We start from the raw sequence: 64,467 nt of genomic DNA on the forward strand, positions 1-64,467 counted from the left end.
TTCTGGAGCAATTGAGGCTTTACTTGGACTCTTAAGCGGAAAAAATGATATTCCTGTGAGATGCAGTGCTGCTGATGCTCTTGAAGCTGTTTCTTCAAGGTCATCCAATGCAAAAGAAGCCATTGTTGATGCAAATGGTGTTTCAATTCTCATTGGTGCTGTGGTTGCACCTTCAAAGGAGTCAATGCAGGGAGAAGGTGGTCAGATTCTTCAGGGACATGCCACACGTGCATTGGCAAACATATGGGGTGGAATGTCTGCTCTTATTCTACATCTAGGAGAGCTTGCCAAGTCACCACAATCATCTGCTGCTCCTGTTGATGATGTAATCGGTGCACTTGCGTACACACTCATGATTTTTGAACATAATTCAAATCTTGAAGATGAGCAATTCGATGCAACAAAAATAGAGAACATTTTAGTAGCACTTTTGAAATCTCGAGAGAATAATTTGGTTCAGGAACGTATTCTTGAAGCAATGGCTAGTCTGTATGGCAATGATTGGTTATCAAGACATCTTAACCAATCAGAAGCCAAGAAGGTGCTGACCGGTCTTATAACTATGGCATCATCAAATGTGCAAGAAGAACTGATATTTTCTCTGATAAGCTTATGTTGTGATGGAGTTGACTTATGGGAAGCCATTAAAAAGAGAGAAGGAATCCAATTGCTTATCTCTTTTCTAGGTCTATCCAGTGAAGAACATCAGGAGTATGCTGTTTGGTTGCTTGCACTCTTGACTGACCAAATAGATGACAGCAAGTGGGCAATCACCGCGGCTGGCGGCATTCCACCACTTGTTCAGCTGTTAGAAATGGGCTCTGATAAAGCGCGTGGGGATGCAGCTTATGTTCTGTGGAACTTATGCTGTCATAGTGAAGATATTTGTGCATGCGTTGAAAGTGCAGAAGCTATTCCTGCTTTCTTGTGGTTTCTAAGGAATGGTGGATCAAAGGGACAAGAAGCTTCTTCTAATGCCCTAAAGAAGCTACTCCATAAAGCTGATGGTGCTATTATTAATCAACTACTAGCTTTACTTTGGGGAGACTCTCCAAAGTCAAAGGCCCACACGATTGAAGTATTGGGTCATGTGCTTACAATGGCGTCCCATAGTGATCTTGTGACAAAAGGATCAGATGCTTATACAGGGCTGAGATCGCTTGTTCAGGTTCTTAATTCTTCAAATGAAGAAACACAGGAACATGCAGCTTCTGTTCTTGCTGATTTATTCAGCAATCGTCAAGATATATGTGAAAGCCTTGCAACAGATGAAGTTGTGCATCCCTGTATGAAGCTTTTGACAAGCAACACACAAATCATTGCTACACAGTCAGCACGGGCCTTGGGTGCTTTATCTCGCTCAACTAACACTAATTTTAAAAACAAAGTGCCTTATATTACTGAAGGGGATGTAAAGCCTTTAATCAAGTTGGCTAAAACATCTTCCATTGATGCTGCAGAGACTGCTTTGTCTGCTTTAGCCAACCTCTTGTCCGATTCACATATTGCTGCAGAGGCATTAGCAGAAGATATTGTATCTGCTTTGACACGCGTGTTGGGAGAAGGTAGCTTGAAAGGAAAGAAAGGGGCATCCCATGCACTTTTTCAGTTACTTCAACATTTTCCACTAAGCGATGTTCTCAGTAGCAATGGCCAGTTTCAATTTGCTGTTCTTGCCATTGTTGATTCTTTAAATGGACTTGATGTAAATGGGAAGGATGCATATGAAGCTTTAGAAGTAATTTCTTTGTTGGCTAAAATGAAACAAAATTTGAACTCAACTTACTCCCCATGGTCTGCTCTTGCTGAACTTATCTCAAACTTTGAGTCACTTGTGCGTTTTTTAGCTGACGGATCTCAATCAGTGCAAGATAAGGTAATTGAAATTCTTTCTGGGCTTTGTGGAGACCAACCCGTTTTGTTAGGTGACTTGTTGGCTGCAAATTCAAGAGCGATTAGTGCATTGGGTAACAGGATACTGGAAGCCACAAGTCTAGAAGTGAGAATTGGTGCAATTTCATTGCTCATTTGTGCTTCAAAGGAGCACAGAAAGCAAACTGTTGATTCACTTGATGAGTCAGGGTACTTAAAACCTGTTATATATGCACTTGTAGATATTGTAAAACAAAATTCTGGTTGTTCTACTTTTGAAGCTAATGCAAGAAGTTATGCCAACAGAACAGTTTTTCATGATGGATGTGAGTTTGATGTACCCGATCCAGGTTATCTATTGGGAGGTACAGCTGGCATGTGGTTCTTATCTCTTCTTTCTTCGTTCAGTGAGAAGAATAAGCATTTTGTAGTGGAAGCTGGAGGGCTTGAGGTTCTCTCAGTCAAGCTTGCTAACTATACTTCAAATTCACAGGTCGGTCCCACAATTTTGTTATAATATTTTTTAAAAAACTTTGTCTGAATATTTATATGCTCTTGTTTAACAGGCAGAGCTTGAGGATACTGAAGGGATATGGATAACTGCTTTACTATTGGCCATCCTGTTTCAGGATGCAAATGTGGTTTCTTCAACATTAACCATGCAAATCATTCCAGTTTTAGCAAGTCTGCTGAAATCTGATGAAATTGTTGACAAGTTTTTCACTGCTCAGGCTATGGCTAGTCTTGTATGTAATGGAAATAATGAATTAAGTCTTGCAGTTGCTAATTCTGGTGCGGTTGCTGGTTTAACAACCTTGATTGGTTATGCAGAAGAGGATATGCGGGACCTTATTGCTATTTCTGATGAATTCTCATTGGTGTGTAATCCAGATCAAGTTGTTTTAGAGCATCTTTTTGCAATTGAAGAAGTTAGAAATGGATTAACAGCTTGCAAAACTATTCCCTTGTTGGTAGATCTTTTGAGACCAATGGCAGATAGACCAGGTGCTCCACCTTTTGCTGTTAGCCTTTTGACTTCAATTGCAGACGGAAATGATGCAAACAAACTTCTTATGGCTGAATCTGGAGCACTTGATGCTTTAACAAAGTATTTATCTTTGGGCCCACAAGACCTTACCGAAGTCACTATTTGTGAACTGATGAGAATGATATACACCAACCCTGATCTTTTGAGATACAAATCAGCAGTTAGTTCATTAAATCAACTTATAGCAGTTCTTCGTTTGGGGTCAAGAATTTCTAGGTTAAGTGCTGCTAGAGCTCTTCATCAGTTGTTTTCCGGCGAGGATATAAGAGAATCTGAATCTGCTTTGCATGCATTTCAACCGTTGATTGATATGCTAAATGCAGCATCTGAAAGTGAACAAGAAGCTGCTCTTCTCACCTTGATTAAACTAATTTCAACCGACACTGGAAGAGCAGCTATGGTTCTTGATGTGAAAGGAAATCCTCTTGAAAGTTTATATAAAATATTATCTTCCAGTTCTTCTATAGGATTAAAAAGTCACGTGGCGAAGTTATGCTCTGTTCTTTTTGGAAATTCAAAAATCCGTGCAATGCCGATTGCTTCTAGATGCATCGACCCTCTTGTGGTTTTGATGCAATCTGATGACCATTCAGCAGTGGAGTTTGGTGTTTTAGCTTTTGAAAAACTGTTGGATGATGAACAAGCAGCAAGTGTTGCAGCAGATTATGATGTTATTAATCCTCTTGTTGGTTTAATATCCGGATCAAATTATGTGCTTATTGAAGCCAGCATTTCTGCACTTATTAAGCTTGGAAAAGACCGAACTCCCTGCAAGTTGGATATTGTTAATGCTGGTGTCATTGATAGCTGTCTTGTATTACTCCCAGCTGCCCCCAGTGCTTTATGCTCCACAATTTGTGAACTGTTTAGAATCTTAACAAACAGTAGTGCAATTTCTAAAAGCCCGCCTGCTGCCAAGATTGTACAGCCACTTTTTGATGTTTTGCTTCGGTCTGATTTTTGTCTGTGGGGACAACACAATGCCCTGCAGGCACTTGTTAATATATTGGAGAAACCACAAAGTCTCGAAACTCAAAAACTTACTCCGAGTCAAGTAATCGAGCCGTTAATATCATTCTTACAATCACCATCTCAAGCTATCCAACAACTTGGTACTGAGTTGCTGACTCATTTGCTTGCTCAGGAGCACTTTCAGCAAGATATAACAACACAAAATGCAGTTATTCCTCTTGTGCAGCTTGCCGGGATTGGAATATTGAATTTACAACAAACTGCAATTAAGGTGTTAGAATGCATCTCGCTTAGCTGGCCAAGTGCAGTTGCTGATGCTGGTGGGATATTTGAGCTGGCAAAAGTTATCATTCAAGATGACCCACAGCCGTCTCATGCATTGTGGGAATCAGCTGCATTGGTTCTCTCAAATGTGTTACGGTTTGATGTTGACTACTTTTTCAGAGTGCCAATTGTTGTTCTTGTGAAGATGTTGAACTCAGACGTGGAGCCCACCATTCTTGTAGCTCTTGATGCACTAATCGTTCAAGAGAAATCTGATTTATCATGTGCAAAACAGATGGCTGAAGCTGGTGTTATAGATGCTTTGCTTGACCTACTAAGATCTCATCAATGTGAGGAACCTTCTGGAAGACTTCTAGAAGCTTTGTTTAACAATGTACGCGTACGAGAGATGAAGTATTGTAAATATGCAATAGCACCTTTAGCACAGTACCTTCTAGATCCACAGACTAGATCTACGCCAGCTAAGCTTTTTGTTGCTCTTGCACTTGGTGACCTGTCACAAAATGAAGGATTAGCTAGAGCTAAAGATTCTGTTACCGCATGTCGTGCGTTAGTAAGCTTGCTTGAAGATCAATCCACTGATGAAATGAAGATGGTGACAATATGTGCATTACAGAACTTTGTTATGCATAGCAGAACAAATAGACAAGCTGTTGCAGAAGCTGGTGGCATTTTAGTAATTCAAGAGTTATTGCTGTCTCCTAATTCAGAGGTTGCAGGGCAAGCATCACTTTTGATTAAACTTCTATTCTCAAACCACACTCTTCAAGAATATGTATCAAATGAGCTTATCCGATCCTTAACAGGTAATAAGAGATTAAAATTCGTTTTTGTTAGTAATCGTTTTACAATATATTCATGCTGTTATTGTTATTGTGTTGCAGCGGCTTTAGAGAGAGAATTATGGGCAACATCAACTATTAATGAGGAGGTTTTGAAAACGATACACGTCATATTTTCCAACTTTCCAAAATTGCATGTTTCTGAAGCTGCTACACTCTGTATCCCTCATTTACTAACCGCTCTTAAATCTGGTAATGAGGCTGCTCAAGACACTGTTTTAAACACGTTATGTCTGTTGAAACGTTCATGGACAGTTATGCCAATAGATGTTTTGAAGTCCCAGTTGCTGATTGCATCAGAAGCTATCCCCATCCTCCAAATACTCATGAAAACTTGCCCTCCAAGCTTCCATGAAAGAGCAGACGGTTTCTTGCATTGCTTACCAGGTTGTCTGACGGTTACCATCAAACGTGCTAATAATTTAAAGCAGGTTATGGGAGGCACTAACGCTTTCTGTAAACTCAAAATAGGCCAGGGTCCTTCTCATCAAACCAAGGTAATGCAATGAAAGAATTTGCCATTTAAATATCTTAGTTTTTTTAATCTGGCATAACGTTATTGACTTATGTTGACCAAGGTTGTGAGCCGAAATACGTCTCCAGAATGGAAAGAAGGGTTTACATGGGCTTTTGATGTGCCTCCTAAGGGCCAGAAATTACATATTGAATGCAAAAGCAAAAATGCTTTTGGGAAGGTAAATTATTTACATTTTGCTTCTGAAACTGTTTCATGAACGATAACTAGACGGGCATTGTGTGTTTATTTAATTTTATATTTTCAGACGACACTTGGGGAAGTGATCATCCAGATTGATAAAGTTGTGAGTGAAGGAGTATGCAGTGGTGTATTTAGCCTTAGGAATGGGCAGGGAACGAAAAAGGAGGGGTCTTCTAGAACACTTGAAATAGAGATTACATGGTCCAACAAGACATTGGATGAGAACACGACTGACCGGTTATCGAGTATGATGCATGATGTCGGCGTTTGATCTGTCCAGTATTGGTAACCTGGTAAGGTTAATGTTATGTTGGCTTCTGATGTACAGCGTATATGCAAAATAGCTTTGTATAAATCAGTCATACTGGCTTCAGTTATGTACAAATGATTCAAATTTTGGCAAGAAAGTTCCTATCCAAGTTTTGTGTATTAAATAGTTTTTTCTTATGCCTTTATCATGAGAATTTCAGATATTTGACTTATAATCAGTTTATTTTTAAAGTTATGCCTCAAACCATATATAAATAGTAAGATTTGTACATACTTGCATAGCCATAGAAAATGCGAAACCAAAGTACAAAACATGTATAACAAATGTAAAATGCCACTACTAAAAGTTACAACCTGTTACTAACAACTGAACAGATGGATTTACTAAAAATATACAATAACTGTTTATTGCCTTAATTTTCAATATCTAAGTCTGGAAGCACTTTATTTATCAACCTTTTCTCAAGTTACTAAGCAGCACAATAGGCTTGTAAAATGTCAATGTTGGAACCATAGGGCTTGCAAAGCCCTCCATGATCTGGATCTTCATTTATGCTGTTAACAACCAAGAAAAAATTCTTGTTGTAACATAAGTCTTTACATATAATATATATACACACACACAAACACATATATATTTTCAAAAATTAAGGAGTTAGAAGAGAGAGAGAGATTCAGGACTTTGGGAGTTTCTTGCAGTTTGCAGGAGCCCAACCGATCTGCTGCTTCTCATTGTCATAGATTATGATTTTGTCATGGAATGATATGTCTGCAAGTAAAAAAGCAGCTTTATAACGCATACTATTTACTTGAATTGATGATTTGACTAAATTTGTGTCTTAAGCTTCTTACCTCCAACTAGATTAATGTTTTCCAGACCGACTTCTGATCCATTCAAGATCCCAAGGCAGGCATTTCCACGTTCCTGCGCCAACAAACGCAAATGTGAACCAACATTGTGAAAAGAATAACCTTTTTTTTAAGTTGACTTCCTACACTGATGATGAGATATGCTTCAGGGTCCATCTGAAACCGAGCATACTTTGATTTTGCAAAGCTCAACATTATCGGCTTAAACAAGTTTTTGACATCTTGGATGGACTTGAAAGGTTTTGATCCTATCCAACATAGCGGGAGACTTTTATCATCGTTTGCAGTGTAGATCTTCTTTCCTTTAATGTCATTCATAAGCTGCAAACATAGGTTTGCACAATGCAGTTATAAGAAAATAAAAGTGACAGATACGATTACCAGAAAAGTCAACAACTCTTTGACTAACCATGGATACAAGAGCTTTATAAGCTTCTGCACTAAAGTATGTATATGTACTTCCACTATCAAACACGATAGGAAGACCCTTTATTCCACTTGTTTTTCCGCCAACATATAATTCAGCAGTTCCCAAAGAGTAATGTTTTCTGAAAAAGTTCATGATAAGTAGTGGAAGTATATAATTTACAGGAAAAAATGAATGATAACTAAAAAAACTCACTCGATTTCGGTTGTTGACATGGGTGTCCAAATGACCCCTGAAGAAGGAACAAGTTCATTTCCAAAAAACAGAAATCCGTCTCCTTGTGCACCAAGACAATGGCCCACCACATTTCTTGTTAAACCGAGTTCATTTAACTGGTTTAAAATACTTGTTTTGCCTAACCCTAGACCGAGAATTCCGTCAGTGTACGGTGGGTCCATTGAGGAATGAACTTCTTGATTGTAACCACATCTAAAAATTCATGAAACTAAGATTATGGAGCGTGCATTACAAGAAATCACAAAAAGAAGAAATAAAAAAGAGGCTGACCCGAATGCAAGACGAGGCTTGGCTACACTTCCATTGATGTACTGTAAAGGAAACCAGTCTTTCACTAACAAACCAAGAGATGACCCGTGATCAGCATACTGAACTTCATAGTCACATTGATCCTTCGGAGACTTGCAGTCAAGTGAGTCTGGCCAGTGAACCGATGCACACAACGGGTCGTTACACGTCACAAGGTCTTTGCTAGGCTTATAGGGCTTGTGAGGCGCCTACAACATGAACAAAAATGTTTAATTGCCGTTTTCAAAACACACTAAACACATCATCTAAATATTTTGAATAAGAATATTACGGGGAGGCAGTTGACACAGGGCACATCACACTGAAGCCAAGTGAGATCACTACCAGTATCGATGTCCAGCCAATAAGGTCTGGGTGGATTCCCTATGTTAACTGTCACATGATAGTACCTACAAACAGCAGTAAAATTCATCATCCCTTTAATTAACACAAATAAAAAAACTACAACTTTCTTCTGTACCAACAATGTAAACATTCCAAACACCTAGTTGTACCAAAAACCATTGTTCCAAATGGCATTTCAATAAAGCGAAAATCTTTACAAAATAATACTTAATAACAAGTAAGTAATATAGGTATCCACATATAATCCATTTGTGTTTAAAAAATGGAATCCCCACACTCAAATTGGATCACAGACATATATACATACATACATACATACATACTATAAAAGCCTAATAATAACACTACATACACACAACTAGTAAAGTCAAAAAGGCAAGGGCAAAAAGGTCCAAAAGTAAAATTAATATACAGATAGATACCCTCTAGGATAAACATTTCCGGTGACTTGAAAGACGACAGAGCCGGAAGTTGATTGCTTGGCGGCGGAGTGAGAAGATCCATGGATTAATAATGCGGCTAACAAGTAGACGACGAGATTGATTCTGGAATGCATCTTCATTAACTACTCAAACCTCCCAAAGCCCAAAGTTTGATGATTGTTGACCAACACCGCTGACTGACGTGGCGACACTGTCTTGACTTTCACGCGGTATTCTGTTTTGTACCTAAAATTAATTGTGAGAACTTGGTCGTGTTGGTTTGGTTTGTTAGAATATCTGTTTTGTGTTAGTGTTAAAAGTTTATGGGGTTGTTTGTGTAATTTAATAGAACGTGAAGGTTAATGAGGATTCTCAAACCATCTTTCATCTCCATATCAATGATTACATTAAAAAAAATATTTTATTTCTTACTTCATTTCAATTAAATAATATTTTTATATACATTTATCATTGAACTTTCTATCTCTTATACTCATAACAAATATTAAGAAAAATAAATGAGGCAAACAAGTTTTTTTTCCCAAATTTTATAAAAAATCACTAGCTTTTATCTCTAATTCACTCACACCACAACCTTATCTTATAGCTTACAAAACCTAATGCTCTAACAACATGAAAGCTGCGGAAAATCATATGTAAATGTGAGGTTTATTGTGCAATTAATAAAACTTGAGGGTATAATATAAAACATTTGTGTGTGTAAACAAATTAAATTTTGAAGGGTGCAATATGCAAACAGAGAAATGTAAATAGGTATGCATAGATTTCAAAACTGTAGTTTGTTTAATAATCAACGAACAATAAATAATGATATTTGTTATTCTTATGACTATTATTACTTTGACTTAATATTATATAATTAAAATAAATTATATGTATTCAATATAAAGATAAAAACTTTATGCCGGTAAACTGTCTATTGCTAATTCACCAATAAAAAAGTAAATACATGGATGAAGCTATAAACTTTGTCGGTGATCCGTCGCTAATTAGCCCGTTAGTGATCATTCGGTAATCTTCGTTAGTAACCGGTAGCAAATTAGATTATTCACGGTCATATTTCCAATGCTCGTATCAAAGAGGCATGTCATCGGTGATACTCTTTGGTGCCAATATATAACACTTCAAAAGCATTGGACATGATTAAACTTAATATTCGGAACAAGCTATATATGTAATTTAAGTAATTAGTGAAATTAGTCGATTTTTTTACTTATGCTTTTCTTGAACATGGAGTTGGGGTTCTTTCTCGAAGTAGTCTATCTGTTCACATGAATAGAGGTAAGGTTTGATACATCTCGATCACATTCCTCAGACACTATCAATAGTTTTGCTATATGTGAAATTTAGCGGGTCCGTTGGTTTTGTAAACACCATTTAATTCAAAACTATGGTATTTGTTTGTCCTCGCTTTCCACAAAATTGTATTAAAGGCTACACTATGGATGAATTACTTACCTTTAAATCTTTGTACGTACATTAATCAGTTTATAGTTTGGTCCAAACTGTTATATAAGTACAACACTTTAGTATTTTACCGTGGCTCGACAAATATCAGTTTAACGAAGATTTTAACTTTATAACTTAAAGAAAATTTGCAATAATTAATGTGATGTATAAAACATCAAATCAAAGTTTGTATGTATAAAGCGTGTTATAAGTTATGCATTTAGTTAAACTATATTATTAATTCGTCTATTTTTGTAAGTGTAGATCATTTCATTGAGCAGCGGAAAATAAATATAGCAGGCGATCCGAGACACGACACAAATATGCTATATGTCTTGTGACTAACTGATCACTGTTAAGGAATTACATAGAGAGACTCATGATTTTTATTTTGAGATACTGTTGCAGTTTGCAGGAGCCCATCCTACCTGTTTCCTCACATTGTCATAGATGATGAGTTTGTCCTGGAATGATATGTCTGCAAATACCAAGTATTTATAAAAGATATGATCGATAATATTGCATGTCGGACTAATTATAATTTATTTCTTTAGCCTTTTACCTCCAATCACATTAACACCATTCAGGCCGACTTCTGTACCATCCAAGATCCCTAGACAAACATTTCCTTTTTCCTGAGACAAGATTTTAGATTGAAATTTATGTGTGTGTTTTTTTCTCTGCGACTTCGGGGTTAGATATACACACACCGTTAGGACACTAAATCACTAGCTAATATGTATTACTTACAGTAATGATGAGATATCCTTCAGGATCCATTGGAAAACGAACATTCTTCGAGTTTTCAAAGCTCAACACTATTGGTTCAAATAAGTTTCTAACATCTTGAACAGAACTGAAAGGTTCTGAACCTTTCCAACATATTGGCAGGGTGTTATCATCATCTGCTTTGTTTAGTAGCCTTCCTTTTATGCTGTTCATAAGCTGCAAACATACGTTAGGACTTAGGATATTAGTTATCTCGATTAGCATGACGAAATCATATAAATGAGCTAAACATGTAAAAAAAAATCCTCACCATGGAAGCTATAACTCTATAAGCGATTCCAGAAAAATAAGCGTAGGTACTTCTGCTATCAAACACTACAGGGAGACCTTTTATTCCACTTGTTAGATCACCAACAAAGACCTCAACAGTATCCAAAGAGTAGTGTTCACTGTAAAGTATTAATGACAATTTTTTTTTTGTAAACATCATCAATCAAACGACCGTCCACAAAACACTTGCTAAAAAGTCAAACTTTGAAAATCGTTGGCCAGAACAATATCTGGATGGCTATTCAGACCATAAATGAGTCCTTTGAAAATATTTGGTCAGACAGTCGTTTTAAAACTAAAATTATGTTGGATTAGATGTCAGATGGGGAATGTGTCCCTTGTAATCATTAGTTGAGAAACATTAAGTCATTAATTAATTAGTTAATAATAATATTCTCACTTGATGCCATTGTGAATGTAGGGTATCCAGGTGGCCAGGACAAGTTGATCTCCAAAAAACATATAACCGTCTCCTTTTGAACTAAAACAGTGAGCCACTATGTTTTTTGTCACACCAAGTTCTTGAAGTTGGTTCAAGATGCCTACTTTCCCAAATCCAAGACCAAGAACTCCATCAAGATAAGGTGGATCAGTCTCACCAGTAGCTTTTTGATCGTAACCGCATCTGAATATTATTGTACCAAATCACTTATTTGTAAGTTGAAAATGTTGTTGCAGTTAATTTACCAGAAAACTAATTAAAAATATAAAAAGAAAAGGAGGCTAGCTACGTACCCGAATGCAAGACGAGGCGCGGTTACAGTTCCGTTAGAGTAACTCAAAGGAAACCAGTCTTTAAGCAACACACCAGTAGTTTGTCCATTATCGGCATACGTGATATCGTAGTCACACTGATCATCTGGAGACGCACAATCGGGTGTGATGGGCGAGTGAAAAGCTACCATAGTGGATCGTCGCATTTCACTAGGTCTTTGCTAGGCTTATAAGGCAGGTGAGGAGCCTACATATATAGTGCATACATCATCAAATTAAATTGTTGGTTTTTTTAGAACGTAAGACAACATCATAAGACCAAAATTCAAAACAAATTAACCCATGAAAAACCATATATAAAAAAATAAAACCACAGCAAAAAACTATAATTAGACGGGACGAAAAAGAAAACCGATAGGAAAGTCTAGGTGCAGGATTTAGTTGTTATAAGTTAAGTTACGTACGGGGAGGCAATTGACGCATGGTGCATCACATTGAACCCAAGTGAGATCGCTGCCGGTGTCAATGTCGAGGAAGTAAGAATTTGGTGGATTTCCTATTGTCATGTTCGCATAGTAGTGACTGATAATGTACAAATGATCATAGATGGATTAATTAGAACTTAGTTTTTATCATATATATATATATGTGTGTGTGTGCGTGTGTGGATCGTGTGTTATTTATATACATGCATGCATACCCATCAGGGTAAACATTTCCAATGACTTGAAAAAAGACAGTGGCCGAGGATGCAGCGGATGCCCCAAAAGGTGATAACATGGCGTCTGAAGCACATCCTAGGAACTGAAATGCGGCGTAAAGAACAAACAAGTGTAAGATATTAATGTTGATTCTCGGATGCATGATGAATGTGATGAAATTATATATGGAAATTAATGTTTTTGTGTTGAGGCTAGAGAGGTGACTGCTACTCCAATTTCTCATCTTCAATTCCTCTCTATTTATAAACCAGAAATCGTTACATGCGTGCATGTGCACATCTATACGTGCATACACACGCACAAGCATGCATGCATTCGTATGTACGTATGTACATACATACAGCTTTGGGGACAACAAATGTGTTTCAAAATCTCAATAATTTTAAGATGCTAGGGAAAGTACTATCTAATAACGGGATATTAATCATTCCAAAGAAATATATTGTCCAAAACTTAAAATAAGATAGAGTAACATTGGCCCCAACTTGTGACATACGAAACAGAAAAAAACGACATATATATATATATATATATACACATACACATACACATAGTCAAAGCTCAAAATTAATTCATAATCTTTGTTCAAATTAACAATTAATTTTGTTTTGATCCATTATTATTACAATGACAATTAGGTTATGAGACGTTAAAATGAAATTACAATATTAGTGGTCATTTTTTCGATAATGGACTAGGAAATTAAGCAAATTAATGACTTATACGTCAGGTAAAACTTAATATAGAAGTTATTATGTGTAAAATCGTTCCTAATTCGGGTTACTTAATAAATATATTATTTAATAGGAGTCATTAAACATACAGGGTCGTTCCTAATTCGGGTAAGTTCCTCGGCAGAGCAAAATATTCATTTGAGCATACATCAAATTGATGGGACCAACTACCATTGGACATTAGGTACTCTCCAAAAGTTAACACATTAATTGTAAAAAATATTTTATAAAATAACATTAGTACATTACAAGTTAATCTTGCCTCTTCATCCAACAATATCATCACTTATAAAACTTTAATGTTAATTTACTAATATAATATATTTAAAATCTTAATTTTTGAAATCATTATTCAAAATCAACGTGAAAATATATTACTTATAAAAACCTAATATTAATAAATAATACAATATATTTATATAAAACAAAATAACATATTTATGTTGTATTGAATTTTTTTAATCAAGAAATAATTATTAAAAAGAGAAAACGAAAGATTAAAATAAAATACAAAATTATTAATAAGAAAGAGAAATGTATTTAATATGAAGGGAGGGGGGATAATTTTGTAAGAATCATCATGGTGATGATATGTTACACTTAAAGCTTTATTTATACAGCATAGATAGATTATTAAAAACCTTTTTATTTACTTTTTTCTTTTTTATTTTGTTATTGTGCTCAAGCAATTACATGTTTTCATAAATTATCAAACCCTTGGACGTCTTTAGGCTGATGTGGATGAGAAAGACATGTAATATCAACTAAAGAAATGTTGAGAATTTCGTCTCCATGGGTGAGGTGGGAATGTAAGATGAGAAGATAAAGAGCCAAATGCATGAGAATACCAGTGGTGAAGTCGGGCATGCTGACATGAAGGACAGATAGTGGTATGATGCGACTGGTATCTATCCTCTGTCCTCCTCATATTGGAGATGGTCTTAACGTGTTATTTAGGTAACTGACACAAGATTAATACTATTTACTTGAATATATTTTAGGAAAATAGGAATTTAATAATCTCAACTTTCTGTTGTTGGCTAATAATAATCCCAACTTTGTTTATTCCCATCAGTGGTCCCAAATTTAAAAAAGCTGGCTCTCAATGGTCCTCCGTTAAAAAAAACCTAACGGCGTTAAGTTTTTTCCGAATTTCAAACTGATTTATTAGAGATTTTGATAGAAAGGAGGATACAACTCGATTAGCATAAAACTTAGCTCGAAATGATGCTTCAAATGGTTTGATTAGTGCTTCAAATCGGGTAGTTGAATTTAAAATTAACAAAAATTAAGTTGTTTGGAGTATCGTTTCGAGCTAAGTTTTACATCAATCGACTCGTATCTTTCTTCCGATCAAAAGCCCTAAAAAATCAGTTTAAAATTCAAAAAAAACTTAACGCCGTGAGGTTTTTTTTAACGGGAGACCATTGAGAGCCAACTTTTTTAAATTTGAGACCACTGATGGGTATAAACAAAGTTGGGATTATTATCGACCAATAACAGAAAGTTGGGATTATTAAAATCTAAAGAACCATTTTAAAAAATCTATATAAATTACCTATCTTCTATTATAAAATAAGGAGATTTTATAGAGTATCCATATTAGAAGAACAACTTGCCACGTAGTATTGAACTAAGTTTATAAATGTATTATGAAAAACGTCTTATAAGTTATTTATAATCTTGTTTGATACGTTGTGTTTATTATAAAACATAAGTTTAAAAAATTCAATGATGGTTTGAGCTTATCTTTTTAACATGGAAAACTAAACACTTGATGGAAGGACACCATGTTCTAAGTTTAGAGCATTCACATCATGTCCCTATGCTCAACTACATTTTGAAATTTAAGTGAAAATGACTAAAAAAACATCTTTACATCTCATATGAAAAACAAACTAGTCACCCATATATCCGCGACAAGACTTGATCACCGGTGTGATGGCAGAAGTTCGAGGTTGGCCCATCGTAACCTAGTTACATAGAACGAGCGCATTGGCTTGTGTCTAGTTATTTTCGTATTTTTAATTTCTGTTAGGGACTTAGGGTTATTCCTAAAGGTTTGCTTGCGTCTAATTTCCTACTAGCATGCATGTGATATATTCAATGGTTGAATGATGCAAGAGCAACGAAAATGTCAACATATTTTAAGGTTTGAAAAAATTTCTTGTCACAAGTGCATCACGAGATATTTAAATTAGGGGTGGCAATCTTGATCTAAACCATTTCAAATGGGTCAATTTGGGTTGTTTTAAAAATCATATAGGTTGGTTTGGGTTATAAATTTTAATAAGATGGGTCAAAATGGGTCACTTGAAATTCCACCTTCTTATTTTTGGGTCAAAACGGGTCGACAAATTTAAAGAAATGGGTCAATGTGGGTTAGTGTCTTAAGGAAAAGTGGCAAGCTCGGGTGAAACGGGTTTTGGATTGGAACGAGTTCGGTTTAGGTTTCGAGCCGACACGAGTTTTCGCACTGGATGGGTTGGGTTTCGGTTTCCTTTGTTTCTTTTTGGTCGGTTTCGGAGCACTGGATGGGTTGGGTTTCGGTTTCCTTTGTTTCTTTTTGGTCGGTTTCGGAGCACTGGATGGGTTGGGTTTCGGTTTCTTTTGTTTGTTTTTGGTCAGTTTCAGATTCGTTTTCGGCCTTTTGTTTCGTTGTGGTCGGTTTTTTCAATTTCATTTCTGTTCGGGTTCAGTTTTTTAGTTTTGTTTTGATTGATGTTTTCGGTTTCGATCAATTCGGTTCAGTTTTGGTTTATGTTTCGTTTTCGTCGACTTTCGGTTTCAGTTCATTTCTCGGGGGTTTTTTTTTTTTTTTTTTTTTTTTTTGTAGAACGGGGGAAAAGGCGGAAACGTTTTAGTTTTTTTACACTTTTCGTTTTTTATTTATATTTTGAGTTATGATTTTTTAATTAATTTTTTGGAATTTTTGTTGGAGGGGTTTTAAAAACTAACTAGTATATCAGATAATATAAAGAGGAGAGATTGAGATGGTTTGAGCACGTGAAGAGGAGTCAGGTAACGACAACAGTTAGAGCAGTGGAAACACTTAATATAGAGGGGTGAAGTAGAGACAGACCCATATTGATTTTGGATGAGTGAAATAGGCATGGTTTGGTAAAGCTGCACTTGTCTGAGGTCATGAGAAGTTTGTAAAAACGTAACATCAAGGTTAAAGATTTTTAGGGGATTTTACGTTTGTTTCTTAGCTTTGTCTTGGGAGCTTAAGATTATCTTACATCTTAAGCGAACTTTGTATGTAACTGTCTTCACGTATGTATGCGTAATGTGTTCTATCATGCTATTTGTGTTTGTATTTTAACTAGTTATATAATCTGGTGTGTTGCGTCGAACAGGTCGGATAATGTATCAGGTAGGCCAAATATGTTTATGTCACGTTGCAGCCGTGCATTACTTGCATTACTGTGGGTCCGGTTGATTAACATATAAAGTATTAAAATATAAAAAATGACAGTTGTTCGATCGGTAAAACCCGAGCATTGTTGATATCGGGCGCTGCAACAAAGAGTCGTTAAAAACCTAATTGTTCCCGGGCATTGCGACGGTGAGTTGACGCAAATTCGGTAAGTTTCGGTTACGTTTGTTACGATAGCGAAAGTAAACAAAAAGGTCAAAAAAACCTGAACGTCAGTAAAAATCTCTAGTTGTCCATCGTAGGCGTTTCACAAAAAAAAAAAAAAAAAAAAAGGAAAAGAAAAAGTTTTGACAAACAACTATTTGGACAATCAATCTATCTAATTTATTTACCAACGAAATATTGTAACAAAAGAAAACATGGTTGCCTCTGTTTGTGACATTGAATACGAAGCTTACTTGGTTATCTATTCTATTGTATTGAGCCTGTCGTCGTCTTCACCGGCCCATCATCTCTCTCTCTGATATAATTCTAACGACCATCGGATCTATCCATCAACGAAACGAACAACAGGTGAGTCTCTGCTACTACCATTGCCCTATTAGTTTTTATTATTAATCATCATGCGCATATAGATTTCGTAATAACACCCAGATCCCTCAGGTATCTTGTAATTGGATCAATTGATCAGTGTTGATGATTGGATGCCTATTTATTAATCTATGCACACTTGTTGTATGTATTTTTATGTGTGTAGGTTTGTTAATTGAATATGGGAGTTGCTCAAAACAATAGTGGCAATGAGGAGGCCACACCACCACCTTCATTTTTCTATTTCTTAATATGTGCAAACCTAATCACAACATTTTCACGCAGAATATAGAACCGTCTCTGGAGTTGCTGGGCCGCTTGTTATTCTTGATAAAGTCAAGGTTGGTTTCTTTCTATGTAAGTTTCTTTTCTATACGACCCAAATGATGATGCGTTTCTGTTTTGATCTTGATAGGGACCCAAGTATCAAGAAATCGTCAACATACGTTTAGGAGATGGAAAAACTAGACGCGGTCAAGTCTTGGAAGTTGATGGGGAGAAAGCTGTTGTTCAGGTGATGATTGCCACCTCCCATTATATTCTTTGGTTTTCAATACGTTCGGTTTTTGGTCTTCGGCATTAACTTAATGGGAGAAAATTGACTGTTTTGTTCACTAGTCTTAATGCAGTTCGTTAGTTAAACAAGCTCTTAATTTCAGAAACAAAAGATTAAATATAAGCTGATTTGTTAGAATTTACATGCCCCTTAATGCAAATATCATTACCAGGTTTTCGAAGGAACATCAGGAATTGACAATAAGTTCACCACTGTTCAGTTCACAGGGGAGGTGTGCAACCTTTCTTTTATTTCCTTCATATTTTACTTCAAAGCACATTATATAGTTTGATAAGTGACAATTTCAGGTTTTAAAAACTCCCGTTTCTATGGATATGCTTGGACGCATATTTAATGGCTCCGGGAAGCCAATTGATAACGGTCCTCCTATTTTGCCAGAGGCTTACCTCGATATTTCTGGTAACTTTAAGAATACTTTAAAGTATGATATTTCTCCAACTAATGCATTATTGTTTCAGGAAGTTCTATTAACCCTAGTGAGAGAACATATCCAGAAGAGATGATTCAAACCGGCATCTCAACAATTGATGTCATGAATTCAATTGCTAGAGGCCAAAAGATTCCTCTGTTTTCTGCTGCTGGTCTTCCACACAATGAAATAGCTGCACAGATCTGTCGTCAAGCTGGTTTGGTTAAGCGGCTGGAGAAAACTGCGGATTTACTTGAGGTGGTTAAAGTTATATAATACTATCTATATTCATTTCTTTACACTCAAATGATTTTTAATTACAGGGTGGGGGAGAAGAGGACAATTTTGCCATTGTGTTTGCAGCAATGGGGGTAAACATGGAAACCGCTCAGTTTTTCAAACGTGATTTTGAGGAAAATGGATCCATGGAGAGAGTGACCCTTTTTCTGAATCTTGTAAGTTTATTGTATTTGTTTTCGTTTTGTTAATGGCTATTTTATCATTATTTGTTGGATCAGGTTTTAAATGGTTTTTACTACTTGTCTAATAGGCTAATGATCCTACGATTGAACGTATCATCACTCCTCGTATTGCTCTCACCACAGCAGAATATTTGGCATATGAATGCGGGAAACATGTTCTTGTGATCTTAACCGATATGAGTTCCTATGCTGATGCCCTTCGAGAGGTAAAACTTTTTGTTTGGCCCATTACTTGCATTTTGGCGCGTTACTGGACCGACCTGTACCCGTCTGTCGCAATTTCAGGTCTCGGCTGCTAGAGAGGAAGTGCCAGGTAGACGTGGATATCCCGGGTACATGTATACTGATCTGGCGACAATATACGAGCGGGCTGGAAGAATTGAAGGCCGAAAGGGCTCCATCACGCAAATCCCAATTCTGACTATGCCCAATGATGGTCTGCCTTTATTTTTTTATTTTCTTTTTTCAGCCTCTTTTTTCTTCTTGTTACTGCTATTAGTTTTTCTAAAACTTATACTTATCAGATATTACGCATCCCACTCCGCATCTCACGGGTTACATCACTGAGGGACAGATTTATATTGACAGGCAGCTTCATAACAGACAGGCGAGATTATCATAATCAAATGCTAACCATATATATTTTAAATTCAGAAAGTTTATGGTTGAAGTTGTAATGGTTCATATGATGGACATTTACAGATTTACCCGCCAATCAATGTGCTTCACTATCCCGATTGATGAAGGTATTATAGAATTATTTTTACAGTAATAAGTTGTTAATCATGAATGTATATTGTAATGACATTTGTATTCTTGTAGAGTGCTATTGGCGAGGGGATGACTCGCAGAGATCATTCTGATGTGTCCAACCAGGTAATAAAGATTTAAAAGTTTCTTTGTTAGTTAGTAGTTAGTTAAGATAAAATTACCAAATTGCCCCCACGTGTCAGCTATATGCAAATTATGCCATTGGAAAAGATGTCCAGGCCATGAAAGCCGTGGTTGGAGAAGAGGCTCTCTCTTCTGAGGATCTGGTCTCTTTCTCTCTCTCTCGTTAAATAATAAAAAGTATATATAGTTATAAATATTGTTATTGATACGATGATATTGGTTGAATATAATAATAGCTATATCTAGAGTTTCTGGACAAATTCGAGAGGAAATTTGTGGCACAAGGAGCATACGACACGCGAAACATCTTCCAGTCGCTTGATTTAGCATGGACACTTCTGCGCATCTTCCCACGCGAGCTTCTTCACCGTATACCAGCCAAAACTCATTGGTTAGCCTACCCTCTTGGTAGCTAGCCATGGCTTCCCCCAACGCACCATGAGGAGCAGCGTGGCGAGCCCAGTCCACGCACTCCACAGGGGTGCGAAGGGTTGTTCCTCGGCGTATGTTCCATCTTGGAACATACACTTCATTGGAATCCGACACTGCAAAAGAAACAAAGGCAGTTAGGAAAAGATGATAAAAATATATAAGGGAAAAAGAACCCTACGTACCTGTAGGGTCAATAACAGGCCGATAGCCGCCAAACCCATCACCTGAACCTAAAGGAAATCCATCCAACAGGTCAGGCAGACGGGAAGGTGGCGTAGATCGGCGGGAAGCCCGGCGCGTACCTGATGGTCCGGCCGTCGGTGCCGGTGGCGCAGGTATAGTGGCAGCCGCCGTGGTAGCCATTGTTGGCGCCGTCTCCTCAGCAACAGTAACCGCCGGCTCCGTGAAAGATGCTGTAAAAATTGCACTCACGGCCGGCGGAGACACCTTCTCAGCTGGAACAGCCTCAGGAAGGCTGGAACCAGCGGAAGCAGGCGTAGACGCCTGGGTCGACGCCTCGGGAAGGCTGACCGAGCCTACCGTCATTGGCGGGGGAATACTTGCTCCAACTCCACCCTGGAATGCGTCAACATCCACACCTGCACAAGCAAAAGTGTTAGAAAAATTTATTTGAAACAACAAATCTAGACAAGAATTATGGGGGTACTCACGGGGTTTCTTGAGCTTGAACGCACGGACGAGCGGGGGCGAACCCGACGGAGCCGGCCTCTTGACACCGGTAACCGTCGTCGTCGCTGCCTCCCCGGAGGTAACACCTGCAGCCTCCGGAGCGGTGGTCTCCTCACCACCGGGCTTCCCCGCCACCTCTGCATTATCTGACTCCGAGTCAGATAGGACTACCGGGTCGGCCGTAGAGGCCACCTTCTCCTTGCCCTTCCCGACGGCAGCCTTTTTCTTCCGCACCAGTGGAGGACCTTCTGCGGATTCCTCAGAAGAAGAAATGTCATGAACTCCAGCAGCAGGCACAGCATTGAGAGGTTCAGGGTAGAAGATAGGCTTACCTGGCCGTCGGTGGCTCAGGATCTCTTGGCCTGGCGGGTAAACCTCCACGAACCGACCCGCGGTCTGCTCTAAGATGGGCAACTCGTTCTCGTCCAGAGCACGAGTACCCATCCGCGCGGGACCATCTTCCTCCCGCGGGTTCAGGAGCGACTGAAGATCGTTCCCCTCTGAAATCAACAAGAAAGTTAGTAAAAATCGAAGTCAGCAAAATGAAACAAGACGTACCATAAGGGACAGAGTTCGAACCATATTCAAGGACGATCGGAACCTTATCCGCATTCGCCGCCTTCCACACCCGGCTCATCCCCAACATCACCATCGCCGACTCCGGAAAACGGAAAACCGGGGACTGGACCCGGGAAATCTTCGAGAACCATTCCGCCTCCTCGTAGTTGAGGGCGGGAAGGTTCGGAAGCGCCTGGCCATTCTTGAACTTCATGGCGATGGGGATGGCGCGAGCGGATATGAAGAAGAACTCTCTTCTCCATGAGCGAAGACTCCGCTCGGTGGTACAGATCTTTAAACCCTTGATACGGGTTGTAAGAGTGTACCACCCTTGGATGCACCTCCATGTATAGAAGGTCATCAGGCGATCAACGAGGGGCTCAAGGCCCAGTATCCGGCACACCCACTCAAAGTGCCGGACCTTGGCAATGGCCATGGGGTGCACCTCTGTCAGGTGCACACCGTGCCTCTCTAGGACACGGTACACAAACTTTGTCAACGGAAACCTAAGGTTCCCGTAGACAAAGAATGCAGCATAAACCCCGATCTTGCCACTAGGGGCATCGTACACAGTATGGTGGGGTTCAGGAAACTCAGGCTCGAGAGACTCGAGCATGAACTTCCTGATGATATACTGGTACAGATCGACAGGAAGAGAGCACTGGCATTCGCCAGCAGTCTTCTGGTCATCAGCATCATGAGAAGACATGGTGGAAGAAAGACGAAAAGAGATTTCAGGGTAATGCTTTACTGAACAGAAAAATTCGCCGGAAATTACTTGAGAAGAAGAGATGAAAGTGGAAAGTGTGAATTGCAAATAACCCTCTCCCCCTTTATATAGTAATCGCAATTAATGCGGTGAATTTAATGCGGAGGAGAGAGAAATCAAATGTGCAATGAAACTATGACACGTGGCAAAAAGCAAGCTGGCAACAGCTGTTGAAAGGACGTGTGCCAGTAATTTCGCGGCCACGCGCCCGAAAAATCGCTCCCACGCGCCTGAAAAAGCGACTGGAATGACCATGTTCTGTCACGTCACCATAACTTCCTGCACGTCCTGACACAGTCAGAAGAAACCGTCGCACGACGTTTCAGAGGTTTATCTTTTCACCAACTCTTCGAATTTCAAAATTCAAAATTCGAAAGTATTAAAAAGTAAGCGGGAAAATACCCCTTACCCCTTGGCAAGCAAGTAACCGTAAGACGGATGCGGGTACAGTGTAAAGGCAAAACCCTTCACATACCTAGCACCCGCAGGGAATTGAAGCCAAATAAACCTTGGCAAACAAGTAACCGTAAGCCGGCTGCGGGTACAGTGTTAAGGCAAAACCCTTCACATACCTAGCACCTGCAGGGAATTGAAGCCAAGAACCTTGGTGAACAAGTAACCGTAAGACGGATGCGGGTACAGTGTTAAGGCAAAACCCTTCACATACCTAGCACCCGCAGGGAATTGACGCCAGGAATACCTTGAGAGTAAAGTAACCGTAAGACGAGCACAGGTACAGTGTTAAGGCAAAACCCTTCACATACCTAGCGCTCCGCTGGGAATTGAAACCAAGAAGGATCTTCTGGGCAATGCTTGCGGAAACGGAAATAGCATCCCCGCATAGCGGGAACATCGAGAACTACGTTGTTTGAAGCTCCAGGATGGAATTGGTGGTCTTAACATAATTGATCACTATGTTCAAAGCTACCAAAACCTCATGGAAAATACATACAACTGGGACTCAATGCTCCTGACTTGCGAAGAGGTTACAGACCTACCCGCATCATACCCAAAGACCAAGCAGGAAACTCGGGCATTTCTGCAAGTGACAAGGACTTCCGCGGAAAAAATCCCCATGGAAAACCTTACAAAACCCTTTTCAAAACCCTTTGCTCAAGTCCAAAAGTTCACCTCACTTCATTAAACACTCATGAGAAGAACATTGGACTGGGGGGACTTGAAGAGGTAGGTCCCAGCAGAGCCCAGTTGGACCCGCAAGACTCACCTTAAACAGGGACGTCTGCGCAGAGACCAACTGGATCCGCAGGACCAACCATGCTCAGAGACGTGACGTCCTTACGCGCAGTACGCAAGCTGGTCCCGCAGGAAATGCCTCCCGATGGTGAAGGACTCCGCCTGTCCCCGCAGCCTCGGATACAAGCCATTAGGGAAGGCCACCCGCGCAGCATGGCTACACGCACAAGGCACTTAGCTCTCAATCGTTCAGTGTCACCTGAAGGAATGAGCCAAGCCGGGAGCAATCCCGCACAGAGGCGGGAGGGGGAATACTCCCGCCCAAATAAGCCAGTCCGTATACTGAAGGATCTTTTACTGTACCTGACGAGGTATGGGCAAAAGATCTGATCAGAGATGCGACAGCTCACTGACAGCAGCATGGCAGACAGCACGCCACAGCACTGTGACCAATAGCCGCCGCCTACCCACCAACTCCTGCCATACCACGTGCCTAGCCTGTAGTTGGCAGAAGAGGAAGAGTGCACGACACGCCTGCTCTGTGTCAGCCGCTACCTATCCACCACTCACAGGCAGGGCACGTGCATAGGTTACAGTTGGTAGCGTGTTGGGCCGGCTAAACCCCTTGGAAACCTACCTTCGGCTATAAATACCACAAATGGTATGATCATCTCATCTCATCATATCTTACTACATTATCATCATATTATACCTGATATCTGCTCTAGCAATCTCTTAATATACTTTTATATTTAAAGAGCAATCTAGTCTGATTCTCACGCCGGAGGGTGGTCACAAGGAGGAACCCCCCCCTTCTCAGTGACGAGCTCACGGTGTCTGTTTTGCAGGTTATCAGAAGAACCATCTTCCAAGGGTCTAACCCCTTGTGGGAAACATCTCTCCAACCCCCAGGTTACCAGTAACCTGCCCGGGGTCCGGTTAGTGTTTCTTCATTGGCGCCATCCGTGGGACTCGAACCCACGACCACGTGGTTAAAACCCCAGCTGGGGAAAACACGAACCAATTCCAGCTTCAAAAACGAGACTACATGCTGCGTAAAGAACGAGATCCCGAACCAGGTGCGTATCGGCTCGATGGCACTCCCATCCCAACATGGAAGGGAGTTCAATTACACAGTTTGCATGTAATCAATTCCAATTTGTAAAGAGAAGGCCAAGAGCCACTTCTAATGGAAATGATTCTCTTTAAGAATATCGAAGCTGATGATTTTACATTTATACTTTTCTGGACACTAATATGCCGGTTTTCACCGCATAATTACGTGAAGTCATTGCATGGGAAGGCGGTCCTACCCGCACGAACCCAATAACGTGACAAACCTTCACGCAGGTCAGTTGAAGGGGAAAAAGTTCAGCACCCAAAAATGAAAGTGCCGGTCTATCCGCATGAATCATTAAGGAAACTGAATAATAACCTGTCAACAACCGCGCGTCGAACGGTTAAAACTATCCAACACTGGTGACGACATTCACATTACGTGAAGTCGTTGCGTGGGAAGGCGGTCTTACCCGCACGAACCCAATAACGTGGCAAACCTTCACGCAGGTCAGTTGAAAGAGTTCATCCCATTAAATGAAAGTGCCGGTCTATCCGCATGAATCATTAAGGAAACTGAATAATAACCTGTCAACAACCGCGCGTCGAACGGTTAAAACTATCCAACACTGGTGACAACATTCACATTACGTGAAGTCGTTGCGTGGGAAGGCGGTCTTACCCGCACGAACCCAATAACGTGGCAAACCTTCACGCAGGTCAGATAAGGGTAAAGTTCTGCCATCCTACTAAGTGCAAGTGACGGTTCTACCCGCACAATCACGAAAGAGGAAGCAAAACTTCACACCTATTATCAACCACGTTCAAAGGTTAACTTATCCTCAAAAGATGAGAAAAACCTACACGCAGGTCAGATAAAGGTAAAGTTCTGCCATCCTACTAAGTGCAAGTGACGGTTCTACCCGCACAATCACGAAAGAGGAAGCAAAACTTCACACCTATTATCAACCACGTTCAAAGGTTAACTTATCCTCAAAAGATGAGAAACCTACACGCAGGTCAGATAAGGGTAAAGTTCTGCCATCCTACTAAGTGCAAGTGACGGTTCTACCCGCACAATCACGAAAGAGGAAGCAAAACTTCACACCTATTATCAACCACGTTCAAAGGTTAACTTATCCTAAAAAAGTAAGAAAAACCAGCACGCAGGTTAGATAAAAGTTAAAGTTTAGCCATCCTACCAAGTGCAAGTGACGGTTCTACCCGCACAATCACAAAGGAGGAAGCGAAACTTTAACCCACTATCAACCACGTCCAAAGGTTCTTATTCTGAACACTTGGAAAATTGCTAATTTAAACTAAGTATGCAAGTCATAAGTTTATAAAGCAAGGAACCCAAAGAAGGAAATAACAGTCTTATACGCAAAAAGATTAATATTTCAATGATGTATTACAACAGTGGCCGGGTAACTACCCGCCTAAAAGAAATCTATACAAAGCTAAGTCTATCCTAGCGGTGGGAAGGGATCTTCAGGATCAGGCTTCAGGGCCACCTCCGCTTGGACCAGCACCGTCTGAGCATGGCTGCCCAAGGAAAGCCTTAAGGATGTTTAGCCCATCATCAGCAGCAGCAGCCTCATTCACCTTCTCCACCACTGGATGCGGGAAGGCAGCGTACTGGTTCACAGCTTGGTCATAAGCAGCTTCAGTATTAACATTGAATAAAGGGAAGTTGGAGGGCGGAAAGCCTCTCTCAGCAAACCCTAGACCAAGCAGGAAGCCAGTCTTCTCCCCATCCTCATGAGAAGCGTTGAGTGCTGCGCTCATCGCATCGTCATAAGAGGTCTCTGAAAGGACCCGACGCGCAACCTACAAAAGAAAAGTTAGAACATTTTCTAATTACGAGCGGAAAGCGTAAAGAAAAAGATAAAGATACCTGAGGCAACGCTTCTCGAAGCAGCCATTGGAGGGTAGCTTGACTTTCTTTGTAAGCACGTTCGGCTCCGTTTTTATCAAGGTTGGCAAGTTGAACTTCCTTGGCGGCAGCCTCTTCGACGCTTTTGAGTTTCCTTTCAGTGCGGTCAAGCACCCCCCTCTGGTCAAGGATCTCCTGCAGCTTCTTGGCATCTTCCATTGCCAAGGCGTCATGAGCATGCTGAAGAGCCTTTAATTTGCATTTAAGCTGCTCATTCTCTTCGCGAAGTGGCTCAGCAACAGCCTCAGCCTTGGCAGCCCTCTCAGTTGAGTTTCGCGCAGTCTCCTTGGCCAGCCGAAGCTGTTCATTCACAGCTTGGGCAGCCTTGGAGCGGGCCTCGAGTCGCGCCTGGACTTCAACCTCGAGGGCCTTGAATGCCATCTCCTTCTCGGCCGCTGCAGCGGCCAACTGCCGGTTCTCCTCCCGAAGAGCCCGCGCTTCAGATATATCTTTGGCGCGAGCTGCTTTTAACTTGTCGTTTTCACGACAAAGCAGCTCGACGCGGGGCTGCGTTCGGGCCTGGAGAACCCGAAGCTCATTGGTTAGCCTACCCTCTTGGTAGCTAGCCATGGCTTCCCCCAACGCACCATGAGGAGCAGCGTGGCGAGCCCAGTCCACGCACTCCACAGGGGTGCGAAGGGTTGTTCCTCGGCGTATGTTCCATCTTGGAACATACACTTCATTGGAATCCGACACTGCAAAAGAAACAAAGGCAGTTAGGAAAAGATGATAAAAATATATAAGGGAAAAAGAACCCTACGTACCTGTAGGGTCAATAACAGGCCGATAGCCGCCAAACCCATCACCTGAACCTAAAGGAAATCCATCCAACAGGTCAGGCAGACGGGAAGGTGGCGTAGATCGGCGGGAAGCCCGGCGCGTACCTGATGGTCCGGCCGTCGGTGCCGGTGGCGCAGGTATAGTGGCAGCCGCCGTGGTAGCCATTGTTGGCGCCGTCTCCTCAGCAACAGTAACCGCCGGCTCCGTGAAAGATGCTGTAAAAATTGCACTCACGGCCGGCGGAGACACCTTCTCAGCTGGAACAGCCTCAGGAAGGCTGGAACCAGCGGAAGCAAGCGTAGACGCCTGGGTCGACGCCTCGGGAAGGCTGACCGAGCCTACCGTCATTGGCGGGGGAATACTTACTCCAACTCCACCCTGGAATGCGTCAACATCCACACCTGCACAAGCAAAAGTGTTAGAAAAATTTATTTGAAACAACAAATCTAGACAAGAATTATGGGGGTACTCACGGGGTTTCTTGAGCTTGAACGCACGGACGAGCGGGGGCGAACCCGACGGAGCCGGCCTCTTGACACCGGTAACCGTCGTCGTCGCTGCCTCCCCGAAGGTAACACCTGCAGCCTCCGGAGCGGTGGTCTCCTCACCACCGGGCTTCCCCGCCACCTCTGCATTATCTGACTCCGAGTCAGATAGGACTACCGGGTCGGCCGTAGAGGCCACCTTCTCCTTGCCCTTCCCGACGGCAGCCTTTTTCTTCCGCACCAGTGGAGGACCTTCTGCGGATTCCTCAGAAGAAGAAATGTCATGAACTCCAGCAGCAGGCACAGCATTGAGAGGTTCAGGGTAGAAGATAGGCTTACCTGGCCGTCGGTGGCTCAGGATCTCTTGGCCTGGCGGGTAAACCTCCACGAACCGACCCGCGGTCTGCTCTAAGATGGGCAACTCGTTCTCGTCCAGAGCACGAGTACCCATCCGCGCGGGACCATCTTCCTCCCGCGGGTTCAGGAGCGACTGAAGATCGTTCCCCTCTGAAATCAACAAGAAAGTTAGTAAAAATCGAAGTCAGCAAAATGAAACAAGACGTACCATAAGGGACAGAGTTCGAACCATATTCAAGGACGATCGGAACCTTATCCGCATTCGCCGCCTTCCACACCCGGCTCATCCCCAACATCACCATCGCCGACTCCGGAAAACGGAAAACCGGGGACTGGACCCGGGAAATCTTCGAGAACCATTCCGCCTCCTCGTAGTTGAGGGCGGGAAGGTTCGGAAGCGCCTGGCCATTCTTGAACTTCATGGCGATGGGGATGGCGCGAGCGGATATGAAGAAGAACTCTCTTCTCCATGAGCGAAGACTCCGCTCGGTGGTACAGATCTTTAAACCCTTGATACGGGTTGTAAGAGTGTACCACCCTTGGATGCACCTCCATGTATAGAAGGTCATCAGGCGATCAACGAGGGGCTCAAGGCCCAGTATCCGGCACACCCACTCAAAGTGCCGGACCTTGGCAATGGCCATGGGGTGCACCTCTGTCAGGTGCACACCGTGCCTCTCTAGGACACGGTACACAAACTTTGTCAACGGAAACCTAAGGTTCCCGTAGACAAAGAATGCAGCATAAACCCCGATCTTGCCACTAGGGGCATCGTACACAGTATGGTGGGGTTCAGGAAACTCAGGCTCGAGAGACTCGAGCATGAACTTCCTGATGATATACTGGTACAGATCGACAGGAAGAGAGCACTGGCATTCGCCAGCAGTCTTCTGGTCATCAGCATCATGAGAAGACATGGTGGAAGAAAGACGAAAAGAGATTTCAGGGTAATGCTTTACTGAACAGAAAAATTCGCCGGAAATTACTTGAGAAGAAGAGATGAAAGTGGAAAGTGTGAATTGCAAATAACCCTCTCCCCCTTTATATAGTAATCGCAATTAATGCGGTGAATTTAATGCGGAGGAGAGAGAAATCAAATGTGCAATGAAACTATGACACGTGGCAAAAAGCAAGCTGGCAACAGCTGTTGAAAGGACGTGTGCCAGTAATTTCGCGGCCACGCGCCCGAAAAATCGCTCCCACGCGCCTGAAAAAGCGACTGGAATGACCATGTTCTGTCACGTCACCATAACTTCCTGCACGTCCTGACACAGTCAGAAGAAACCGTCGCACGACGTTTCAGAGGTTTATCTTTTCACCAACTCTTCGAATTTCAAAATTCAAAATTCGAAAGTATTAAAAAGTAAGCGGGAAAATACCCCCTTACCCCTTGGCAAGCAAGTAACCGTAAGACGGATGCGGGTACAGTGTAAAGGCAAAACCCTTCACATACCTAGCACCCGCAGGGAATTGAAGCCAAATAAACCTTGGCAAACAAGTAACCGTAAGCCGGCTGCGGGTACAGTGTTAAGGCAAAACCCTTCACATACCTAGCACCTGCAGGGAATTGAAGCCAAGAACCTTGGTGAACAAGTAACCGTAAGACGGATGCGGGTACAGTGTTAAGGCAAAACCCTTCACATACCTAGCACCCGCAGGGAATTGACGCCAGGAATACCTTGAGAGTAAAGTAACCGTAAGACGAGCACAGGTACAGTGTTAAGGCAAAACCCTTCACATACCTAGCGCTCCGCTGGGAATTGAAACCAAGAAGGATCTTCTGGGCAATGCTTGCGGAAACGGAAATAGCATCCCCGCATAGCGGGAACATCGAGAACTACGTTGTTTGAAGCTCCAGGATGGAATTGGTGGTCTTAACATAATTGATCACTATGTTCAAAACTACCAAAACCTCATGGAAAATACATACAACTGGGACTCAATGCTCCTGACTTGCGAGGAGGTTACAGACCTACCCGCATCATACCCAAAGACCAAGCAGGAAACTCGGGCATTTCTGCAAGTGACAAGGACTTCCGCGGAAAAAATCCCCATGGAAAACCTTACAAAACCCTTTTCAAAACCCTTTGCTCAAGTCCAAAAGTTCACCTCACTTCATTAAACACTCATGAGAAGAACATTGGACTGGGGGGACTTGAAGAGGTAGGTCCCAGCAGAGCCCAGTTGGACCCGCAAGACTCACCTTAAACAGGGACGTCTGCGCAGAGACCAACTGGATCCGCAGGACCAACCATGCTCAGAGACGTGACGTCCTTACGCGCAGTACGCAAGCTGGTCCCGCAGGAAATGCCTCCCGATGGTGAAGGACTCCGCCTGTCCCCGCAGCCTCGGATACAAGCCATTAGGGAAGGCCACCCGCGCAGCATGGCTACACGCACAAGGCACTTAGCTCTCAATCGTTCAGTGTCACCTGAAGGAATGAGCCAAGCCGGGAGCAATCCCGCACAGAGGCGGGAGGGGGAATACTCCCGCCCAAATAAGCCAGTCCGTATACTGAAGGATCTTTTACTGTACCTGACGAGGTATGGGCAAAAGATCTGATCAGAGATGCGACAGCTCACTGACAGCAGCATGGCAGACAGCACGCCACAGCACTGTGACCAATAGCCGCCGCCTACCCACCAACTCCTGCCATACCACGTGCCTAGCCTGTAGTTGGCAGAAGAGGAAGAGTGCACGACACGCCTGCTCTGTGTCAGCCGCTACCTATCCACCACTCACAGGCAGGGCACGTGCATAGGTTACAGTTGGTAGCGTGTTGGGCCGGCTAAACCCCTTGGAAACCTACCTTCGGCTATAAATACCACAAATGGTATGATCATCTCATCTCATCATATCTTACTACATTATCATCATATTATACCTGATATCTGCTCTAGCAATCTCTTAATATACTTTTATATTTAAAGAGCAATCTAGTCTGATTCTCACGCCGGAGGGTGGTCACAAGGAGGAACCCCCCCCTTCTCAGTGACGAGCTCACGGTGTCTGTTTTGCAGGTTATCAGAAGAACCATCTTCCAAGGGTCTAACCCCTCGTGGGAAACATCTCTCCAACCCCCAGGTTACCAGTAACCTGCCCGGGGTCCGGTTAGTGTTTCTTCAACCGTATACCAGCCAAAACACTCGATGTCTTCTACAGTCGTGAAGCATAAGACACTGCTTGCTTGCTTTGTATCATAATCTCGTTATCGTTGCTGTTCTGTTTAATAAGTGTTATGTTTTTGTTTCCATTTGTTAAATGCCCATCTCCTGTTTTTTATCGTAAGAGGCAATTAGGATATTTATTTGAATCACTGAGAATTGTATTTTGCAAACAAAATGGCTTTTTGTTCATCTCTTTCTTGTTTTATTTGTTTTAAGTAACTTCTTAAAAGGCTCGGGTTCATGCTAGCTTGATACATACGTGGACTATTTTGTAATTATCTGGTTCTAGAGGGACTGCTGTGTAATGTTTTTCAACTAAATCATTTGAAAGTTGTACTTAGCCCTGTATTGAGAAGATAAGATATTAAATCTCTCCAGAATTCATTCTTCTCTCTCATTATTACATGAGGGGTCTTAAAAATGCCATTGAAACTGATTGATTCGCTCAAACTTAAGCAAGTCGACAAGTATGAGATCCAAACAGTTAGTTTTCACTTTTCACAGTTTGGCATAGCAATTTGGTCCGTGTTGAAATGTGGAACTGATTTTGTGAACGAACCGCAGGTATAAACCTTTATTACATGTACCATCTCGAGTCAATGAGGCGGGTTGGACGGACTCATTGGCCTATGATGGGTTGGTGGTCTTGTTTATCAAGTTAAGCACGTGATTTGGATTACATGGAATAAATTACTTGATGAACAAGTCGAGCTGATGACTTTTACAACAAGAAATTTACTATTAATTATTATTTAGATTTGTTTTTATCAATTAATATTTGAGTATGATTATGTTATTTGTATTCTAGTTTAGTTGGGTTCAAATCAAAATTAGTATATAGATATATACCCGAGCTTGTGGATTATATCATTAAGAATTGTAATTTTCGAGTTAATGAAAATTATAGAGATCGGGCTTCTGATCTAAATTCATTTTTTTGTGTTTATGGACTTGGTTACCAAACTTCATATTTCTTTTATTTTTTAATATGTAGTTACGAATATGTATTATAGTCACCATCCATCTTTACCGTCTTAAAACTTATAATAATACAAACTAATGATTAGGCATCCAATTTTGCTTGTTTGGTCTTTTTCTTTTTTATTTTTTGGATATCATTTGTCTTATAATATTTTAAGCACTGCAACTAATAACAGATCTTATCCTCTTGGTTTGTTTATCAAAGTCGGTTTATAACCCAAAAAAAAAAAAGGAAAAAGATATATATATATATATATATATAGGTGATTGAACTCTTTCTTCATAAATAATAACCAAAATAAAGTCAACCAAGTACGATGACGACTGAAAATACACAAGAAATCGTGGGCTAATATTCTACCTACCACTGCAAATTTGAATTATTTTAGGATTATATTACACTCTAATTTTATGATTTAAAAACCTTTGTAATTACATATGTATATATAATATAACCTGCACATGAGGTGTGTGTATTTTTGGAGAACAAATCAACATTGCATTCCTATTCCATTTATATTTTTCAAACTAAAAAGTAAATAAAAAATTTGTTTTTGTTTTGTGTGTTCTCCTCCCATTTAATTTAATAATTATAAATTACAATGAAAGATGAGAGGAGTAACTAAAAAAACCATAAAATAATTGAAGTAACATGCAACATTTTGGGTGAAGTCTAGTTATAACTTATAAAAGATTTGTGTATAAAAAGGGCAACAACTTTATATGGAAAGGATTGTAAAAGTTAAAGTTGTCCCTGGTTACTTTTTAACAAGAAGAAGCCATGCGTATCTCAACAAACCATCATTGGTTACACTGCAACACCAAAACAATATATATATATTAATAATTATTATATATCTATATCTATGACATCCTCCGTTCTCTCTGCCGGATTCCACCTTCTTAAATTAATATTATTATTTCGAAACACATGCATCGTCATCGTCACCTTCTTCAAATCTCTGTTTACACCATCTCGATTTCATTATTTTACTATTATTATTTTCCACTGCTCTGTCAATTACCAATCTCAGATTTCAATGCATGTTATTACACAATGTATGAATTCACAATCACAACCGTAGATCTGAATTCTGATTAGTTCTTTCAGATGGCTTTAGTTTCAATTTCGATCACATTAGCATTAGGGTTTGGGGGTGGTTACTTCAATGGGCTGCAGACCTTCAAAAGCTGCTGATGATCTGCCATTAGTCATTCGTTGCAGACAACGAAAGAGGCTGATCAAGTCTGCTGCGGATTACCGGTACGATTTATCCTCTTCGCATCTGGCTTACTTTCATTCTCTTCAAGATATAGGCTATGCACTCTCTAGATTTGTTGATGAGCAGCTTCTTATCCCTTCACCACCTCCATCCTCTTCCCCTCTACTCACATTGCCTTCAGATCCGGGTAAAACTAAGAATATCGCCTCTGTTTCTTCCGGTTCGGTTTCGCATATTCATACTATTGATCATGAATCTGACTCTGAATCTGATTTGAGCTCATCTTTACACCATATTCATGCACATGATCATGATAATAATAATAATAATAATAATAATAATAATAATAATGGTTATGGTTATGGTAATCCGCAATCGTTTTCGAATGAACCTAGAGGACTGCATGAGTTTGAAGGTTTAAACCAGTCTAATTGGGGTGAGCCTTATGTTGTGAATCCATCTGGATTCCAGTTTCAGCCTCCTTGGGGATCGAATCAGGGTTGGGGCGAGGTTGACCCGTATGTCGTAAACCCGTCTGCATCGCAGTTTCAACCTCCTTGGGGGGTGTATCAAGAGGGTTTTGATTCTTACAATGGTTATGGTGGGAACGAGTATTTGAATACGAATCAGTATGCTTTTTATATGAAAAAGTCTGCACCGGTTAGTCATACCATGATTCAACCAGAGGAAGCAAGGGCCTTTCAGGAAACGAGTGAATGGGTTGACCCGATGCATTATGATCCATATGGGTATGGGTTTTCGTATGGTGGTGTGAGTGCAACACCACCACCTCCTCAAGAGCTAAAGAAACCTAAAAGTCCGCCTCCGCCTCCGCCTCCTGCAGCCACAGCATCTGATTACTTTAGCTTTTTTGATACTTATGATGATGAGTACCACAGGTATGGATATGGGTATGGGTATGGATACGGGTATGAATCAATGGGTAGTAGTCCGGATTCTAATGAAGTGAGGGAGAGGGAGGGGATTCCTGATTTGGAAGAAGAAACAGAAACCGAGTCTCACGTTGAAGAGGTTATAAAATTGAAGACATTTAGTACAAAGAGAGATCTTGATGAAGGGAAAGAAGAATCTGATTTCAGTTCTTGGACGGAACCTTCTAGTAGTACCGAGGATAGTTCTAGAAGAAAACCGCCACCTAAAAGTGAAGGCACTGCAAATTCAGTGCCATTTGAAGATAAAGGAACACATTCGGTTCACAACACTGAAGTAGATAAACATAGCTCTGAGACAATCGTCTCACAAAGCACGGAGGAAGGTTACCAGGGTAAAAAAGGGGTCCATTTGGATTTGGATGAGTCTACACAAGAGTTAGAATCCTCAATTTTTAGTAGTTTGACAACACTATCTCCTCACGGTTCACGGGATCTGCATGAAGTAGTTAATGAGATTAAAGATGAATTTGAAGTTGCATTTAGCTATGGTAAAGAAGTGGCATTGATGCTTGAAGCAGGAAAGTTGCCTTATCAATCAAAGTTTGCACTTCTTAAGGGTAAAGAAAATTTACTGAAAAGTTTCTTTAAACCTCTAAGCTTTTATCACAGACTGTTTATACATGTCATCTTGCAGTGATCTTATCCAAGATTCTTTATCCATTAGCACCTTCATTGGCATCTTCAGATCATCAAGTACAATCTGTAAAACTGTCTTCTCGAGTTACAAAATTGTCAGGATCCTATAATCTGGATGCAGTTGAGGATATTCGGCCTATTAATCTTTCTTCTACTTTGGAGAAGCTGTATGTATGGGAGAAGAAGTTATATAAAGAAGTAAAGGTAATGCTAGTTCTACACAAAAACTTATGATGTGTGTTTAAGAATGACTGTGATTGTGTGTTTAGCTGTTTAGTTTTGGTTTGATTCTAGTAATGTGAAGTTGATACATCAGGTGATTGGTCTGGTTTTAGGGTGAAGAGAGGCTAAGGGTGATTTATGAGAAAATGTGCAAAAGACTGAATGAATTGGATGCAAAAGGAGCAGAAGCTAGTAAGATTGATGCATTGCAGGCTTCTATAAGAAGATTAAAGACTAAACTTAATGTATCTATCAAAGCAATTGATGCCATATCATGTGAGATCCATAAAGTGAGAGACAAAGAACTGCAGCCACAAGTCAGTGAGTTAATTTACGGGTATGAATTTATTTTTGTACTAATGCAAATAGTTTATGCTATTACTATCACATAACAATTAACAACCGTAAGGGTGGATATTATTGTGTTCTCTACAGGCTAATAAGAATGTGGCAAGCGATTGTAAAATGTCACCGAAAGCAATTTGAAGCGATCATGGAGAGCAGAAGTCGGACTTTAAGGGCAAGCACGAGTCTTGAAAGAGATTCAAACCTGAGAACCACTCTCGAGCTTGAAGCGGGACTTGTAACTTGGGCCCAACATTTTAATAGCTGGATTAATGCTCAGAAATCATATGTTGATTCCTTAAACGGGTGGCTAAAACAATGCATTGATCATAAACCAGAAGTAACCATTGATGGTGAGATTCCTTATTCCCCGGGTCGTTTAGGAGCTCCACCGATTTTCATAATATGCAACGATTGGCACCGGGAGATTAAAGACGTGTCTCAAGAACGAGTCTCGAGAGCAATGTTTAATTTTGCTTTGAATTTGAGGCAACTGCTGGAGAGACAAGATGATATGCAAAGACTAATGTTAAAAAAGGAGTATATTGCAAAGGATTTTGCGAGAAGACAAAATCATGGGCTGGGTAAAACAAACGGGTCGATGGTTCCTTCGGAAGACCGGGTGAGTCTTGATTTTAAAGAAGCTATGAAGTTAGTTGGGAAAGGTGGTTCAACTAGTTTACAAGGTGGCGTAATTCCTATTTTTAAGGCTTTAGAGAGTTTTACTTGTGATGCTTTAAAAGCTCATGAGCAGGTAAGATTGGTTTAATCGGGTCGATTCTGGTGCCCGATGGTGTGTATTTTCCAGGGGTAAGTTAGGAAATTCGTTAAGCCGATCGTAACATTTAGTAGGAAGAGTATTACTAGTTGATCAGACGGTTTTGGTCTGATGGATGGTGCCGGTGAATTCGGCTATTGGTTTTAAGAGATTAGTGATGATATTGTAGAGTTGATCCAACATGTGTAGGTGTTGTTAGCTAGTCATTGGTATTTTGTACAGACAACTTGACCATTTTTTTTAAATATTGTTGGGCCTTTGTTTTTTAGTTTTGGTTAAAACCAAATTTGTTTGTATGACAGCCACATTAAATGGTTAAAACCAGTAATATGCTAGTATGTTACATATAGTTATTTGAAATGACATTAAATTGTGTCAAATTACATACAACAGAAAAAGAAACAACACTATGTTACATGGGTTGTAAACATGTTAAATCACATGTTACATGTCATGGTTCTTGCGTGCATGTTTTGATCTCTTGTGACTCAGCCTCTTCTTTGCAAAGCTTGACGTCCTAATAACCCGCACATCATCATGCTTAATATGTTTTCTCTTCATGGAATGAACCGAATCATCAACACCTACATGCACCCGGTGTGTCCTAGGCCGTAACGACCTTCTTTTGTGGTCTCCTGACCTCGATCTCCGTCTCTTCCTGTAACGTTCCCTATGATAAGAAACGCTCGCCTCCGAATCTGTATCTTCCTCGCATATTTTACTATTCATGTTTGCCAGTTCAATGTCCCTCTTTCGTTGTTTGCGCCTCTCGTGGATGGCATTCAGCTTTGTGTTGATGCCATTCACTACGCCGAAGATACAACGACATCCATTTTCCCAACATGAGAAAACCGTCCTTATAAAAGCCCGAGCATCTTGAAACTTGATATAAAAACAAGGTGAAGTATCTTCAATTTGTATAGCAAAAAAACCACTAGCAGAACTGCATTAATGTATGATGTTGGACAGTTAAGTAACAAAAGATCCATAAATAAATAATCTTGGGTAATTTTGGGGGCAAAGTTACCAATGACGAGCAATAATGTAACAGCAACAAATTTGAGTACATGTGTGACGCAGAAATGTTCAATGTAGCATAAAATATCCCATGTTGGACCGCACACTTTGCTGATCAATGAGCAGAAATATATATTAATGATTGATCATTTCAACCAAATGTAAAATAACACTCACTCGCAATCCTTGCCGGTGATAAAATTGAAAGGAACACCAACGAAATGTAATATCGATTGAAGTGGATTGCCCATCGTCTAACTATTTATTAATTAACTTCCAAAAGTCACTAGAAAAAACAAACAGAATTAGTACGTGAATTTCTAGGGCTTCATGATCCCCTAACAAATCATCATATGCTATCTATCCAAATCTAATGCAAGCGAAAGTGAATGAACCGTAGGCGGTTATTATTAGAACGCAAATAATAATCATAACCAATGTTTTAAAAACCGGTATTTTATGTGCACCGGATTTGGCTCAAAAATGATACAACCGGTTAAACTGGGTTGTACCGGAAGGTTCAACCGGCTATATAGTTTACCCTATAATTTTATATAATGCAACTTTAACTAAAAATATAACCCAAAAATATGCAAATCCATTATGATTTATGTCAAAGTTCTGTCAAATCCATTATGCTTTCACACAACTTGTACACTAAAATTCATATAATATTCTCATGTAAGTATTGAGTATGAGCACTGTCAATAAAATAAGCATCTCTTTCAGTTTTTCATATCATTAAACAGGGAGTTAGATTAGAATTTAACCTTGGATTTGCTATCAATCGATTGTAATGGGAATCGACGTTTACTCTTCTCAGACTATAATCGCTATGACCTATGAGTTATCAGTTATTGGTAGGTTATAAGTTAAAAAAATGGGCCGCAAGCCCACAACAGATAGCAGTTAAAGAGTTAAAAAAATATTGGGCTAAAAACCGGCGGTTCAAAAATCTAACAAACCGTCCAATAAAACCGGGCTTAAAATGCCGGGTCTCTATACAAAATCCGGTTTTTAAAACACGGATCAAAACCATAATTGGTTATTTTCCATATATATTTTACCTCTTAAGCGTTAGTATATATTACTGGACGTGTAAAACTCTATCTGGCCCATACATTTGGGCTTGTAAAACCTGATGGATCAAGACAATATGGGGTAATTAATTATGCTCGATTGTTTATATTTTATAAATATTATTATATCATATTATTACAATATGACGTGGGGAAGGCATCCGGATCTGACATTGGTAAAAACATAATTTATCTTTGAATAAAAATAACAGGTTATTTTCTGAATAGAAAAACATAATTAAGTTAGGAACGAACCACGATAATGACTAAATATAAGTAAAATTATTCGGATAGAAGTTATAAGACATGGAGGACAGTGAACATGGTTATTAGTAATTAGTAACAACTTAGTCCAAGTCACAAATGGTTGTTAGTAGAAGAAACTGTACTTTTGATGATTAGAGCAACGTAAAATTACCAAGAAACAAATAATAGGACAAAATAAAATAATATGTTTACATCAATTATATGTACTACTTCACATGCATGCAATTAATACTCATTTATAACTAGGCAAAGACTTGCCTTACGTTTTAATATACATCACTCACAAAAGAAAAACTGGCTACTTTAATGTGTTCTTATAATAATAAGATTAAGAAGCATCAACTATTATTCACTTTCATACTAATACCCCCTTCCATTTCAAACGTACAAGCGCAACTCACCAATCACACACAACGAAAACCATCATTCTAATCACAACCAAAACACCAAAAAAAATATAAGCCAGAAGTAGTATCAAATGTATAAATTTACACACTATAGTCAACATTCAGGAAGCGAATGCGCCGAGGCAAACGGAGAAAAGCTAGCAGCAGAATCACTATGACGCAAAGGGTGCGCCTGCTGACTTGACGACCAAATATAACTCGACGATGCATTTCCCGGACTGGGATAATATGCTGACAGGTGTCGTGAATTCAAAGGTGATAGAGAAGGGTATCCCAACGAGTTTGATGAGATCAAATAAGAGGCCCGGGATCTATGTGAAGAAGATGCCATGTTTCTAATGTCTAATGAGCTTCTTGATGGAGTAATATAAGGCGATTGGTGGTGGCTGTAAGGAGTGCTTGAAACAGAATGAATGTTAGTAGGTGTACGTGATGTTTCGCCTATTTGCATTGCTCGTGATGATGATGCGTATGATGATGAATATGCAGAAGATAGTGCAGCTGATGAAGCTATAGAAACTGGGCTGGATGAAAGCAATGGTGTCCGTTCTGAGGCAGGTGGCTCACCCGTGGTGGTCCTAGCATCCCGCTTGCAAACCGGGCAAAATGTTCTCCAGGAAGTCAACCACGCGTCCACACATATCGAGTGAAATTCTGTTAAAATACAACATAAGTGAAGATGAGTAGCAAAAACACACTAATAACATGTGTATACACTAATTCTTTTTGAGGTTTAGGTGTGTTTTAGGTTTTGGTTTCTAGGCAGTCCGCAACCTAACTTTTCCATAAATCCCTGCTTTTGCAGGAAATTTGGTTTAGTTTTCGAAATATTACATTTTCTATACCACCTAAAAATAAAATTGAAACTCGCATACACACCTACAAATCAAAGTTTTCCTGACAAAAAAAAACATGAAAACGTTACTTACTGTGTCCACATGGCAGAATCCTAAGTTTATCACCAACATTGTAATCTTCAAGGCAAATAGCACAAGTAGCTGAAGTGCAATTATCTTCTAAAACCGCTGTAAATATTAAACTGGGCATTGCTTTAACTAACCGACTACTCATTCCATGAAACTCCCGAACACGAGTAGCTTGAGGGCGGCCCCGCCTTATCCGATGCCTACGTACAAAGAAACAAGTTGCCAGGACGGCAGACATTGCCAGCAAGGATATAAACGATATGGCCATGATTGACCATGCTGAGTTCACATAGGTTGGAATGATCCATAATTCCATTGCGGGTATACCCACATACTTGCTCAGTTTTAAGCCTGCTGATTTTTTAATAAATACAGCGTGTATCTTTATGCCCGTTGATACCCCTGCCACTGCAAATATAAATATATTGTAAACACATAATATGTGGTAAACTGATAGTATAACGTATTAATGTAAAAGCAAGAACAAAGGATCATACTTGCAACAAGATCAGTATCATCATAGTTGTAGATGATTGCTGCCTTGAATCCTGCAGATTGTGCTCTTCTAATTTTTTCCTCAAAGCTGCATATGCCTCTAACTATTAGCACAAAGGGTTGATTTACGCTTTCTTCGATTGACTTATTGGTCAGCGGGGCACATGCATCCAATGGCTCTGCAAGAAACAGTGTTCCACCTTCCCCAGATCCTTTCACAGGTGGAGCTGCAAGAAACTTAGATCAAGAGCAGTAGTGCGGTTCGTTTGTAAAGCGAGCGGCTCAGTTCATACAAAGTTTTCAAATTGAAATGGGTAAAACTCCAAAATATCATTAATTCAAGACTTCCAAGTCAAAGTCAGCAAGTTAACAAAAAAAGGTGAAACAAAGTAGAAATTAAAACCCCAAATCTTGCTCGGAGAATGAGCCTAATTAGAAGCATAGAATAAAATTATTAAGGATTGAATTGGATCCTAAATAAAAATTCAAAATTGTTGATCAATTAGCCTAAATAAATAAGACAGACCGACTGACCGAAGTTAGCCTGGATGTCTTGGAAGGATAAAGTGAGGTTATTCCCCATCAAAACGACAGCAGCGAAGGACCTAGAAGCAGTCAAACAGAAGAAGAAGAAAATAGAGCGATTGAACATCGTAACTGTAGGTTTAAAGTGGTGGGATGGACACATCAGATTCCATCATCACTGTCACTAGGGGTTTGGTTTTGAGTTTCCGACGATATTATGGAGTCTAGAATCAACAAGACTGATTATCCGGTTGGTTAAAGGAAAATAATATAATAACAATAACAATAATGATAATAATAATAATAGTATTCTTGTGGGACCGCTTGCTTAGTAGGTTTATGTTTGGAATATGCAGACAGCTATAGTTCATGGTTTATCGATTGCTTACTCTTTTATGTTTCTACATTTTAATAAATAATGAAACTTGTACGATTTCATTTGTTATTAATTTATAATGACTAGATGCAAATTATTACTTAACCCTAAAATGTAAAAAACCCAAGTCTTTTAGTTGGAATTAATTCCCAAACTCAAACCTCACTTTTGACCACCACAATTGAATGGGATTGCCCTTCCTCTTTGTATTTCATCTCTACTGTAAACCAACACTATTTATGTGAAACTGCCGCTCAATTAAACGAGTCGAAAATACACCTTTTCCATACAAATTTTGAAATCACCAGAAACAAGTTTTTGAAAAAAAAAAAACCCTTAAATAGAAGGTGGAAATGTGGAATCACCTTCAAAATGCCATATAAACCAAATAAATTACCCGTTCTTGACAAAGGCCGAAAAATTTGTACACAATGCACCAATTCAAGTCAAGTTTCCAGAAGACTTTTTTGGCCCATCGGTAGTTTTTGGTACACCAATTCAATCCCAGCAACATAATAACAAACTTACAAACCCTTGATTAAAATTTGCACAAAAACTACAATCATCCTACATTAACTTCAGTCATGCAGTGTGTGTGATAGGGAGATTAAAACTTCTTTATACAAGCAGAGGACAGATTAAAGTACACCAACAAACCATTACCCTGGGCCCGATCCAGGCATGAACGACATGGCCCGTCTAAAATCCAGCGACTTGACAGACTCTGAAATATTTCTTCCCTGTGGTGGGACCCACAATCCTCCATGTGGCAGCAATACCCGTGATTGCCTCCCTTTGTTGCTGCTCACTTCTTCGCCTTCAGCAGGAACCTCTTTCACTTTCTTCACGTACTCAAAAAACTCAGCCACTTGTCGAGCATACCTTTTCACATACATATAAAAAAAGAAAATATGTTGATGTACTAAAATTAGATCACTTTAGAACAAATATGAAAAACATGTAAGATAAAGAAGCCATACTGCTGTTTAGCATCAATATCCTTGCTAAAATCAATGTTAGGCTCACAATCAAGAACCAAAGCAGGCACCTATTTGTAGAAAATAGTCAATAACCAAATGTAAAAAAACAAATTTAAAACAGTAACCATATTCAACTTTAAAGGTACCTTCTGAATGCTTGAGTGCATATGATTTCCCTCTAGATAAAATACACGGGATTTGATGTCAGGATGTAATGCACTATCCATGTGAGCAGGAAGATTACTAACAGACAGAGTCCCATGATTCCCACTTTCAAATGGAAAAAGCCAACTCTCATGCTTTTCATGCAAATCACGGAGATATTCTAAACTGACCCCGCCTTCCTCTGCTCTCTTTCTAAGCATCATCCGTTTGTGGCAAGTATCTGGGCTGGCCCGCAGATAGATAAAAGCATCTGGAATAAGGCCTGGAAGAGAAGAAACAACCGGATCAAACCATGAGTCATAGATGCTTATTTCCATCTCGTTCATCCAGTTAGCTTCGTGCACAGCTCTCACAAACACCTTTAACCAAAGAAAAAGTATATTGTTGTAAACACTAAACATATCATATACATAGTTCAGTTACTTAAAAAAGTCATAAAACATACCATCCGATCACTGAAAACACTTCTTTCCATTAATCTAAGGGGCTTAATTCCACTTGATGACTCTTTCTCCTGCATAACTCTTGTGACAAATACATAGTTCTGGAACGTGTAAGCATATCTTTTGGGCTCGGCATAAAAAGCATCTAGAATGTTGAAGTGATCAGGGCCGATGTCTTGCCACTTATCAATGGGTTCAGGAACAATCTCAACAAGATCCTGAAGCTCGAGTGTTTCATTAGCAATTCTCTGCAAGAAAGTTGTCTTTCCAACACTTATGTTTCCTTCTACACAGAAAGTGAGTCGTTTCTTTGGTTGTGTAGGGTTCACAACATTCTCTTTCAGCTCTTCATCCACACTCTGTTTGATGAACGTTGTTATACTTTCGGCATGGTTTTTATGAACAATGCCAACAGAGCTTCGTAAAAACTCCACCATCTTTTGATTCGATTTCCCAAAAAACTGACAAAATAACACAACAACTGTGATGAATAAACTAATAATGCCATTAAAAACATTGAACCACAATTTAATATCAAGAAGAATGCTACCACTGATATGGATGTTAGATCAATACTAGAAATATGAGGATACATAAGTAAACAAACAAACCACCCAGTAATGTCCCACCTAAGCCTGGCAAACAACGCGAATCGGCGACGTTTGATTGACGAGTTCAGTCAATACGGGTTCTGAGCAAAGTGAATTCTAGTCAAAATGGGTTATTTTAAAACAAAAGGTATCAGGTTCGGGCCAAAAGAACTTGTGGCCAAAATCAAATCGGGTTGAAATGAGCCATTTTAGAAAACTGTACATAATAGGTCACTTCACCCTTTATGGTGAGTAGTGGCAACTGGCAAGTGGAGTAACCAATGAGTCAAACCTGAACCGGCTGACCGTATTGGCTAAAAAAATGGTCAATGAGGAACATATGGAGGTGAGCCAGGCCAGTCTTTTTAGGTTGTTCCTGTTCATCTTGCAATACAATTCGGGTTGAACCGAATTAGATGGAGCTAAGTAATTTAAGGGCTGTGATTTACACACAAACTGTTTATAGTTTATACACGCATACATACATTCATGGGCTGCCTATCTGCCATGTACACACAGACTGTTTCATACACATACACAAACTACTTCATACACACACGTACATACAGTCATACCCACATATAGTCAATATATCATAGATACACTGTATCACACACATACATTAGCATGCATAAATAAATAACTAGCTTGGTTGGGTTTTTCAGGTCGGCTCGAGACTTGATCATGGTGGCAGCGGTAATGAAACGTTGGTGGCAACGAGTAAGTGAAGTGGAGACAAACAATAGTGATGGTAACCCATTTGAACCTTTTTTAAGTTAAAGAATGTTACAGTACTTTACTGTTTTACCCTGTTGGGTTAATTTAAATAAACCCAAATTGACCCGTTGACTAATCTGAGGTGACCCAAGTAAACCAATACACATACTATTTTTGCCTAAATCAACCCATTCTATGAAGAATGAATCAAGATTGCCACCTATACCCAGGTTTTATAACATAAGACAGCTATAGAATTACTTATATACCCTTGTTATCCCAGTAATTTATATATATACTATATCATCAAAAGTTAATAGTTGACAAATAAGCTAAACTGGTTGCAAACGCAGAATAATACCTTGTCCTTGTAGATTTTCTTAAGCTCAGCCACACCCCCAATCCCATTCTCCACCAACTTCCTTAAATTCCTCGGACCCACACCCGGAATCGTCAACAAATCCGGGTTCCCGGGTAACAACAACGGAGTCAAAGAACCCCTTTGTCTCCTAGTAAACTTCACAGGCTTCTCATCACCTCCATTCTCAGTATTGCCTTCGGAAGTCACCGAAACCCCCTTATCCGTATGAAACCAAGCGGCACTAGGATTCTCCTTAAACACACTCCAAGCCCTATTAATATTATTACTATCAGCCCTAATAGAGCAGCGGCAATTGTAGCTAAAATTAGAGCCCAAACGAGAGCATGTGTTGGTGCTGGTAGCGAAAGGGTTTCTGCAGCCTATTGCGGCGGCAGACGACATTGAAATTGGGTTAAACCCTAGAGGGGTAAATAAGTGGGATGAGGAAGAGAAAGAGAAGATGGGACAAGGGTTAAGGTTTAGGCGTAAAAGTAGTTTCTGCATGATGATGTAACCATTCCTTATCCATCTGAGTCCATCTTCTTTGTCTTCTTGCTACGGTTTCACCACTGTGATAATATTAATTTCTTTCTGCAAATAAATTTGTGTGGATAAACTTTGAGGGTTTTAGGATTTGGGATGGAACCTGTCTAGGGTTTTTACAAGTCACTTATAATAATCGGCCCTTCGGAGTTACGGCTTTGGTCCCTGTCATTTAAAAATGATTAACAATTTATAAAAATACAAAATAATAAACTACCGCTCCTCTACTACCACTACTACTCTACAACTACAACTACCACTATCACCAATAATAATAATAATAATAATAATAATAATAATAATTTGATTCATCTTAAAATTACCCTACAACACTATGCGTAGTTAAAATTTACCAGTGTTTTACGTCATGTGAAGTTTTGCAAAAAACAGTTATAGCGGTAAAATGTTCACAGCTCTTTTGCAATCATTAATTATCCTCCCACCATCTCTCTCTCTCTCTTCTCTCTCTCCCGATCCAACCACATTGTATCCACAAAGGTCATCCCCAAAATGTGACCAACCCAACCCCCACCCCCGCGGAGGTTCCAGCCGTTTGGCTTTAGTAGTCTCATTATCACACTTGATAGCAAAAAACTTGTTTTTGTTCCCATTATCTACCGAAATCTGGCTTATATCATCCTCATTTTCTTTATCAGTTATCATATAAAAAATATATTTTTTTACTTTGTTATAAAGCACAAAGAAAACATGGGATAATAAAAAACATATAACTTCGTAGGAAAGAGCCAAAAAGCAAGACTTCTACCCCACATGTCACGATGTGAGTGGCTGACCGGTCAATCACATCTAAACTCAGTTGACAGCTATATTCTCACGATTTAGCCCCAAACGATGAGATTTTTCATATTTATGGCTACGTGACACCCTTCGGTTGGATTAAAGTTAATAGAAAGCTTTGTAGCTTTCACAATTGGCCAAATGGTTAGAGTTGCAACAAATATAACATAGTTTTGTTAATCAAATTTGGTTAGTTAAAGGAATCAGATCAATAACCAGATTGTCTAGTTAACCAAATCATACTCAGCTATATGATAGCACAACCACTCGGAGGCTGAACTGGTGCGCATCATGGTATGTGACAATACAAGTCGTTCAAGTATATCACACACAACGTGATAATGAGCTTTCGTTGTAAAATCAATAAACGAGCACGTTATGTACTACAATACTAGCATTTTAATCTCCCCTATACAGGTGATGGTGGCAGATCCAATAACAACCAAAACCCCACACAATCATCAGAATCCAAACTATCTTGGATTGCTAGAAAATGTAACCCTCCGCTATTTTTCTTCGCCGCTTCCCAAGCTTCAGCCTCACTTGTAGTCACCGGTGATTTCTTATAAGAGGCATAGACATAACGGGTTGAAATCCCAACAGATAGTACCAAATTAGCACGGGCTAAGTCGGCTTCAACTGAACACACTTCTAAACCGTTCATCCAAGCTGCAACAACATTGTTTTAATAAATAAAGTCAAATCATGTGTTTCCAATGATGTATTAAATATGTGGTAAACCGGGTTGAAAGTCGTGCAAAAAACAAAACTTAACACCATAATTATTCCATATAATTACTCAATTAATCTAGTGTTTGCAATGATATTTAACACGTTAACTATTTTATCGAAAACTTTCAAAGCTGAACACCTTAACTATTCTATCAACCCATTTTGCCACCTAGAATGTATGTATGTACCAACCTGCCAACGGCCTTGCACGTGAAGATGCAACAGCCAATCCAGGAATCAACGTATTGTCATTGATTTCTATCCCCAACAAATCCAAATCCAGAGTTGCGCCAAAGGCAAATGATTTTTCTAGCGTCTCTAGCTCCTTCTTAACATCTGAAGAAACAAACTATCTAATTGATACAATAATAATACAAAAGTTCCTTAAAATCTTTACAGTCTTTTACTTAAAAAACAGTAATTTTGCCTCAACCAAAATAGAATTTACCTGAAAACAGTAACTGAACAAAAGCCCATTTTTCTCCATACGGCGTATCGGGCAGATCCATCGGAAACGGGTTATCAAGCGCAAGAAGCGGCTTAGACCCTTTCTGGAAACCAGGATGCCGTTTATACACCGTTTCATACCTTTCTTCCAGCCAAAGAAGAAGAGACAAACACTGAAATTGCATAACTTCAAGCATAAACACTTTCTAGATACTTAAAGTTATATTATAAACGCACCCGTTTGCTAGGAATCGGTTTAATCCCAAGCTCTTTGCAAGCTCTAGTAATAATTGTCTGCATTTGTGACCTGCAACCATCATTAATAAACCAATCTGAATCAACTGTTAACAAGAACACAAATTAACAAAAAAACCAAACAATCACCTGAAGAATCTGATTTTATCGGGTATAGGCACATCCAGCTCATCACAAATGGAGACAATAGCATCCTTCAAAGTGACACTATTAATAACATTATTAGGAAAGTACTTGGTATACTGAAGAGACAAAGAACTATCACAAGCTAAAAGCTCCCAGATCTTCTTCCCTCTAATATCAAGAATCGGTCTGGAGCAAAAATCCAGTTCCCATTCAGTAACACTCACCGGGTCGGTTTCCGGGTCAAGGTAACTCAATTCTGCAGTTGGGTCATCGTCATCTTGCTCTTCTTCATCAACGGGTAATGAAACCGAGCTTTCGGAGACCGAACTGGGTCGGATAGTGAGGGGTTTATGATGGTGGTTTGGAGAAAAAGGGTGGTGGGAGTTTGATGGGGTTTGATGGGATTTGAATGTGTGTGGTGAGTCTGGTGGTGTTGAAGCTTAGAGTGGCCATGCGGATGCTGAGACTGATCATGTTTGTGTGGAACTGGTGATGGATAAGATGCAAATATTTTCAGCATATACGGGGAAATTATGATGGGTTTTTAAGGTCCGGTTTTATATGGTTGGTTTCGTTGTAAAACCGTAAACCAAACCGTTTGGTATGGTTTGAAACCGACCAACCAGTAGTTAATGAAAAAACCAACCAGTAAACCAAACCGATGACCGGTTTGGGTAGTTTCACGGTTTCGAACCAAACCATGAACGTCCCTACTAGAAATGTTTTGAGTTCATTTATAAAAACTAATAATTTATCATAAACCATATAAATTTATAAACAGCGTTAGAGGGTTGATTTTTTTTTTTTAAGTGTGATCAATGTAACATATAGACTTGTAATGCTCATAATTTCTTTTTATACATAAAGTGGTTAATATATACTTTTTACCAAATGTTGTGTTTTCTTTTCTCCTTTGTTGATTTATGTGTAATTCTAGATTTACTCATATATTATTTCAGTATACAACTAACTTTTGTAATGATGTATTTTTGTGAAAAGACAATTTTTTCATATTGATTTGTTAAATTGTTATAATTTTTTTAAGACGTCAACTTTCTTCTATTTAGGTTAAATTGTTATAATACATTAATTAGTTTAAATATGATAAATATTTTATGCTTATATGTTAACTTGATGATTTATTTTTGTGGTTTAACATTTGAGTTTAACCGGCGTTGTTTATATCATAATAGGGATGAGCTCAGGATGGTACCGGTACCGACCGGTACCGATCCCGAATTTTGGAAATAGTTGGTACCGATACTGAAATGTTCGGTTCAGTACCGGTATCTGTTCGGTACCGGTATGGTACTGGTATTTCGTGAAAAATTCAGGAAATACCGGTACCGTACCGATACCGAAAACTCAAAACTTGGTACTGATTCGGTACCGGTATCAATCGGTACTCGTACTGAAAACGCTCATCCCTATATCATAACAAACATACTGGTACTGACCAAATTCGCGTAGACTCACCGTCGTATGCTAATTTATTTTTTGTTAATTCAAAGAATTTATTTTTTATTTCAATTCTGACGCCATTATGTGCGTAGCCAATATCTATACTATATATAATATAGATTCATGGGCAAATTAAGATGGTGAGATTTAAGATTTTTACAATATTTTAAGCACATGGTACAACTTTAAAGAGGGGCAAAGTAGTCATTATAACACTTAATTATCACATTTCTTTTATATTTCTCCAATATACTTACAATATTAGTACCTCCATTTTAATCATTTTTTGTAAATTTAAAGAATAATTACAAATTTAACCTCTATCTTTTTGCATATCTACTCTTTCTAATTTCACTTTTAACCCAACTTCCCCCATGATTTATAAAAGGTTATAACTTTTTCGCACATTAATATTTTTTAAAACACATTGCACCACAAAAACTAGTGTTTTATTGTCTTTAATTTGAGTATGATATTGCTATAGTTTTTTCAGTAAAAAAAAGCATTTTACGTAGAGGTGTTTGCGGTCAGGTTTTGATGGTTTTTAAATTAAACCGTGAGCCAAACCGAAACCGTTAGTAATGTTTTTTTGTCGTCGAAAACCGAAACCAACCAACTGAAAATTGAAATCGGTTGGCCAATAAAAGAAAAAAATCAACCGTGAAATCAAATCAACAACCGGTTTGAATGATTTCAAACTGAACAATGAGCACACGTAAATTTGTTATGTGACTATCAAGTTCTGCGTTTCCCGCTGCTCGTGCGGGTAGCCGCGTAGTCGATCAAAAATAAATACGCGTCAACTTCCGCAGGTGCAAAAAAACACCACGTCGTCGTCATCGTCGTCATCATCATGATCATCCGCCTCAGCAGTTGCTAAATCTTCTGAAACCTTTTAGTGAAATTCTCTTCTCTATGCAGTTAAACGGAACCACCAGCTTCTATTCCATTACCCACCCTAAATCATTCCAACTCTCAATTCCACCAAACCTCTACAGACCAAATGCAATTAACAACACACCCTCAATTGATCGCCACACAGCCGGCCAAGAGCTCTCGCGGAGCTATCCAACAGGCACATCCGTCAACTATGTGAATCAGGAAACATTGATAAAGCAATGGACTTTCTTTCCCAATTAGAAGCCCTAGGCTTTCGATTAACTTATGCTTCCTACACTTGTCTGTTAACAGCACTCGCTGCTGCCGGCAGACTTCCGAAGCCGAAGCAATTCTTCATGAAATGGTCGCCCTAGGGTTTCATCCAAGACAGAGAGTGTATAATATTTTGCTTAAAGGGTTTTTAAAAAGAGGGCTTTTAAGAGCTGCTGATAGGGTTATGGAGTCCATGAATGATTTGGGTGTGTTGAAGAATCGGGAAACGTACGAGATTCTCCTTGGGTGTTACGCGAGTGCTGGACTGTTAAATGACTCTTGGAAAGTTGTGGCTGATATGCGGAAAGATGGGTTTGAACCGAATTCGTTTGTGTACAGTAGGATTATTGAGCTTTATAGGGATAATGGAATGTGGAAGAAGGCTACGAACATTGTAGCGGAACTTAGGAACAATGGAGTTGTTCTTGATAAGAAGATTTTTAATAGTGTTATAGACACGTTTGGGAAATCGGGTGAATTAGGAGACGCACGCCAGGTGTTTGATAAAATGCTGCAAGAAGGGATTACACCAGATATCAGTACGTGGAATTCTTTGATTCGGTGGCATTGCAAGCACAGCGATCTCATGAATGCGCTTAAACTGTTTGGTGAAATGCAAGCACAAGGGCTGTATCCTGATCCAAGTATCTTTGTTACCATCAGTAGTCGGTTAGGTGAACAAGGGAAGTGGGATGTAATCGAGAAAACGTTTAACCGTTTGAAACATGGAGGTCATCGGCAAAGCGAGCTCATTTATGCAGTTTTGGTTGATATTTATGGGCAGTATGGGAGGTTTGAAGATGCAGAAGAGTGCATAAATACATTAAAACTTGAAGGGGTTTCATTGTCAGCTAGAATCTTTTGTGTGCTTGCAAACGCCTATGCCCAACTGACAAGTATTTTCGTATTTATGTTGTCTTGTAATGCTTGAAAATAACATACATTTGGCAATTTGATGCGACTTTGTTACACAGGGTTTGTGTGAGCAAACTGTTAAAGTTCTCCAGTTGATGGAACGTGAAGGAATCGAACCAAATCTTATTATGCTTAACGTATTGATCAATGTGTTTGGCATTGCTGGACGACACTTGGAGGCGCTCTCGGTATATCAGCACATAAAAGAAAGTGTATGTTCTTTTGTCTGTTATAAACCGCATAAAATATCTTAAAATTGGAGTTGCTTATGCTATTTGTACTCTTGGTTGCTTGTGAAGGGTGTAAGTCCAGACGTGGTTACCTACACTACTATTATGAAAGCTTTGATAAGAGCAAAGGAGTTTGATAAGGTGCCTATAGTGTGTATAAAGATATGGAGGCTAGTGGATGCTCGCCAGATAGGAAAGCTAGAGAATTGCTGCAAAATGCAATGATGGTTCTTCAACGCAGACATTAACAAGATTGTGAAGTTATATGGTTCGTGTCAAAAAGGGCAATTTTTTAGGACGGGTTGACCCAAAATACATATAGTTCCAAAATTTATTATTATGTAAATAATTAGGTTGTCAAATATGAATGTGAAATTTTATGGTTTCATTTATATTTTGGGGACTTTTGACCCGTTTCTTTGACCTGTTTCCTTTTAAGCTGATCTTTTTTTTTTACTTGTTTGGCATTTTATATACTAAACAGGTGGCAGATCCAGCGTATCATTCTGTGAAACGATGGTGGAGTCTTCATCAATGAAATGCTTTGCTTAAACTCCGAACAAGAAAAATGTAATTATCATGGTATGCAATACAATTGTTTGCCATAAATCAGCTAGCACAAAACATAAATCGAGTTAGATTGAATTTCTAATCATATTAACGCATTTGTCAATTATTGAAATATAATAAAAGGAATAAAAGTGTTTGCGGGTCAGACCAACCTGAGTACATGACCTGGCCTAACCGTAACCATGCATTTGGCTCCAACTAAGGCACTAGCCACGAACAAAGATGAATTTTGAGAACTAATTCTTATCTACAATGATGTGTTTAATGCATAGAACAGCACACATAAGATCATACAAGAGTTGAGTTTCACAAGAGGCTTATTATGATCTTATTTTTCCACACGCTAGAAAACAAATGTGTGTAGGAGTGTTGTTCGGGTCTTGGATTATTCAGTTAAAGTTATTCGGTATTTTTTTTTTTTTTTTTTGTAGTTGTATGTATTCTAAAGGAGACTCAAATGAAATTTTTGCCTCTTGTGCTAAGTTCATATAAAAAAATCAGGTTAGTACGGTCAGTTGTTTTCTCATGGTCTCTCATGTGCACACATATAAAGTTATTTTATTTGTATGTGTTGCCCACTTCGAGCAAATTGGACATTGTGTTACTGATAACGTGATTAAATCCCCGCTTCTTACATAAAATCTCACGTTAGTTATAAGGGCCATTGACTGAAACTATTTGAGAGTGATTTGGCCCGATATCACTTTGTGTAAATTGTCGTATTTGAATATAAAATGTGATTTATTTGGGTTTGTAATTAATATATTTGAAATATTCTATCAATCTAAAGGTATGTGTATATAATTAAAATGACATGTTACGGCATAATATGTCTTTTATGTAACAAAACCAATCAAGCAACACACGACGAAGCTTGTTGGTGACCAATTTGACGGGCTGTCTCAAGATTTAACTATTTAAGCATCCCTCTTCTTTCAAAAGGAGATAATTTCTTATTTAGCCCTTCAAAAAGAAGGATATAATTCCCTAATTATTAAACAATTTTATTTATGGTTAATAATAAAGATTTGAGACAATATAAATATTGGTCTCAACCATAGGAATTATGCGTGTTTTAGTGATACATTCAAAAAATCTTTATAAGAATGCAAACAGTTACATCTTTTGTTTAATTCTATCAAATAGTCATTAATTCTTTTATTACATGTCAATAATATATAATTTGTTTAATTCTATCAAATAGTCATTAATTCTTTTATTACATGTCAATAATATATAATTTGTTTAATTCTATCAAATAGTCAATAATTCTTTTATTGCATGTCAATAATATATAATTTGTTTACTTCTATCAAATAGCCATTAATTCTTTAATAATTGCATGTTAATAATATATAATTTACTATGTTAGTAACCCGTGTAATACACGGGCTGAATAAAGAATGTAACATCAATAAAAAAAGATGTTTATATACAATTCAATGGTACGAAATGACAACTTTAGTTTAAAATTGTAAAATAAATCAATATGTACACACGCTTGAAAAAGAGACTTTTAATAGTTCAGTTGTTGTATGCAAATCAAATGGATCTTTATAATAATAATATTTTGAAATAAAGTATTTAAAAAATTAGTTTAAAAGACTTTAAACATTTTCTTATTTCTGGAAATCACCATTAAATAAGAGTTAATGAAAATTTAATTTAGTAATTTTAAAAAAAATAATAATAAATATAGCATATTAATTTAATATATTTAAATAGGGTTTTATTTTGAAAATAAATTATGTGTCATCCTATGTGGGCACTTTAGAAAGATGGATGTGTCTATATAATGTTACTTTAATATAGTAGTGTGAAGTAAGATTTGTATAAAATTTAGTGTCTTATGATCTATTCTAATTTTGTATTATTTTCATCATATTCGAAATTCTGTCTCAACAATTGAAACATTAAATTTCAAGTCACTCATTGTTTGGATGTTTTCTAATTTTTTAAAAGTTTTGGTTTTAGAGGACTTTTATATAACTTATTTAGTTTTTCTAAATGATTTATATCTAAAGATTTGTATTTGAGAACCATAGACAGGATTAGACACGAACGAAACACAAACATATTTTACTTAATATAAAAGCAAATTCTTGACAAAAGTCCATACATTTCCACTTACCATCCACAGTTTATTTTCTTAAACACCAAAATAGTAAAATAATCAAGAACAAGAGTTGCTTAAACCTCGACTTCAACACCCATGATAGCACAATTGTAAACATAGTTGTCGGACTTCTTTTGACCAACCATGGTCCACTTTGGTGGTCCTTCACTCGGAACCCATGCATATATTTCAACATGAGCATCCTTTTCATCAGTCCAATGACCACTAACAATTATCACCCGATCTCCACACCCTCTAAAAGCAATGCCCCAACCATCCATATTGTTAGCCCTTTCAGGCAACTTGCCTATGCTATCCCACATTTTGGCCTTCTTGTCAAACTTTTTCACCTCCTTGTCTTCACAATCAGCAGCATACAACTCATTATCAACCACCGCAAGCAACGGTGGAGACATTGAGTAATCGCAACCACCACCAAAGGGCCACATGCCAGGAACCTCCGTCCACGTCTTGGTCTTCAAATCATACTCCTCTCCACATGAAAGCGGCTTCATATCCGCCCCACCGCACCCACCCACCACATAAAACTTCCCATCCATAAACACACCGGAACTCATCTTTCTTGGCTTGAGTAGGCTTCGAAGCGTCTCCCAAGCTCCCGTTTCGCTGTTGTAACCCTCAACGGTGTCCATGATCTGTCCCTTTCTGTTAATGCCGCCTGCGAAGATCGCGATCTTCCCAAGACTCGCAGACCCGAATAAAGATCTTGGGCTGTTCATTTGCGGCCCTTCGGTCCATGAATTCGTCAGCGGGCTGTACTTGAAGACAGCCTGACCAGAAACATGTTTGCCAAGAACCAAAAGCTCGGTCCCAACCCCCATGGACTCTTTGTCTGAATGAGCGAAGCCTGCATCGCCATCTATCATCGGTACATGCATCCATTTCTTGTTAATAGGCTCAAATGCCTCCCATTTCAGCATGCTGCAAGAAAAATAAACCCGAAATTCAACTACTAGATTCTTGTTTCCCAATGAACCCCCTGACATGTTTTCTTGATTCTTCTTGTATTTGTCTTTGATCACTTGCAAAAATTTCGACAACATATATATTATCAAAATGACATGGGAAAAAAATAGGTAACTAGAAATGTATAATTGATTTGTTACCATATGATGAAGAAAATATAATACGGATCTATCAACAATTAAATATATGCCTTTTTTACATGAAAATACATAAAACCGAAGAATTTAAAACATAAAACAAAAGAATATAAAGCATGTACATAGTTAACAAAATCAAAGAAGCTAGAATGCTTATGCAACTCAGACATAACTATATAAAAGAATTACACTAGTCCTAATTGCAAGATTGATCATGAACAATATAATTTAATGATAGGAATTTGAAAGATGCAACCTATCAAATTGGTAAAAAAAAAAGCATCATTGTTTTTTTACCTCTTTCTCTCTTACAAATGTATGCATATGTAACCTCAACCGATTACTACTTATATAGAAGAAAGAAGCGTTGGAGAGAGAAATAATAATGTGGGCACTGATAGAGTGGCATGCTAGCCGTGATACTTAGGTGTGGCCCACTCTCATGCGAAACACCAGTTGTCTTGAAATGGTGATTGGCAATAGTTCATGTGTTCCAACGACTGTTGTTAAATCTATGGACAAAATACAGCTGTATACAGTATACACAATAAATATGTGTGTTGTTTCCACAATATCTATGCGTGTCTAACTTACAAAGCCAGTTCTTACGCCCTTTCGTTACTTTCTTTTGTACAAAAGCCGGCTTTAACTGTCAAATATTTAATTATTGAATTTTATAACCCTTTCTTTAATACAAAAATCTGGCTTTCGGCACTCAAATACTAGCCAGTCCTTACGACCCTTCCGTTACTTTCTTTTATGCAAATACTGGCTTTTAGCTGTCAAATATTTAATTATTAAATTTTATAACCCTTTCTTTAATACAAAAACTCTGGCTTTCGACACTCAAATACTAGCCAGTTCTTAAGACCCTCCCGTTACTTTCTTTTGTGCAAAAATTGGCTTTAACTGTCAAATATTTAATTATTAAATTTTATAACCCTTCCTTTACTACAAAAATCTGGCTTTCGGCACTCAAATACTTAATGATAAGTTTTATAAACTAATCGTTACAATCCTATAGAATTTATGTAATTAAGATGAAAATTTTATAAGGGGTGGCACATTGGATATAAAGCATAAGGCTAATGCAGGTCATTTATATTTATTTGAGTGAATTCTTTATTTTGTATGGAGTGGTTGTGGATGGAGGAAAAGGAAAAATTTACTATTCACGAGTAAATTTAGAAAAACAGTATTCATACTTTATTATTTTTTAATATTTGTAAAAAGTGTTATGAGTGAATGAGAGAGAAAATATAATAATAAAGCCATAAAAAGGTATTATTTAATTGAAAATGAGAAAGAAAATATACTAATTTTAGTTAAATGACTAACTGGTCTCTCAACTTCTTAAATTACCAACATTTGTATGGAAATTTTCAGGATGTTATATCGGTATTTAATTAAAAAAAAATTACACTATGGGCAAATTTCATCTTTTTTTACCCGCACTGTTGTTTGTAATTTCCAACTAGTTATCAAAGTGTCATTAGTTTAATGTTAACCATTAAACTAATTTGAAGAAACACCATCATTTTTTTTCACTATTTATAGCTGAAATTGTTGATATGAATCTATCTTTTAACACACATACACAAAGTGTGTGATTTGTGTAAGGAGTTATGCTACAAGTGGCATCGTGTCTAAAAAATGTAGGAAGCCATCACAAGGCACTACTTGTTTTGAATTACCTGTACACAAGAAAAAAAACCCAAAGGTCTTGCGTGAAGATACATAATTCTCATACACACTTATTAAACTCCTCATACGCCGTTAAATTCTGACATTTAGAATTACTAACGTGTTAAAAATCTTGTTACATCCTTATTGAAATTCTAGCGAACCTTTAAACACTGGATGCATTGTTAAACACCCTAATTCCAACACATGTCAAAAAGTGCTTATTTTAATATAATAAAATTATATTGACACTTGAAAATTTTGTCCGACTTTATGGTAAAGTTTATAAAAAAATAACAGGTTTTTTTAATCAATGGTTATTTTTTTCTACATATAATTTTGTGTATGCTTACACATAAATGCGTATGTTATGCATTTAAATTGATCAAACTAATTCGTTCATATATAGTTTAATTTTGTAAGGTCACTTACACATGCGTAGAATTTTAGCTTTATATTATTTACACATGTATAGATTATATGTGTAATGAGTTGATTATAATTTTTATCATTAGTATTGGTAAAATAAGCCGATAAAGAACCGAACAACCGATTCAAGCCCGTACTCGCAATACAAGTTTATTATCATTATTAGTATTAGTAAAATAAGTTAACAAAGAAACTAACCACCAATTCAAGATTGGTATAAACTTTCCAAGTTTATTAAAGTTTCGATCCGACTTTATCCTGAAACCAAGCTGGCGATGTGAATTTTATGCCAACTCACGAACAGTGGCTATTCGGTGATAATGTACAAGTCGTCAAAACCGAACCTTAAATAAAATATGGATAAAATAAAATAGACAAGGGCATAATTGTCTTTTAGACTTAAGAGTAAAAATGTTTGTTTATGAATTTGGTCTATCCTAAACCCTCCGCCGATCTATCTATCTGCTAGGGTTCCGATTCGATTGCTCTCGATTTCAAGTTCTTTCAATTTCAGCTCAGCGTTAACAGGTACGTGGATTCGTCGATTTTAACTTCCAGATTGAGGAAGAAAGAAAATGAGTGAAGAGGTAGGTCCCAGCAGAGCCCAGTTGGACCCGCAAGACTCACCTTGAAGAGGGACGTCTGCGCAAAGACCAACTGGTTCCGCAGGACCCACCATGCTCAGAGAGATGAAGACCTTACGCGCAGTACGACTAGCTGTTCCCGCAGGAAAAGCCTCCCAATGGTGAAGTACCCCGCCTGTTCCCGCAGCTGCGGATACAAGCCATCAGGGAAGGCTACCCGCACTAATAGTAAGGCTACACGCACAAGGCACTAACTCTCAATAATTCAATAATGTCACCTGAAGAAGGAATGAGCAAGGCGAGAATACTCCCGCCCAAATGAGCCAGTTCGTACGCTTCTGGAGGATCTTTTGTACTATACCTGCCAAGGTATGGACAAGATCTGACCAAAGCAGTGACAGCTCACTGACAACAGTACGACGAGGAGCACGCTCTAGTACTTAATGTCACTATCAGCCGCTGCCTACTCACCAACCCTTGTCGTGGCACGTACATAGCCTGCAGTTGGTGGAAAAGGGAATAGTACACAGCCGGCCATGTCACTATCAGCCGCTGCCTACACACCAACCACCAGCATGGCACGTGCGTAGCCCACAGTTGGTAGAAAAGGAATATTATACAGCTGGCTGTACCTGCTTGGAAACCTACATTCGGCTATAAATACTCCAACACCTTGGAACGGTATCATATCTTATCATATTATCTTATACCATCACATATTTTATCTGCTCTAGCTATTTCTCTTAATATACACTTATATTCAGAGCAATCTAGTCTGATTCTCACGCCGGAGGGTGGTCACAAGGAGGTACCCCCCCCTTCCCAGTGACGAGCTCACGGTGTCTGTTTTGCAGGTCATCAGAAGAGTAACCATCTTTGCCGGACCTAACCCTCGTGGGAAACATCTACTTAACCCCCAGATTATCCGTAATCTGCCGGGGTCTTTTAGTGTTTCTTCATTGGCGTCATCCGTGCATAAAAGCTAGAACTAATTTTCTCAGTTTTTTCAAAACCTCTGGAAAGATGGTTAAGGTTACTCCGATGCCAAGGCCAACGAGTGACCAAGAAACTCCGGTAACCACAACCCCAGCTACTGGGGGGAACACCGGCGAGTACACAAATTTTACGAACACTACCCCGGTTACCCAAGCCGAGGCAAGTGCAGTAAATAATCCTCCCCTGGGATTCACCGATACCCAGTTGGAGAGACAACAGACGAGGCTCCCCCGCCAAACACTTGATCAAGTTAAAGCGTGGGCGGAAGCACGTCAGAAAGAATTCCAAGCTGAGTTGGATGAACGTTTACGTTCACTCCAACAGGCTAATGACGAGTTCGGAAACACTCGACAACAGCTCAACATGAGCAATGAGTGTGAGTACTTGAATGATGATTGGGAGGAGTCCGACAGTGACGCAAACCCTCGTCATAGGGCGAAAGGGAAGCGCAAGGAAACGGACTTCCAACCAAGAAGGAATTTTGGAGAAACCTTCAAATCAAGGAACGTGGGGGGAAACCCACGTGACTTCTCCAAAACCTTTAGACCAACTGTTGCAAATGCGGGAACGTCCAAGTTTGCAAGGGACATTGCGGAAGAAATCGCCCGGAAGAGTGCCAAACAGATGTCCAACATCGGCACTTATGATGGTATATCCGACCCAGATGATCACTTAAACAGATTCATAGCGGGGGCAACCGTCAGCAACTGGACGGGACCCACGTGGTGTTATATGTTCCAGATGACGCTGGTTGGAGCGGCCAGGGCGTGGTTTGATCGTTTACCAGTCCACCACATCTATGATTGGGCGGACTTCCAACACAAGTTCAGCCAGCACTTCAGCCAACAGAGGAAATATACTGAAGAGCGGTGGACGATCCTCAACTGCGTTAGAGAAGAGGATGAATCTTTACTAGACTTCATCACTCGTTTCAACTCGAAAAAGCTGGGTCTGGGCACCATAAGCGAAGATCTTGTTCGCGCCGCTTTCATCCAGGGCGCCGAATACCCAGAGCTTATGCGCACGTTGACGGGTAAAGACGGCATGCCATCCACATGGGATGCCATCATGACGGTGGCCAAGCGCTTTGCCGAAACGGAGAAGCAACTGGGTAGGGATCTTCCCCAGAGTACAAACCTCTACACGCAGAGGACTAGAGAAAACAACGTCCGGACCGCCCGACAAAACAAAAAGAGGAAGCTAGGTATTTGGCAGTCAAGGGTAAACTTTGACACCTCATCCAGCTCTCGCCCTCTAGTAGGCGGAAGGGATAACACGCACCCATCAAGCCGAAACCCCCGGTGGACGCCACTCACCAAAAGCGTCACGGAGATATTTGCCACCGAAAAACTCCCATGGCCAAAAGCTCCAATGGTCCGGCAGCGACATAACGCGGATCAGAGCAAATCCTGTGACTTCCACGGGACAAAGGGTCACACCACTGAGGAGTGTATATCCTTGAGGGATATTGTTGAAACATTCGTCAAGGATGGAAAACTTACACACCTTGTGGCATCAATCAAGAATGGAGGGAAGAATGATAACCGATACAAAAGCAACGGACGAAAGCCTGTTGACATCAGCATCCACATGGTTCATAGTAACGTCAGAGGAAGAAAAAGACGAACGACAGAACCATGCGCGTGGAAGGAAGCTGAGGTGCGCTTCCCGCGAGTGCCAGGGGGACCCAGCAAAGAAGGCCCTATCGTTATCAAAAGCCAGCTGGGGCACTACATCACTTCCCGCACTCTTGCTGACAACGGCGCCTCGTCAACGGTTATGTACAGGCAGTTCTTTGACAAGCTAGACGACGAAGACAAGGAACGCCTGGAAACGGTCTACGCCTCGATGGAAGGGTTCGACGGCAGCACAAACACCCCCTGGGTATCCTATCTTTCCCCGTCATTCTCACATACGGGAAACACTCCCGCACAGAAGACGTGGACTTTGTCGTAATGAGGAAGCCACACCACACATATGACATTCTCTTCGGGAGATACGGGATGGCAAGATTCAATGCCGTGGTATCTTCAGTCCACGGCATGATGTGATGGCCAACAGCTGAGGGTGTAGCGATGATCACCGGTATTCCCCAGGTATGCATCGCATCTGTCTCATCAAAACCCAAACCAAAGATGGCTAAACCAACCATCACCGAACCAGAAGAACGGGCCTTCAATGGCAAATACCCTGACCAGGCTGTTACCATTGGCCCAACAGTCACTGATCCTACGCGCACCTTACTCAAACGCTTACTACAGAAAAACGCTGACATCTTCGCGTGGACACCAGCTGACATGACTGGTGTACCTCGAAGTAAGGCAGAGCATAAGCTCAAGTGTGACCCGGCTTTTACGCCAGTCATACAAAAGCGCAGAGTAATGGGGGCGGAACAAGCTAACGCGTGTAGAACCCAAGTCAAGGAACTCCTTAACGCGGGCATCGTACGCGTTAGCAGATATCAAACATGGGTTGCAAATCCCGTCATGGTACCGAAGTCTAACAAACAATGGCGCATGTGCATAGATTTCAAAGACTTAAACAAAGCATGCCCCAAAGATTGTTACCCGTTACCCGAAATTGATCTTAAGGTAGATTCGTTAGCAACGTTTCGCCTTAAATGCTTCCTTGATGCGTATAAGGGGTACCATCAAATCCACATGGCCGTTGACGATCAGGACAAAACCGCATTTCGGACGCCCGATGGCACATTTTGTTATCAAATGATGCCATTCGGACTTAAGAATGCCGGGTCCACATACCAACGCCTGATGGACAAAGAGTTTCATGCCCAAATTGGGAGGAACTTGGAAGTCTACATGGATGACTTGGTCATCAAAAGCCCTGACTCAGATGCGATGTTGAAAGACATCGAAGAAACTTTCAACACGCTCAGAAAGATAAACATGAAGCTCAACCCGAGCAAGTGTTCATTTGGGATGGAAGAAGGGAAGTTCTTAGGAGTCATTGTTACTAAAGATGGCTTCAGAGCGAACCCTGAAAAGGTCGAAGCCATTATCAAAATGGAATCACCTACTACCATCAAGTAAGCTCAGACACTGAATGGACGACTAGTCGCACTTAACCGTTTTTTGGCAAACCATGCGGATAGGTCGTTCCCATTCGTGTCAACATTGAGAAACTGTTTAAAGAAAACGCACTTCCGCTGGACACTAGAAGCGGAAGCAGCTTTTCAGGAAATTCGGTCACGCTTGATCGAACTCCCAACGCTCACAGCACCAGAAGCGGGGGAGGAATTAATCCTATACCTTTCCGCCACAGATAGAGCAACCGGGGCAGTCCTGCTAGTAGAGCGAAAAGGCATCCAGATGCCAATCTACTATGTTAGCCGTATCCTAACAGACGTAGAAACCCGGTACTCTACCCTGGAAAAATTAGTCTTAGCACTTGTACAGGCTTCACGCAGGCTAAGACGATATTTTCAAGGTCACCCAATCACCATTCTCACCAACTTCAAACTTGCAAACGTTCTAGGCAAACCCGAATTGTCAGGACGCCTAGCCAAATGGGTGATAGAATTGGGAGAATATGCGATAAAGTACAAGCCGAGACCAGCCATAAAAGGCCAGGTCTTGCCCGACTTTATTGCAGAAGTCCCCGCTTCGCGGGAGAAAGAGTGCAAGGAGGAGGCTCAACCCTCTCCAGCACAGGACATCGATGATGTCTGGCGACTCTACACTGATGGAGCAGCCAGCAACGAAGGTTCAGGCGCAGGGTTGAAACTAACCAACCCAGCAGGCCAAGAATACACTTACGCTATTCGACTGGATTTTCCAAGTACGAATAACGAGGCGGAGTATGAAGCATTCTTGGCCGGGCTGAGAATTGCGCGTAAGATGGGAGTGAAAAACTTGGAAGCCCACGTGGATTCCATGATAGTAGCCAACCAAATAAACGGGACGTACACGGCCGTGAACGACATAATGGCCATGTACCTTGCACAAGCAAAAACCCTTATGCACGATTTTAACGATTTTAAGGTCATACACGTCAAGCGTAGCGAAAACAAATCTGCGGATGCGTTAAGCAAGCTTGCATCATTAGCCTTCACCCACTTGGGAAAGGACATCCGCATTGAACTCCTTGGAGCACCATCAGTCCCGCACAAGGAAATCTGTGTCATCCAAACCGGCACAGAAACGTGGATGACACCAATAATAAATTACCTCGCGGCGGGTATACTACCAGAGTCAAAAACACAGGCAAGAAAAATACGCTGTAAAGCACTGAACTATCAACTCATCGATGACATCCTTTACATACGTAATTTTCTTGGCCCACTCCTAAGATGCGTAGACAACCAAGATGCTGGATACCTCCTAAGGGAAGTGCACGAAGGCATCTGTGGAGTACGCGCAGGTCCACGCGCTGTTGTAGCTAAGCTAAACAACGCGGGATACTTTTGGCCGGGGATGCATACGGATGTGCTGGCATACATCAGAAAGTGTAGGTCTTGCCAACTCTACGCACCCAACACGCATCGCCCGAAGAATGAGCTTGTTCCAGTCACCTCTTCATGGCCATTTCAGAAGTGGGCCATCGATGTGACAGGCCCATTTCCCACAGCAGCAGGGAACGTTCGGTTTCTAGTGGTAGCCATCGACTACTTCACCAAGTGGATAGAAGCAAAACCCTTAGCCCAAACAACCGCAAAACATATCAAAAAATTTATTTGGGAATTTATTATTTGTCGTTTTGGACTTCCACAGAATTTGGTGAGCGATAACGGCACCAACTTTGCTGACAAAAAGCTACAAAAGTGGCTGGAAGAACTTCAAATCACCCACACCTTTACCTCAGTGGCGCACCCACAGGGTAATGGTGAGGTGGAAAGAGCAAATAAGAGCATCGTCGACGGCATAAAGAAAAGACTATTGGAACACAGATCCGGCTGGGTGGACGAAGTTCCACACGTCCTTTGGGCAAACAGAACGCTGAAAAAGGCAAGTACGGGAGAAACCCCGTTCAGCCTCACTTATGGCACTGAAGCCATGGTCCCGGTCGAAATTGGTCTACCCTCACCAAGGGTCTTGATTCAGCCAGAAGACAATGATGCAGAAAGACGGTTAGACCTTATGCTAACCGAAGAACGCAGAGACTTAGCCGCAGCGCGTGAAGAGAATTACAAGCGACAAATGCAAAAATACTACAACACGCGGGTAAAACTCTGCAACTTCAATGTAGGAGACTACATATTGCGTAACAACGAGGCTTCGAACCAAGAGCGCCCAGGAAAGCTGGTCCCGGTCTGAGAAGGACCATACATTATCAAAGAAGTTTTGGGAAAGGGCGCATACCGGCTCGAAAGGCTCGATTGCACCCCATCCCAAGAACATGGAATGGAGCTCAATTACGCAAATGTTACATGTAGATCAATTCCAAACTTGTAAAGAAAAGGCCTAGAGCCACTTTTAATGGAAATGATTCTCCTTATCACATTGACGCTGATGGTCTTACATTTATACTTCTGATCTGACCACTGATATGCCGGTATTCACCGCATAAATAAGTGGGGAAGTCGTTGCGTGTGGAAGGCGGCAAAACCCGCATAAACACAAAAAACGGTGAAATTTTCTAAAAAGATGAGGAACACCTTCACGCAGGTCAGTTATAGGTGGAGTTTGGTCATCCCACTAAATGAAAGTGACGGTCCTACCCGCACAATCATGATAGAGGAAACTGAACATTAACCTATTGACAACCGCGCGTCGAAAGTTTAACTTATTC

General features: G+C 39.9%; 5 protein-coding genes and 5 pseudogenes across 8 annotated transcripts in view; 4 read left to right on the plus strand and 6 right to left on the minus strand.

Annotated features, from left to right (window-relative positions):
- The window catches only part of LOC143536060 (protein CELLULOSE SYNTHASE INTERACTIVE 3-like), a 6,943-nt gene extending 802 nt beyond the window's left edge, over positions 1–6,141 (plus strand). The window contains exons 2-6 of the mRNA XM_077030145.1: positions 1–2,365; positions 2,439–4,983; positions 5,062–5,516; positions 5,598–5,714; positions 5,802–6,141. The exon at positions 1–2,365 is cut by the window's left edge and continues 684 nt beyond it. Coding sequence (XP_076886260.1) covers positions 1–2,365; positions 2,439–4,983; positions 5,062–5,516; positions 5,598–5,714; positions 5,802–6,008 — 5,689 coding nt within the window. The 3' untranslated portion in view covers positions 6,009–6,141. The remainder of the gene's footprint in view (positions 2,366–2,438; positions 4,984–5,061; positions 5,517–5,597; positions 5,715–5,801) is intronic.
- A 204-nt stretch (positions 6,142–6,345) lies between these two features.
- LOC143536083 (aspartic proteinase Asp1-like) lies at positions 6,346–8,751 on the minus strand. Its single transcript, XM_077030161.1, has 9 exons — positions 8,618–8,751; positions 8,122–8,239; positions 7,812–8,038; positions 7,500–7,733; positions 7,287–7,425; positions 7,004–7,198; positions 6,860–6,932; positions 6,689–6,776; positions 6,346–6,562 (listed from the first exon to the last, which is right to left on the minus strand). Exons 1-9 carry the CDS (start codon positions 8,749–8,751, stop codon positions 6,478–6,480), a joined length of 1,293 nt encoding a protein of 430 aa, XP_076886276.1. The 3' UTR covers positions 6,346–6,477.
- A 1,722-nt stretch (positions 8,752–10,473) lies between these two features.
- LOC143536084 (aspartic proteinase Asp1-like) lies at positions 10,474–12,640 on the minus strand (annotated as a pseudogene).
- A 5,094-nt stretch (positions 12,641–17,734) lies between these two features.
- LOC143536086 (V-type proton ATPase subunit B 2-like) lies at positions 17,735–20,064 on the plus strand (annotated as a pseudogene). The gene is made up of 12 exons (XR_013135825.1): positions 17,735–17,800; positions 18,015–18,074; positions 18,151–18,262; positions 18,322–18,530; positions 18,596–18,727; positions 18,823–18,960; positions 19,040–19,190; positions 19,279–19,361; positions 19,457–19,500; positions 19,577–19,630; positions 19,708–19,791; positions 19,885–20,064. The product of XR_013135825.1 is annotated as a V-type proton ATPase subunit B 2-like (transcript).
- Positions 20,065–33,222: 13,158 nt separating this feature from the next.
- On the plus strand, positions 33,223–36,311 carry LOC143536035 (uncharacterized). Its single transcript, XM_077030121.1, has 4 exons — positions 33,223–34,786; positions 34,864–35,069; positions 35,201–35,424; positions 35,523–36,311. Exons 1-4 carry the CDS (start codon positions 33,223–33,225, stop codon positions 36,199–36,201), a joined length of 2,673 nt encoding a protein of 890 aa, XP_076886236.1. The 3' UTR covers positions 36,202–36,311.
- Positions 36,312–38,954: 2,643 nt separating this feature from the next.
- LOC143536036 (receptor homology region, transmembrane domain- and RING domain-containing protein 2-like) lies at positions 38,955–41,048 on the minus strand. The gene is made up of 4 exons (XM_077030122.1): positions 40,936–41,048; positions 40,404–40,628; positions 39,910–40,314; positions 38,955–39,634 (listed from the first exon to the last, which is right to left on the minus strand). The coding sequence occupies exons 1-4, from the start codon at positions 40,982–40,984 to the stop codon at positions 39,075–39,077; spliced, it is 1,239 nt and encodes a 412-aa protein (XP_076886237.1). The 5' UTR covers positions 40,985–41,048; the 3' UTR covers positions 38,955–39,074.
- Positions 41,049–41,822: 774 nt separating this feature from the next.
- Positions 41,823–44,960, minus strand: LOC143536087 (uncharacterized). Its single transcript, XM_077030162.1, has 5 exons — positions 44,559–44,960; positions 42,893–43,351; positions 42,429–42,806; positions 42,283–42,350; positions 41,823–42,184 (listed from the first exon to the last, which is right to left on the minus strand). Exons 1-5 carry the CDS (start codon positions 44,958–44,960, stop codon positions 41,962–41,964), a joined length of 1,530 nt encoding a protein of 509 aa, XP_076886277.1. The 3' UTR covers positions 41,823–41,961.
- Positions 44,961–46,147: 1,187 nt separating this feature from the next.
- Positions 46,148–47,933, minus strand: LOC143536037 (protein TAB2 homolog, chloroplastic-like; annotated as a pseudogene). Its single transcript, XR_013135816.1, has 5 exons — positions 47,463–47,933; positions 47,316–47,385; positions 47,080–47,251; positions 46,824–46,967; positions 46,148–46,568 (listed from the first exon to the last, which is right to left on the minus strand). The product of XR_013135816.1 is annotated as a protein TAB2 homolog, chloroplastic-like (transcript).
- Positions 47,934–49,835: 1,902 nt separating this feature from the next.
- LOC143536088 (uncharacterized) lies at positions 49,836–51,465 on the plus strand (annotated as a pseudogene). The gene is made up of 3 exons (XR_013135826.1): positions 49,836–50,960; positions 51,043–51,199; positions 51,287–51,465. The product of XR_013135826.1 is annotated as an uncharacterized LOC143536088 (transcript).
- Positions 51,466–53,977: 2,512 nt separating this feature from the next.
- On the minus strand, positions 53,978–54,910 carry LOC143536089 (F-box/kelch-repeat protein SKIP11 pseudogene; annotated as a pseudogene).
- Between the last annotated feature and the right edge of the window lie 9,557 nt (positions 54,911–64,467).

This window comes from Bidens hawaiensis, unplaced genomic scaffold (assembly GCF_021521415.1).
Source record: "Bidens hawaiensis isolate Kalapana, Puna unplaced genomic scaffold, B.hawaiensis_p1.1 tig00010732_1, whole genome shotgun sequence".
Classification (NCBI taxonomy): Eukaryota; Viridiplantae; Streptophyta; class Magnoliopsida; order Asterales; family Asteraceae; genus Bidens; species Bidens hawaiensis.

Excerpts from the sequence above, each read along its gene's own strand:
- LOC143536087 (XM_077030162.1), bottom strand. The coding sequence starts at position 44,960 with ATGTCGTCTGCCGCCGCAATAGGCTGCAGAAACCCTTTCGCTACCAGC. Across the intron at positions 43,352-44,558 it reads AGAAAATCTACAAGGACAAG|TTTTTTGGGAAATCGAATCA; the intron begins GTATTATTCTGC and ends TTATTTTGTCAG. Across the intron at positions 42,351-42,428 it reads TGCACTCAAGCATTCAGAAG|GTGCCTGCTTTGGTTCTTGA; the intron begins GTACCTTTAAAG and ends TTCTACAAATAG.
- LOC143536035 (XM_077030121.1), top strand. The coding sequence starts at position 33,223 with ATGGGCTGCAGACCTTCAAAAGCTGCTGATGATCTGCCATTAGTCATT. Across the intron at positions 34,787-34,863 it reads AAAGTTTGCACTTCTTAAGG|TGATCTTATCCAAGATTCTT; the intron begins GTAAAGAAAATT and ends GTCATCTTGCAG. Across the intron at positions 35,070-35,200 it reads AGTTATATAAAGAAGTAAAG|GGTGAAGAGAGGCTAAGGGT; the intron begins GTAATGCTAGTT and ends GTCTGGTTTTAG.
- LOC143536083 (XM_077030161.1), bottom strand. The coding sequence starts at position 8,751 with ATGCATTCCAGAATCAATCTCGTCGTCTACTTGTTAGCCGCATTATTA. Across the intron at positions 7,199-7,286 it reads ATAAAGCTCTTGTATCCATG|CTTATGAATGACATTAAAGG; the intron begins GTTAGTCAAAGA and ends CTATGTTTGCAG. Across the intron at positions 6,563-6,688 it reads AACTGCAAGAAACTCCCAAA|CATAAATGAAGATCCAGATC; the intron begins GTCCTGAATCTC and ends GGTTGTTAACAG.
- LOC143536036 (XM_077030122.1), bottom strand. The coding sequence starts at position 40,984 with ATGGGGAATAACCTCACTTTATCCTTCCAAGACATCCAGGCTAACTTC. Across the intron at positions 40,315-40,403 it reads TGATACTGATCTTGTTGCAA|TGGCAGGGGTATCAACGGGC; the intron begins GTATGATCCTTT and ends TTATATTTGCAG. Across the intron at positions 39,635-39,909 it reads GATTCTGCCATGTGGACACA|AATTTCACTCGATATGTGTG; the intron begins GTAAGTAACGTT and ends GTATTTTAACAG.